The following is a 72,089-nucleotide window of genomic DNA, read 5'->3' as shown; positions in this document are numbered from 1 at the left end:
TCTACCCACGTGGTGCCCGGTATCTTCTTACAATCTCGGAACCGTTGTCGGTACATTTCGGGGGTGAGTCCATACCGGCCCACAAGGCTACGTGGCTGTAGGAGTTCATGACCGTGGAGGGCAGATCTAGCAGGGTGTCTCTTCCTTCGCTTAAGAACCGGCCCCATAGGCCAGCCCCCCAATCCTTCTGCGGGACTCAGTGAGAGGTCATGGCGACTTCGTAGGCCTTAAACCACTGCTGGATATCGTCGTTCTTGTAATACTCTTTTACCACATCCTTGGGGATGTGGACTTTGGTTTCCCCGGTGGGAGCGGGCGGTGGATTCCCGGGTGGCTGCAACTTTTCGTTTTTAGCCCGCCACTCGATCTCCTTCAGGCTGCGTTCATGTTCTAGCTGGAGCTTCTTTTCGTCGTGCTCTCTTTGGCGTCTCATCTCTTCGAGTTCCCCTTGTAGCCGTAACTGCTCGACGGCCATCTTCTTCTCTGCTAGTTTTAGTTCTCCCTCGATTTTTAGTTTTGCCAGTTCAAGTTCGTGGTTGCGGCTTCTCTCTCGGTCCGCTAGCTCCTCGGGGGACAGGATCCCCTCTGGCCCGTTGTTTCTCGCCGGGATGCTTTGTGGTTCATGGGCAGAGTCTCCTTCCGTTTGGGTCGGGGGCGCCCCCGTCTCGACCCAGGTTTTCAATACTTTCTGGAAGTCTTCCTTTGTGCTTAATCCGGTGGTAGCGATGCCAAGGTCTTTGCAAAACTGTTTTAATTCTCTATGTGTGTAATAGTCCAATTGATCCTCTCGGAACGGTGAGCTTATTTCGGTACCTGCGGCACCTAGGGAGGTTTCTCCTTCCATCTCTGTTTGGTAGTGTGTCAGTCGTTTACTGCACGCTCTCTTTCGGTGTCGGCTCGGATCCCGTCGTCTGCCACCAAATGTTGGAAAGGCGTTCGCCGGAGGGGGGTTCGATGCCCGTCTTGCCCACCCCTTTGACCCACCTCTCCCACGTAGGCCGAACTAGGCGCGCACACCCTGATATACACTACGAACAGAGTGACACCACACGTATTCTTTGTAGGACGATAGGTCTTTTTTATCGATGATTTTCAAGGGATCTTTATGATCCAAGATGCAAGTAGTACAGCAGTGGCACGAAGTACCACAAATCGGTCGTGGGGAATGGGGGTAGCGGGACAGTCTTTCAAGGTAGTGTCTCTGCGAAATACCCTGCGGATAGCTCACAATCCTCGAGCTGGAGGGTGTCGATTCTCTGGGCGATCTCTTACCGAGTCGTCCTCAAGGGGAGCGCCGCGAGTCTCTCAGCAGGCACAGGTGGTCGGAGTTCGGGAGCCGCGATTCCGTCAGCAGGGCTCAGATGGTTCAATAGCTGGGGGCCGCGAGTCACTCAGCAGGCCCAGGTGGTTCAGTGCTCGGGAGCCGCGACCTCGTCAGCAGGGCTCAGATGGTTCGATAGCAAGAGGCCGCGAGTCACTCAGCAGGCCCAGGTGGTTCCGTGCTCGGGAGCCGTGACCTCGTCAGCAGGCTCAGATGGTTCGATAGCAAGAGGCCGCGAGTCACTCAGCAGGCCCAGGTGGTTCCGTGCTCGGGAGCCATGACCTCGTCAGCAGGCTCAGATGGTTCGATAGCAAGAGGCCGCGAGTCACCCAGCAGGCCCAGGTGACTTCAGCGTTCAGGGGCCGCGACAGCGTCAGCAGGCTCGGATGGTTCCAGGTCTTCTCTGCCTTCGTTTCTCCGGCACCCCTTGTTATACTCCGCTTGCTCTTTGAAGTCCGGGGTCCTCGCAGAGGGGGGACTGGGGTGACGGAGGGGGTTCGGCGGGATTTCCTGCCGCTCACTTCTTTGGTCTTTTCAGGTGGGTCTGGGAGGGACCCCAGACGCTCGGCAGGGGAGGCGCCTGCTCGAGTCTTCCCGGGGAAGGCGACCCGAGGTGTGACTGGGCTGGCGCCTTTGGGTCTGGCTCGAGGGTTCCCGCTCCCTCGGTCGGACATGCGTGGTAGGGTGTCGAGTCTGTCAGGGCTCTGGCCGGCCCTCGGATCTGGGTGGCTGGGGCGGCCGGAGTCGGAGATGTCGTGTCTTGAGGGTGGTTGCAGGTTGGCTGGATGATTGGGAGGGCAACGCCGTGAGGCCGGTCTCACAGGCATGATCTCCAAGATTAGCAGAGGTATGTTTACTTCTGGGTTTTTAACAAAGAGTAAGATATTGACGTACATGGAGAGTAGCAATGGTCCATGACGAAAGGACATACCTCTGTGTACATGCCTCTCCTCTAATAGTCTGGACAGTGGGTCCATGGCCAATATGAAGATTAGGAGCATAATGAGGCATCCCCGGCTCATTCTTCTGCCCACTGAAAATGGATCTAAGGTAAAGCCATTGACATATACCATAGTGTTGGAAGTGGAGGTTCTTATCGCTTACTGCCGCCACCAAAGGCTGGTGGGGGCGTCCCCGACCCCTCGCTTCAACGTTAGGCTAAGTAAGGACACCGTCTGAGATAGCCCTGCTCACCGCCTTAGTAGCTTGGCACGAGCAGCCAGGCATATCTCCAAAGCATGAGTGTTCAGTATGTGCAACCACGCTCACAGTAACCCCATGATGTCACCACAAATAGACTCCACACTAGTTTTGATACAGTGAGTATAATCTTTATGTAAGCAATTATACGATACGACCACACGATACAAAATCAACATATAAGAATGGGTAGTATTCTTTCCGGTGGGTTGCTAGGTTCTAATCCCAACCACCGCTTCTAACCAACAGTTAGGCTCACTTCTAACTGTGTCCAAAAGGTTAGGCCAGTTGTTTTGCTAGAATCACACACTTTGCAAAAGGAAACAAATACTGCAATGCGTAACGATATTCTCTTGTACTGTGCAACAGAGAAACAATGCCATACGTAGCGCCACAGTCATGTACTTTGCAATGAAAGGAATTATCCCCACCAGCATGCGCTGTACCAGGAAGAAACAAAGCAATGCATCACGCTACAATCCTGCACGGTGCAATGCAGAAATAATACACTGCGCCACGTTCTCCTCAAAAACTATGCACTGACGAAATAATGCAATGTGCCACATTACAATCAGGTAATATGCAAGGGAAAAATAATGCAGTGTGTAGCGCATCCAGCATGTAGTTTGTCAGGCACAAATGAGGCCAGGCATCATACGACAGTTTGATAGTTTGTTAGCAGCAATAATGCAAAGTGTAATACGACAGTTTTATGTGCTTCGTTAACAGTGCCCCCGTTATGGATCAAATGATGACACAAAAGTACTGCTTCCAACTCCAGCCTCAGCACTGCCCCTCCTTGGGTCAGCACGGGCCAGGATCCGAGCCGAAGCAACGACTTGCGTAGCTGACTGAAACGGGAGGCCGAGAGAGTGTCCCTCCGGGCCCGCACCCCACCCCAGGTGTTGATCCCTGTTACCTGGGGGGGGGGGGGGGGCGTGAATCCAATCTCCTCCCCAATGTCAGCTACTTGGGCCTTGATCCAGAACTCCGTCACGGATTGCGGCGGACTCAGGCCGGCGGCTCAGCTCTTCCATGGCTGCCGGTCTGGGCCACTGCGGTTGACTCCGAGGGCCCCATGACTTGGCCCTCCTTCCGGTGGTCTCAGTTCACACCAAGATCCGCCCTCAGCACTGCGGAGACTTTACTTCCAACTTGGTGCACCCCCTACTCAGGCACTCCTCACCAGCACCTCAGGTTGCACTTCGACATGCACACCGGGCGGTTGAGACTCGTCTCTTCTCTGATGCTCACGAAGATCCGGCGCTCTTCACCAACGCTTCGCTTGCACCTCAACACGCACCCTACATGTTCGAGTCTCTCCTCTTCTCCCGCTGCACACGATGTCCAGGCACTCTTCACCAATGCCCTGGCTGCACTACGACACGCACTCCGCGCGTCTGATTCTCACCTCCTCTTTTGGGGCACACGATATCCAGGCGCTCCTCAACAATGCCCTGGCTGCACCACAACACGCACCCTGCGCGTCCGAGACTCACTTCTTCTTTTGGTGCATATGAGGCCCAGGTGCTCTTCACCAACACCCTGGCTGCACGACGACATGCACCCAGCGCGTCCGTGTCTCGCTTCTTCCTTTGGTGCACACACGGCCCCGGCATTCTTCACCAACACCCGGGCTGCACCACGACACGCACACTGCGCATCTGAGCCTCGCCTCGTCTCTCCGTGCACACCATGACCAGGTGCTCCTTACCAACGCCTTGGACTGCACTTCAACACGCACCAGCGCGTCCGAGACTTAGCTCACTCCTGCATGCCCACGATCACACGGCACAACTTCTGAGGGTCTCAAGCTGCAAAAGCACACGCACACCGCGTTGCTTGGGATTTCTCCAGCAACTTTTATGATCCTGTATTTCCAAACAGGGAGCCAGGTCATCTCGGGCCCTTGGGGGTTACAAGACACAGCACAAAGCACAGTCTTCTTCAAGCAGGGGGACCCAGCGCCTCCAAGCACAGTCCCAACAGCCTCTCCCTTAGTTAGAACAGCAAACTGCAGACCAGCCTCAGATCATGAAACAAGGATTGGTCTGTCCACAGCAGTCTCTTCAGTTTCTCCTTCTTTAGCAGAGGTTCCTCTTGACCACAGAATGGGTCCAAGCCTTTACAGTCTCAATCCATATCTGTTTCATTCCCGCTTTCAGGGGTTTCAACTCTCCTAGTTATACCCCTTAATGTCTTTGAAGTTCGTATGTGCTCAGGGGTCCCTGACCCCTCCCTAAATCAGTTCTCAGTGTCTCCCTCCCAGTGTCACCTCTCTCCCTTTGATACTGGCGGTCTGGATCCTTAATCACTCAGCAGGAGATTAGTCAATTGGTTTATAGCACCAGCCCAGGCCTTTTCACCTCCCGGTCCTCTCCTCCCCCTACTCTCCAGATGCAGGGCAGCCTGGTGCCATCTCAACCTCTCCCTGGGTCAAGACCTCTCCCAGCTCCTCTCACCTTTCAGTTCCAGACAGACAATCCACATTTCTGAGACACACAGAACTGCTCAGAGCACAAAACACAGCCACTTTCTAAAAGAGTTGTTTATGAACACACAGTGACAAAACCATCTTCACAGAGAGATGTGTTATGACACTGAGTTTATACATACTAAACTTCACCTCTCCATTATAAACTGACAGGAAACTAGGCTAACAAACACAACACCCAGCCCCCCCCATTCTGTCCTATGGGCAGGATGGCCTTTCAGCAGTGAAAAACGAAATGGAGATTTTTTCACTGTCAATACATAGCACACACCTCAGTATATTTTCTGCCTTTTACCTACACTGCACCCTGTCCAGGGGTTACCTGGGACCTACCACAGGGGTGCCCAATGTGTATGTAAAAGGGAAAGTCATGCCTGACAAGTGGTTGCACTTCTCAGGAGAACATGCTAACTTAGCATTCTGCGCGCAGGCCCTACACTGAAGGCCTGAGTTCCCTTCTCTGCGCGCCCTTGCATTACTAGCCCTTGCACACACACAGTGCACATCACTAGGGACTTTTACTAGTAAGACAAACATACCAATCATGGCCAACCATTCACCATTACATTTTAAACAGGGAACTCTGGTACTTTGTCACTGATCAGCAGTGGTAAAGTACCCACAGCATCCAAAAGCAAAGGTGGTAGAGGTAAAAAAAAAGTCTGGGGTAATCACGCCAAGATATACAAGGTCTAACTCATAGCAATAGGTGTGGCGTACAAGAGTTGAGTTATAGCTATATTATATGGTATGCCATATCGTTTTCGCATTTTCTACATACAGAGCACCTCTAAGGAATAAAAGGCTTTTTCGGTGTCTACTAGAGCAGCTACCACTTTAACATTAGGATTTATTTAAGAACTGCAAAATCATGTGCAGATTCAAAACAGTCGACCTACATGGCACAAATCTAGAGTGAGTGGGGGCAACCAGGCTTTTTATTAGGGAGAGCATAGTGGCAATACATTTGGCCAGTGTTGTGTGATCACAATTAAGGTTGTAAGCTTTATAGAGTGAGCCACTCAGATCCTGAGGCCTTTCCGCCAGCTAAAGTCTCAAGGGCTGCGAGGAGCTCATCATCTTCTGATGCCGGAGGAACTCCTTATAGCAGTCATCTAACCAAACCAGCGCAACGTAATTTAACTGTGTATTGACATCATTTTGAGTGTCTGCTGCACCACAGAGATACAGACCTGTGTATTATGGCACAAATTCTGTGGGTTTATCCTTGCTGTCCTTGAGCGTGATGTCTGTAACGTTAGTGATGAGGTCTACACTTGTCCTGTGCCTTTCTCTCCTGATGAGCCAGTCGAGTGTCCTGCCCAGTTTCTCCCCCTCCCCGTATTGTTGAGCCTGCATCTGCCCAGATGCAGGGCTTCCTATCCGCCAGATCCCTATATTTTTGCAGGAGTATCGTCCGTCCATGTTGGTAAGTATGTAAGGGTTGGGGAGCAATCTTGGCTTCTAGTTGTGCTAGATCAGCCTCAAGGTGAACCAATTGTCTATGGATGTCTCCCAGGACCCCGGTACGATTCACAATGACATTCCCCTGTGTGAAAGCCCGCATACAGACAGACTCTGTGTCGAACTGGAAAAGTTCAGGGATAGAGGTCTGGATGGTCTCCCTGAAGACTGGATTGAATGGTGATTTTTCCAGAAATCTACAATGTGCATATCAGAATCTAATATGCCAAGGACGTGGCAAATTTAAGAAGTGAATGGTCAGAAAATGAGCGAGGTAAATGAGTGACGTTAGTTACAAACTGGCATATTTCAATAGTGACCAACCAATAATGTAATCAAGAGGAGGTCTTGTAGGATGCAGAATAGAACATGTATTCCCCATCTCTAGGGTGCCGAATGCATCCCATAGCACTAAAGTTCAATCATCTCTTGTGGTGTTTTCATGGGTTGTATATTGTGAGTGCTGGGTGCTTCGAAACAGCCCATCTGGGTGTCCATTGTTAGTTCAGGTCACTCCTACCCCCCCAATATGGCAGCGTCTAAGCCAATATTTCTGAGCTTAGGGAACACATCCAAAAAGAACACTGAGTCATCCACATGTGACACATAGGTGTTGATGAGCTCTACTTTAAGTGAATATAGGGTAGATATTAGAACAAGATTGCGCCCCTCTGTGTCTTTGTATTTATGGTGTTGAGTGAAGGGGGGAGGTCAGTTTCCCAGTAAAAATTCAATATTAATGATATGCCTGTCTAAGTATGTCAGCACCCTACTTACTAGTCTTACATTGGTCGTTGAGTCCTCTAATACTCCATGTGAACCAAGTCACCAACGTCTTGTGCCCGGGAAGCATGTCAGTGACATGGAAAAGTAGACAATATATGAGCCGTCCATATTATACGGCCCTCCCCAGCAACTACACAACATTACTGCTACTGAGTGAAGTGTACGAAAATTACCCATCCCGCCACTCATCCACTTACACTGAACACACCAACTTTCAGTGCCCTTTTCCCCCAGTCGACCAATAAAAACAAAAATCAACATGGGCAGGAGAGTCGAATGTAAACAGTAAAGACAGGACCGACTCCAGGTGATCCACACATGAGATGTGGCATTGTTCCAAGCTTAGTCTGTAAGGTGAATGACGCATTAGTATCTACAGAGCAATAAGAGGCGGCCGGTGAATCCAGGTAGCCTTGCCGCAAGTCAAGGCCAACCTCGGGGGCCAGGGAGAGTGTCCACCTGTGAAAGTGGAAACCTGATAAACCAGCCGACAACAATCTCACACTGCATCAATCTTCGACATTAGAATGCACATCAGAGTCCTGCGAGGACACGTCGTGGGGACTTCCAAGACCGAATTAAAGAACCTGGAGGCCTCAATGGCGTTATGAAATGTACGTCGTGGCATCCTCTCTAGAGAAGTCACGTGCATTTCTCTTCAAGCGACCCGGGTACAGCATGGAATATTGGACACCGAGACATCGAAGCGTGCGATTTACTTCGAGACATTTACGGCACACTTCCTTTACCAAAACGGTGAAGTCAGGGAAGATAGAGATGGAAGAACCCTGAGGCTGCAGGGGACCCTTCTTCTGGGCCAGACACAGAGCAGTCTTGAGCTACCTAAAGAGGTTTGCCCCACTTGTCTGTCATTCCTGGAGCTCGTAAAGAGATAACAGTATTTCATTGAGGTATGCACGGTATTCGTGGTAAGTGGTTAGCAGACCTCGGACATTAGAATGTTTCCTAAAAGGATGGCAGTTACTGCTCTGCCTCTTGTAGAATAGGCGCTGATCTTCTAGGGTGGGATTTGTTAGCTATTGGATGACATAAATTAATACTCAGAAAATCTATTAAGTAAAAAACCTCTGGATTTTCTTTCTCTGGCCTTAAGATCTCAGCCCAGTCTACCATGCTTTGGGCAACAGCTCAAAACATGGCTCTTTGTATAACACGCAAAGTTGCACCTACTGACCACCGACCAGTTTTTCTTTGAGTTTTCCAGCTGCTAGCACTAGAACACTGGTGTTTGGGCGCTTAACAAAATCTTACTTACTTATATACTATTTATTAGACGTGGCTAAGCCCTGTGCAAATAAACCCCTTATTTATAAGCAGGTGTTTGATTTTTCTGAGGTCTTTTGGTCTGTGTATATAAAACCTTATCACTTTTCTAACAGCAATTGTATGGAGAGCTCTCTCTGCTGGAGCAGGCTGATTTGGAAAGGTTGGTAATTTTCTTTTTTTTAAAACCTGTCCGATTAACATAAAAGTACAAAACGACTTTGGTAAGTAAACCTGGATTGATTCTCATCATGTAATGACAATGGGAGGTAACCCTGGATAGGTTCTCATGATCACCCTGTGCTTATGGAACAGTATGAAATAGTCCTTACAGCACACAGCCTGAATTTCACTAGCTATGGACGAGGTGATGGCTCATGGAAAAGTTTCCATCTAGGTTGAGCCCATAAGGGTTCTTTTCACCACAAAAGGTGGACCAATAAACTTCAAGACAATACCCAGAGCGGAGATGTCTTTCTGATAGGAGGAAACTTTTTTGATTCCCGTAAAGAAATTCTGTATCATAGGGTCTCTAAAGAAAGAGGTTTATGAAGGAGAGTTTCTATGTGCTGCAAGACATATGTTAATTGATGAATACCACAGCCCTGATTATGTAACTGGTAAGTGAGAACTGCTTCTTTCTGGCCCTCCGTAGGGTCAAAGTTCTTCATACAATAGAGGAGAAACTGCTCCATTATTAAGATTAGGGTTCCTTCACAGAATAATACTTACCTCATTTCATTGCTCGATAGCACAGCCAAACTTATGGGTAGGTTATTGTTAAATTACCTTGAAGCATGGGCAGAGGATAAGGAAATTCTTACAGAAGACTAGTACGGGTTCAGACAAGATATAGATCAGTGCCTTAACCTGACTTTGAAGTTAGGGAAATAAACCATGGCTAAAAATATGGCTTTCATGGATCTGCCCAAGGCCTTTGACTGCGTGGCACATAGTAAGCTTTGGCTTATACTGAAGGACATGGGAGTGGACAACGCCATTATAAATTTTTTTAGAGCACTTTACTTGGACGCCACTGCCATGGTACTCTATGGGAGAAATGACGAATGTACTAAACCATTCAAAATAGAAAGGGCTGTCAGACAAGAATGTGTTCTGGCCCTTTTCTTGTTCGCTCTTTATACAAACAAATTAAACGATGACCTGATTGACGTCGCAAAAGACACCCCACTGGTATCGTCGTTCCCTTCCCCATCCTTCTCTACGCCGACGACAGTGTCTTACTGGCGAGGACACCCATGGCATTTCAAAATCTTATTGTACATTACACAGCATTCCGTAAATAAAGCCAAAACCCACATTATGGCAATGGGCAGTGACAAAAAGACGACGATGAGATATCAACTTGCTGGGGAAACAACAGAGCGAGTACAAAACTTTATCTACTTATAGGTCGTTTTTGACAATAAACAAAATTGGAGGGAGATATTGCAAAGCCGAGCCAATTTAATGACCCAAAGTATTGCTGCATTACTTAGATTTTCCCAAAAGTTAGGCCACAAACCGATATTAGAAATCTCCAAAATTTATCTGGCAAAAACACTATTAATCGCCACATATGGGGCAGCAATCTGGGGGATTAGCGATGTGACAGCCCTCCAAGTATAAAAAGATAAATTCATTAAAAGATTGTTGTCAGCCCCACCATCATGCAATAATTTGTAGTACTCAAAGAAGCTAGTATGCCCTTCATAACTGACACCATAAAATATGCCACACTTTCACTTTGGCTGTCAGTATGGAAAAGTACGGTGGGTCTGAACCAAACATTTTTGAAAGACATTCTGAATTTGGATCATGCCCACAAAATCCCCTGGCTATCGTGTGTTAGAGAAATGCTAACTTCGTTGAGACTTGTTCTCATGTATGAGATTCCATCCCTTTGCGAACATTTTCCTAAATCAAGACTAAAGGAAATTTTCGTAACAAAAGCTATTCGTGACAGGTGGTTTAGCTACAGAGAGAAACAAACAATAAAGTTCTATGAAAGTATACCACAGATACCTAATCACTCTCATTCATACTTAGGTATTGTTGAAAATAACCAGCATCGCTTCATTTTGACCAGATTCCGATTGAATCTTATACCGTTAATGTTGGGTTATCCAAATAATCTATTCTCTATAAGCAATCTACCGCCTTGTCCGTGTGACAACAAGACGGTTCAATCGACCTTACACGTCCTGATTTTTTGTCCACTGTATATAGTAGAGAGGAAGGCTTCGATCGTTCCAATTTAAAAACAATTCTCTTTGAGTGCTGTAGCCAGCTCCTTTTCTATTTTATCAATTAGAAACCCCATTGGTCTGTTATGCACTGGCTTCTTTTTTATTGGCCGCCATGAGAACCCGTAAGGTTTCCAGCACTACACTATTTGCACTGCAAGACTATTGCTTTTACTGATGTATTTGTTTTTAATACTTATGAATATTGCATCTGATTCAATTTCTAATGTGAAGGGTATAATACTCCGGGTCTTGAATTATATATATTCTATGTCTGGCTTTTAAATGTTTTTTATGTTAAACATTTATATGTCTACTTTTATGCATTTCTTGAAGTGCAAAATAAAGTTGGTTGACGATACTTACCTTCATTAAAAATGTCCATGAAACCTTGAGAAACATATGGATGTATATATTGGATACATCCATATGTACCCGCATCATAAAAATCTATCCTCTCTCACCTGCTGTTCGAGCGGGACCCCCTCCGCCTCACGCTGTGCCAGCGCCATCTTGGGACAGACTTGAAGGCTGTAGTCAGGCGCCATTTTGATAGGGGCACCAGGACCACAAGGGGATAGGCTATAAAATAGGCCAAATGCTAGCGCGCAGCGGGCGCGCCAGAGGCAAGCCCGTCTGCGCCCGTCCGCGTCCCGGACGAGTACAGGACGACTGATGACTCACATAACGTTACTAAGGTACGCCATTCGTATTCCAGAACACAGCTACTAGAGATAGGTAGCAGGACGAATAATGTTGTAACTACCCAGATTAAGTGGGCAAAAAAGGCCACCCACCTCGGAGTGAGTGTAGGCGAAAGGTGCACGAAGGCGCTGAATAATCTCAACTGTGGGCTGCTTAATAGTAGATCTTTAGTTAAGCACCACACAGAAATCGCACTACTGATTGAAGATCTGAAGCTTGACGCACTATTCCTTACGGAAACCTGGATCAGGGCAGAATCAGTAGTGGAGGTTGGCCTTGCCTGCCCCGAGGGTTTCAAAATTTTACATAAACCCAGAAAGGGGGGCAAAGGAGGTGGGGTGGGATTAATCTATAGGCAGGATCTTCGGCCCATCCTGTTACAGATGGACGAGTTGGAGGGAATTGAAGTAATGGGCTTCTCGCTTCATGGAGTCAGAGGCAATCTACTAACAGGTCTGCTCTGCTATCGCCCCCCTGGGAGCAATACCCCACTGCAGCCTCTTTATCACACTCCAAAATGGTTATTCTGGGCGATTTTAACTGGTGGGAGAATATCAGCATGAAGAACCAGTTAAGGGACTTGATGTATACTTGTAATAGTCTTGGCCTTCAACAATTAGTCACCTCCCCTACTCATCGGGGAGTTCACATACTTGATCTCCTCTTCGCAAATGAGTCCGAGGTTGAACTTTTAAACATCCAGCCTCAAATCAGGACTGACCATTACTTTATTCATTTTAATTTACTGTTAGCTGATACTTCAGCCCAAGTTAAAACCGCAGTATTGTATCGGGAAGGCAGAAACTGGTCCAAACTGGCAAGAACGGGCGCCCTTCTAACTCCTCCCACAGTTAGCCTTTTTCAGGCCTCCAATACAGTGGAGGCGAATTATAACGCCTACCGTGAGTTTATCACTGCCGACCTAGATCATCTAGTCCCGATGAAACAGATAAGAATTAGGAATAAACCATCTGCTCCCTGGTACAATGAAGACCTGAGAACGTTAAGACAACACTGTAGACGGGCTGAAAGGAAATGGAGAAAGGGATACCTGGACATGGACAAGCTGACGTTAAAATCAGCACAGAGCAGGTATAAGCAGCTCATTATGGAGCGTAAAGCTAATTTTTATGCCGACTCTATAGTGCAAGCCTCAAATGGGGCTAAGGAACTGTTCAAAATTGTTAGATCCATCTCGGCCCGCGCTGCCTTGAGAATAAAGCAGTAGTATCACAAAAGCTGTGTGATGAGATCGCTACCCACTTTAAGGATATAGTGGCTAAGATAATTGATCTTTTCAAGGACAATGATGTAGCTGGTCAGGAGTCAGATAAGGAGATGGCCAACGAGAGATCGAGCCGCCACTGTTCCCTGACCACTTTCCCCTCTCTCACGGACGTGTTGTTTGCTACAACGGCTCACAGTATCTCTTCTGGTTCACCTCTTGACCCCCTGCCCCATAGGGCATGGAAGCTCTATGGTCACCTGACCTTCCCCTGCTGGATAACATGCGAATGCAGGCTGACAATGGGAGCACCGCAGTCCTGGTGCTCCTGGATTTGTCAGCCGCATTCGACACAGTGAGTCATACAATCTTGTTGGAGCGTCTGGAGGAGCTTGGGGTGAGGGGCCGGGCACTACAGTGGCTCTGCTCCTATTTGGCGGGACGACATCAAATGGTGACTCTGGGACCTTTCTCTTCAGAAAAAACCCCAGTGGCTATTGGAGTACCGCAGGGCTCTAGCATTAGCCCCATCCTATTTAATATATATTTACAGCCGCTACTCCCAATCATCAAGGCATTCGGGGTGGAGCTAATTAACTATGCAGATGATACACAATTGGTCTTCTCATTGGAAGGAAAACAGGCAGTTCCCCTTGAGCAATTCCATAGTTGCATGAGGCTGACCATCGACTGGCTACAGAGAAATGGCCTGCAGTTTAATGGAGATAAAACCGAGCTGCTGTACTATGCGCCGATAAGGCAGATTCAACACCTACCAGTGGACCTCAGGCTTGTTCCGGACGAGGTTCCACTGGTCCCAGTCAGCATGGTATGGAATCTCGGTTTCTTATTTGACAGCAATCTCCAGTTGGACTCGCAGGCTAATAAGACAGCCAGCATATGCTTTGGGTTACTACGGCTTTTACGCCGAATTCTTCCACTGCTGCCCGAAGACTCTCGAAGCACGGTTGTAAGGAGTACGGTGTTAAGCAGAATGGATTATTGCAATTCCCTGTATCTTGGAGCCCCCCCCCAATACATTCTGCAGGGGCTACAGAGAGTTCAGTCAGCTCTAGCGAAGCTGGCGTTAAATCGCAAGTACGACTCTTCCTCTACTCAGGCGCTGCGTGAACTCCACTTGCTGCCACTTAGAGAAAGGGTTCTTTTTAAGTCCCTCTGCTTAGTTCATAAAGCAATTCATGGGAGGGGCCCGGTCCCGCTCCAGCTCCAAGAAAGATTTATACGCTATTCCCCCACAAGGCAGCTGCGATCTTCTAATGCTAGCTTGCTGACACAACCTAGGTTTAAACGCTCAAGGTTGGGCGGGAGGGCTTTTAGTGTGGCTGGAGCCCGGATGTGGAACGAGCTCCCACAGGGGCTTAGACAGACGAATTCGCTAATGGAATTCAGAAAGAGCCTTAAGACCTGGCTCTTTCCAGCAGCCTGATGACCCCTGACCTTTCCCCCCCTCAGCACAAGTGATCCTGTTCTGTCAGAGCGCCTGGATACCCGTAGGGTCGCAGCTGCGCTTTATAAATACTAATACAATACAATACAATACAATACAATTTAGGAACCAGGTAGCCAAGATTAGCAGTGGTAGATGCAGGATAGTTCTTTGGAACTTTCAAAGGGCATCTGGCCAGCACAGCAGTCTCACATGTAGACACCCCGGCACATGGCCATAATGGCGTGAACAGAATCAGCTTGCTCTTGCAATGCATAAGTATGATTAGGGCAGATTTGATCAGTGGAATAATTGAACAATCAAAAATGTCCCCGATCAAAGAGCTTGTCCATGTCTGGTAGTATATAAAGCTAACAAGAGGCACTATCTTAATCTGACTGAATTCAAACTATTGAAGCACTCACTGCCTTTCAAAACCTCCATTCTACAGTGTTTGCTCTTTCTAGATTTGGGTAGACCTTGAATTTTGATACTAGCAATACTGTGCATGCATAATAGTAAAGAATAAGGAAAGGTGTATCTATTTGACTGTTGCTTATTTTTAGGTTTGATTGTATGGCAATTGAACCATATACAACAAACATATTGTATTGCACCATAAACAGCAAACGTATTGCATTCTATACCTAACGGGTACGGGCACAGCCTCCTTAAGTCACCGGCTTCTTTTCCTCTGGGAAATTCAGGCATTAGCTTGAGACATTGGCAATCACAATTTGGATAGATTTAGAACTATGTTAGTATCAGTGCTTTTCTATTGACTGCTTAGATGCGTCACTCTGCATCCACTACAGTGCATGAGAGAGCATTTTACATCTGAAATCAATCGGCGAAGGTTCCAGTGCCATAAAACCATCTGTCGGTAACAGTGAAGCTCTTGAGATTTCTAGGGTTTATGGAACTACTTTTATAAGCAAACTGCCTCAACTGTTTCAGTATCGGGCTTCACCTGCTGCAACTCATCAACATGGATTCTAAAACAGTATTGCCAGCAATGAAGAGGTTGAACTCTCTCTGGTGGTTTGAAGCCAGTAAGTTGGAACCACGAAGAGCGCCTCATAGCCAAACCATGACAATAGCCATGCACAGCTCAGAAAAATATGTTGCAGAACTAATCATTCGATTTGAAATCATCATAAAAATTACCCGGAAACTCTCCCTTTCCTCTCTGGGAGGATCCTTGTTGAAACATAGAAAGGAGTTCCAAAGTGGCCTGTTAGATCTCCACCACAAACCTATTGTAGTGGTCGCTCATTGGCAGCACAAGCATTGCACACCTTCCTGTAGATGGAATTCAACAATCGACAAAGGTGGAGTGGCTTGGCTCTTTCCTGCTGCTGGCTCAAAGTCTCTGGTTAGGGGTCAGATCTAGGGAAAGCGGATCCCTACCTAGAGGGATGGGTTCTTTTGAAACTGAGCTTTTTTGAGGCAAGAGCAAGAAAGAGGTCCATAGCTGTCTGAAGACAGGCACTAGCAGCTGCGTAAGATTTAGCAAAGTTGTGATGATGAAGGGTCTTAAATACCACTAAGATCTTAGCTGGATAATTGGGGAATCAGGATGCTGCACATTCAAGGATGGACTCCATCAGGTCAATAACTCCTATCACCTATAGTGGGAGCAGGCATTAAAATAGTTATTAGAATGTGAGTCCAATGTGGGGTTTGTGACATTCTGTGTTAGCATTTTCACTGGAATATGATTTTTTCAACACATTATGTCTGCAATGGGCCATCAACACAGTGTCAGACTCCTCTTTGGAACAGATGATCTTTGAGGAGCTACTATCAATGGAGGTGGCCACTAAATAATCACCTGTAGCACAGGAAATTGAGGACCGCAAAAACGTACGGAAGCTGCAGCACAAAATTGCATAAGTACAGCGTGTGATAAGGGATGAGGTGGAGGTAACTGATACATTAAAATCACAACCACTGGTATTAATTCAATTGTCGTTCTCCTCTCTTTGCTCTTATGGACTTTCACACACACAGCATACAAGCATTTTTATTGTTTCTCCCGTCTGTCATGAAGAGACATACTTTAGGGACATCCTATACATTTTTTTCCTAAACACAAAGTGACATCTTTTATGTCAGGGTGAACCAGGCAGGCGCACAAGGCATGTAGGTCTTACTCTGCATTATTATGCCACACAAGGATCACTTCACAAACGAGGAGGTTGTTTTATAAGAAAATAAAATCCTTTAATTAAGTACAGCAAAACACTTCGAGACAAAAATATATATATATTTTTTTAAATAGTTTTTATTCACATTTGCCATTTTAATACAATACATTTCATTCCCCCCCTCCCCCCACAGAGACCAAGGTCAAGAAGCACCTTCGGATAAACCACCTTTAGTATATATATTAGAGAAGTAGACTCTCGCAGCGTGTAGATTTGATGGCCCAAAAAGACAAAGAGGAAAAGAAAAATAAGGAACAGAGGAACAGAAATTCACACATCCACTTTCTCCTTAGGATTATTCCCTTAAATATATTACCCTTAGCTGTGATCTTCTATCCAGAGTAACAAAGGTTCGTGACAAAAATGTTGAATGTCCACTTACAAACTACCCGGTGATCTAATGCTGGAAGTTCACTAAAGAACTAGAATATTATCTGAATCAGGTCATCAAAAAATGATCGGATAATGTGGACAAAACAACACTAGAAAACAAAATACATTCTACACCTTCCTAACTCACCAAATTATAGCTGGACTTGATTTTGTATCTCAACATATTCAGTCTACGTGGATTACAACTTGAAACCATTGGTTACATAAATATTTTCACATTGAATGTGCAAAACAATGTTTAAAGTGTTGAATGGCTTCTTCAGCAATTAGATTTGAAGGTAAATTAAACATTTATTAGCCAATTGATTTATTATATACTCAGCATCAACTATTTCAGGTTTCAGAACCAACATCACTTGCATATTGAAAGCACAATGAAGAGGTCCAATGTGACTGCGTCATACACAAAAATGTAATATTTTGAGAACTCTCACAATCAGTCAAGCAGCAATCTGACAGAGAAACTGATATAAAGAGTAAGATACATGTAAAATATTTTTGGCCCCTGACAAGGCACAATACTGGCCCAACCAGAATTTCACCAGGCACTGAACGAAGTAAACTTCAGAACTCAACAAACAAAATGACACGCATGACCAAATCAATTTTAGATAATGGTTTATATGAAAGCGACGGACAGGGATTAATTTTAAGGCCTACATTTTCCATCTAAAGCGCAGAGGAAACGTTTACCAGACAGCCTGCTTTTATTCTTTAAATGTATCATTTCTGATGATTTGCAGTATCAAATAAAAAAGGCCTAGTGAACCAACTACCAGTACAATGAAACCATACATGAGAAATAATTCTGCCGAAAGGCAAAAAGAGAGCGAGAGGTCTGGACATTCATGATCACCTGTATCCACCGCTGTGAGGAAGACGGTTCAAAAACACTGGCAGTTCCCGGTCTGGATAGCACAGAATCCACCAGTGGCGGCTCCTTCATAGGGGCGTTTGGGCGTCGTCCCCCTGCTTTCTCGCAGTGCGAGAAGGCAGAAACATAAAATGGTAAAAACTACCATTTTATGTTTCTGCTTCTAGCACTGCGAGAAAGCAGAAGTGCCTGGTTGGGGACAGAAGGGTGGGCGGTCGCGCTTGAGGGCAGGGGGGTGTGGCTTACCCACTGTTGTGGGTACTGACTGTTTGGTCGGCCCCTGGAGCCGACCAAACAGCCAGTACCCACAACACTGGGTAAGCCAATCCCCCCTGCCCTCGAGCACGACCGCCCACTCTCCCTGGTTCTCTATGCGGGAGAAAATGGCGCGGCTGGGGCACTCTCCCCAGCGCCTCAGCAGCGTCGTGATTGGCGGAGGCAGAGGGAAGGAGGCTTCCTTTCCTGGTGACGAGGTCACAAGGAGACTCAGGAGAGCTGAGCTGCAGGAATTGGCATAGGACAGCGGGAGTCGGACACGGACCCATCCATAAGCTGAGTAAGTACTTTTTTATTTAATAATAAATTGTATTTAATTAAACCCCTTTCGCTTCCCACCATTCCCCCGCGACAACCCCATTTCCACCCCCCCACCCCCCCCCCCCACCCGCCCGTAATTCCGGCTGTGACTGGTACTGTTGAGTGACAATAAACATCTGTTACTCCTTCGCATACTAGATTTGTCTGGCAGAAGCATCAAGAGGCATTTTGGGCGCACATGGCGCTATATTCAATAATCACAGGGGCACCAGAGTGGGGTTAGTACATAGCCGTCTGCATGACTTTCTAAGTGCGTAGTCTGTACTACATAAAACAAATGACAGTGTCAAAAAACGAGTAAATTAAAATATCTTAGATGATTAATGTGTGTAGGCCGAGTGGCCGACTTTGGCTACATGAGATAGATGTTCGCATTGCAAAGCAAACGAAAGCACCAGAAATTAGAAATACAAATAAATTGTTTGAAGATGTGACATTATGGACAGCTCGCAATTTACTTTCTCTGGCTCTTGGAACCCCTCTGGGGAAAAACGGCATATTAAACTTCTTTAATTTGCTATGCCATTGTGGTATGCATTTAACGTTGCTTTAAAACGTTTCCCCACAATGATTACAATGGTAGACCCAGGGCCTGGAAATGTTTCAGTTAAAAACACTGGCTCCTCAAGGCATTCAGCAGTTTATTGCATGGAGAAAATCCGGCAGAAGAAATGGCTGAGGCCTTATCTGTTTATGGAACGTCTATATGGTTGTGACTTCCTTTTTGTCTATTTTGTTTTAAGCCGATAGATGGATTTATGGATTGATTGATTAATGTATTTATCTTGGTCAGCCCAAGTCGGCCACAGCCTTGCCTGCGTTTTTTTTATACTTTGCCATTGTTTGGATGGACTGTCTCTAAAGGCTATGGCACTTTAAAGATGGTGACAATTACCTACTTATGTTTCCATTGGGTTTGAGTGATGTGGGGACAACCTAGTCCCGGTTCTCATTTATCTCCTGTGCTCATTGATTTGTTTTACTTTGCTATCACAATAACGCCTTAAACACACAAGAATGTCAAAACTTGATGGGGTAAACAGAATTTTTTCAACTAAAGCATTTTTAGGCATAATTCTAATATTAAGGATTTCTTAAAGCAGTTGTGTTGCATATAGTTTTCTGAAAATTACCCTAGAAACAGGTATTTTGTCTAAGTTTCACTCCTATTGCCACCTTGTGATTTTGCTTCTTCTGTCATTGTCTCCAAATATATATTATGAGTGACATGAAACCTATAACGAGCTAGGACTATAGGCTTTGTCAATGGTTGTAAGTTGCATAAGATAAATAAGAACAAACTGCAGCATTTTCATTATTATAAACAATGAAAACATAGGTGGTTCAGAGATGTGTTACAGGTGGGAAACACTTAGAGGGCCTCTTTCTGTTGGTTGTATGTGCTTGGCTTGGGGGTCATTTTGCAAGCATACCAGTTTGAGGATTGGGCATTCTCCTTTTGCAGTTCGGCCTCGCTCGCTTATTACATTAGAGTAGAAAATTTTTCGGCCACCACTTTCAAAATCCACCAGCCGCCACTGGAATCCACAGCCACAAAACGGAAGCATTTGCTTATGAAAGTAAGTATATATCTTGTGAGAGATGAAACACCACTTTTAGAGAGGCTCTCCTAACACCGAACAGTACAAATAGATGTCACACCTGTTTGAATTGAGACACCTGCAGCTATGTTGTACAGTCTGACAGAATTTATCACTGGAAAGATTGATTCATCACACTACTTTGCAAATATCCAGGGACACTGGAATTCTGCGGCCGCTGCTTTTTTCACATAATTATGAATTTGCCACATAATCCATTATCTCCGGCAGAGTTTAACAAAACAAATTGTTTCTAGCTCAAAGGGATACAAAATTACTGAAAATGTGCCAACATGTGTTCGCTTGCAGTGGAAGGCCTTGAAACAAAGGTGAACTGGGCCTATTTCAGTTGCTAATCTTTAGGTCAAGACTGGGCAGCGCATGCGCTGCGAGCCATGCTGTATTCAGGTATGGACTTGAAGCTCTGCCCATTTTCAGTCCATGTTTTCAATTGGCTCCTTTCACTGTCTTTTAGAAATGCTTTTTTTCCCATTGGTTAATTTGTTTGGTAGTCGCCATTTCTTTAGTAGCAACCTCCCATAAGGACTGCCCCAGTTTCTGTGATGTTCCTCAGTAAGTTTAATTTACAATTTGCAAGCACTGTTTTGTTCATGTGTTTTTTAGTGACTGCTATTGCAGGCACAATATCTAGGGACTTCCCCGACCGTATTTCCTGATAGATGGGGTTGCAGGCACTATATGTACAGACTTCCCCGACGGCATTTTGTGACAGCTGGTGTTGCTGGCACGATATCTACGTCGTTCCCGACTGCATTGTTGCAGGCACAGCTATGGACTGCCAGACAGCATATCCCCAGCCTTAATGTAATTAGTATATTTTATTGTTGTGTGCGCATCGAAGGACTTTCTCGACTGCGCTGAATTGTAATTAGTGCCGATGTGTAAATGCACTGTGATACGTGCACCACCTTTAACATTGTTTACATGACTTACAGTGTACCGGCTCTTTATTGTTGTTACTGTCTATTTAGTGTTTCAGGCACAACAGCTATGGACTTTACTGAATGTATAACCCCACCATAATGGAATTATTATTCTGTTTATAAACTACGGACTTCCCAGACTGTCTGCGGTGAAGTTGTATTTGTAAGGCTGCCTGGGGGGGGGTTGCGTAGCGGCCCGCACCTTGGAGGGCGGCCGCCTTAGTGCCACAGGAAGGCACAGGGGTGGGAGGTCGAGTCCCTGGGCTAGTCCAGGGGAGACCCCAGCAGATAGCTGCTTCCGGCGAGGGCAGGGAGGAGACAGGGGTACATATACTGTCTCCGCCCCCTCCTCGTCCTCTTGTCCGCTCGGTCGCCTTGCTGCGAGGTTGTGTCGCCGTCGCGTGATAGTCGTGGTCTGCGCCCAGCCCCCTGCCTCCCTCTGGTGAGCCATGCCGGCGAACTCCTCTCGCCCCGGCTCTGTCCCTGGGCAGTTCCAGGAGACGGGGCCCTGTGGTCGGTGTACAACGGGCGGGGGGGGGGCCGTGCTCGGGGGTTTTGAATGTGGCAGGCCTGCTTGGGTTTAACTGCGGGGTGCCTGGGGGGGGGTCGCCTCCCGTCCGAGCTTCAGGCGGCAGCAGGGCCACGTGCTCCAGCCTCGGGCGTTTGTGCGCCTGGTCTGCCTCTGCCGCCTGCCTCCACAAGATTGTCTCATTCACAGCCCTCGAGGCCCTCATGTTCGGTCCCACTGCCGGGTTATCAATTGCATGCTCTCAGGTATACTGATCCTAGTTTATCATGGGGCATCCCTTGGCCGGCTCGCCCCGCGCGCTCCGGGTTGTGCAGGCGGGACGTGACCTCCATGCCCACGCCCCTATATATTTTCAAATTGGCACCCGGGCTCTTAAGGATGGCCCACGGATCGTCTAAGACTCTTTCTGACCCGACCGCGTGGGGTGGTGGGGGGCTCTGCTGCGCGTTGCAAATCAAGCAATTTAGGGATCGGGAGAGATGCGATCTTTCACTGCTTCCACCCCGCACCAGACGGTTGTAAATGTATACGGAGGAAAGGGGTCGGTGTTGTGTGCTCGGGGATGTGTTCCGACGGCAGACACACGTTCGGAATAGTCTAGGCCGATTACAGTCTATAAGGGGGTGATGTCCCACGATACACGCTCCGATCTCTGGGCACTTTTGTTATGGTGGTGTGGGGGGATACTTACATAGCTGCAACCAGATATGTCCGGCCACCACAGCGCCGAACGGAGCAACAATATCGTTTACAGCGTTGTCGCACCATTACAGTAAGAATGTTTGTTCCTAATGCTACCGGTGTTATGTTATGTTTCACTGCATGGGTGGGCATTTCTGGCTTGTCCCTGGTTTGACCCCACTGGTCAGGGAAATTGGCGCCCCCCCCCCCCCTTTTTCACGTGATGCACGTTTATGGGCAGTGGGTTGCAGCGCTTGGTGGTAATGATTTACCTGGAGCAAACGTTTGTCATGGTCCCAGGGGCAGTTTATTATTATAAGCGTTTAATGTATTGTCTGTGCAATTAAATGCAACCTGACATCAGAAGATAATGAGAATTTTCAGCTCTTATGGGAGGACACTTTGAGCCTTTCTTGAGTGAGAGTAGGGGGTGTTGTAGCCAGCATTTTGTGCGCGGTCACGGGAAGCGATGGCAATTTAGAGTTGTTGGCACTTTACATTCCCGCTACCACGGACATCGGTGCGGTAACATGGCAATCTGCCAAAATGTTGCAAGCTCTAATGATGGCTATCGTCTAAAGTAGGTGCAGATCTTTCCTGGCTTCGGCGCCATCTTTACGAGGGGGAGGGGATGTGGCGCCTCAGCTAGCCTGTCGACGTTGGTGCTGAGTGCCAGTTTTCAAGCCTCGGGGGTCGCGTCCACTTACTGTGCTTTTGGCCGCGCCGTGGCCCCTACATGCTGTTTTCGCGCGGGAGGTGCACGGCCTGGGACTCCCATTAAGGAGAGGAGGGGGTCCGTCGGCTTAATCTGCTGACATTGGTGCAGTACACCAGGGCTCGCGCCTCGAAGTCGCGTTCACATCCTGTATTCTGGGCTAATCACTTATTCCCCCTTGTCTGAATGTGTTATGTAAATTCCGTGCCCATGCCAGCGCTCCAACATCGTCGGGTCGAGTCCGCGCTTTATAAAGGTGCAAAAAAAAAAAAAAAAAGGGGGAATCCTAGGTTACTCTTAAGTGGGAACATCCCTTTGCGCCGTGGGATTTCCGGCCCCCGCTCATTTGTAAGATCCACTTTTTCTTCCTCGTGCCGGGAGATACAGGGTATCTGCGCCCATGTGCAGCGCTCCGGTCATTTCGTGTTGGCGGCGGCTTCGGGGTCGGTGCGCTCAGTAGCGCGCCACGAGCTGCCCCCGGCCGCGTGCGGGTAGGCGGGGGGGCAGCGCCAACATCCTTGCTGTGCCACCCCCCCCGATGTTGAGCCAATAGGAGCCTTGCTCAAGTGCAAGTCTTGCGCAGGTGGTTGTCCTGCCTCTCACAGGATAAAGCTCTGTGTCCCGCCATCGTCCTACACCACGCGGCGTCAGTAATCATATTCGGCCGCTGTGTGCGGCAACGTCGGATGCCGCTGTGAGCGGCACTTACCGGTCCCGCCATATCATGGGTGAAGAGGGAGGTCTGACCCCATGTGGCATACCGCAGAGGCCGCACGCAGGCTGAGTGCGGTGCTAATGCTGCACCACCGCCACGTCTCAGCGACAGTTGTGCTTGTGCTCTTGGGATGCGCAGGGCGGCATGTTTACAAATAGGGCGCGGGGCGGCACGTTTACACCTCCATAGGTCCACCCGCGGGGCCTGTCTACACTATTCAGCAGGGCTGTCCATTGATCGCGTCTCACCTGGGTGACGTCGCTCTATCTGGTACTTGCAGGGGGTTGGGCCCCCCCCACCCCAAATGGTCTCCCAGCTGTTTTCAGTGAATGTTTCGGATGCGCGTAAAAGATTGTGGCTGGTCTAGCATTCCAATGTCCGTCAGTGGTTTCGGTTAGGAAGATGGGATGCCAGGGTGCGCAGTAAAGACAGGAGCGGCAGGAGTAAGTTAAAGTCATAGAGTAGCACACAAGTGGGAGAGAGAGAACGAGTATACGTTGAAAATTAGCACAACACCGTGTTCATAGCCGCCTTCACCAGAGTGATCAGGTACAGGCTTGGGGGACACTTGTAGGAATACAGCCATGTTGGGGCCACTGGGTGGCATTGGCTCTCAGGAACGTTCTCCCTGGGCTTGTGATTTATTTGTACTATGGATTACTTCCAGAGTTCGATTGTATGCATGTACTAGTGGCTGATGCATATTTTCAAATTGCACATTTCACTCAAGCATTTGACTCTGCCATGCTAGGTGTAGCTATCCACCCTATAGGGCATACTGGGAGTGTAACGTCACCATGTTTAGCTAGTAGAGTGCTTTAATCAAGGCAGCACGGCAGGAGTATGTATGGCGCAAGATAAGGGGCCACCTAGTGTCAGTCCTGATAGAGTTTTTATACGAATAATTGTGAGGTCTTTTGGACACAGCTGGGCCGGTGTCAGGGCAAGGAGATTGGGGCGGTCACAGTCCTTCCTGCCCGGGTCTCGAAGTATGGGCGCAGTCACATGGGCAGAGCTCCTGGTTGATGCAGTTCCTGAACTTATTGCCAGTTGGGTGGCACGACGTAGTGGGAGACAATATTCGTACATCCTCCAGCTACCTTCAGTAGACCTGCCGCCCATTTCTCGCGCGCGCCTTACCTCCCCTAGCCACTCTTTTCTCATTCTTTCATTACCTCCCCCAGGTGCCGCACCACTAGATGAGGGTACCCTTCCTTAAGGTTGGGGTCCCCTTGGTAAGATAGGGCTGCATTGGAATGTTTTACGGTGTGCTGTGATGCCTTTACATTTGTGTGCTTTGTCACATTTGGGCTGTCAGCTAGGTGTGTCGACGGTGGCTCGCGTTTGGGTAAGCATTGAAGCAAGGCGGTGATAAAGTGTAGTTGGGTTGACAGTTGTAAGGGGATGTAACTTCTAAGTGACTGATTAGGATTTACTCAGCCTCTTCATTCCAGAACCATTACACGTAAAGTGGAGCTACAGGTTGCCTAGGCAATGAGGCCACCACCTACCAACAAGTTTGGCCTGTAGGTATAGTGTCCTTTTGTAGTACGTAGCTTGAGGCAGTGACAGAGGCCGCAATATGCTGCACACAGGCTTTATGTTGTTAAGAGTAGGATGATAAGGTAAAAGCGCAACAGGTTACGATGATTTGGAATCACATCGTTATTGGTGTTGAGAGGGAGGATTCGGCGGTGCTGGTAGTTCGGCAGAGTCACTGTGGCCTAATGGTTAAGGTCTGAGACTCTTACTCTCATGGTTATAGGCTCAATTCCCATTGATTCTGTTCAGGTAGATCTCTTCCTATAACGGAAAGGGAAGAGCTGGGGGGCCTTCCTTCTGAGGAGGCCGCTGTGTATCTTGTGCAATTCCTCCATCCTCGCCTTTTATTAAGGGCTCCCCCGGGAGTTGTGCAGAATTGGCTGTTTGCAGGTGTGGGAAGGCCAGCCCAGCTTTCGTATTCGCAGGCAGTTTAATCTGAGGTAGAATAGCTCTCGGGCATGCAACTGAGCTATAATGGGGAATTATTTCACTATAGGCAATTAGCAGCACTGATTAGCAAATAGAGGGGCTGGTTGTAGGTAGTGCCCCGTGTGTAGTAAATATAGGGATGCGATGACGTGCTCAGTATGTCATGTAACTGGAGCTCATGTTTAACGTTTCAACACCTTTGCGTTCACATACTCTTATTATGAAATGTATTTCTCAATGTGCATAGATTAACACCAGGAATGGTGATCAGTCAGTTTTTCAGTTAGCGGGACACCTAGTAAATGTGCGGTGGGCCAGTGGCCGGTCTGCATGCCATAGTCATTGCCTGAGCTAGCTGGGGAGCAATGCAGATTAGTTTTAACTCTTATACAACACTTGAAGCTTGCGCAGGGCTCCCTCGGCTCTGGGTGTCTTTTTAGACTGGCCGGGTTCTACGGGGTCTCTTCACCGCTGTGTCCGGGATCAGGGGGAAGGTATACTCACCGCCTTCAGCACCTATGCTAATCAAAGAGTTAAGATTAGTGTTGAAGGAGTTTTTATGTTCCTGGGTCGTTCATTGGGGCTCCTTAGGGTAGGATGACCTAGCGGCAAGGAACAGCTAGGGTGGTTACAGTATGCATGCATCGCGGGCCCTGGCTCACACTGAAGTGGGCACCGATCACACACACCACAGGTGCCGAGGCCTGCACTGTTGCCTGGCCCTGGGTCCCCAGATCACCTCTGTGTCCGTTGTTATTTACTCGAGTGTTATTGGTTATTTCCTGGGTTATCCGCTGGTGTAGAGCGTTAGGCTCTTGTTGTCTTTCCATCGGGTCTGTTTGATGCGGGATGGTGGTTTTGGGGCATAGCCGCATGGTGGGTCTTTCTGTGTCACACTGGGGTTAGCCTGCCTTTAATCTCCCTGTTTGTTACACACGGTTGTAAGACGATGATTGAGTTGTTAGTACTGTTATTAGTATTGAACACACCAGGTACTTGTGGGACTGATATTTGCACCCAAACAATAGGTACTCTAGGACACATGTCCTCCATTACACACATCTCCGGACAGGACTGCCCCTCCCTGCCCCCTCTCCCCCCTCCAATTTTGGAGCAATAGGGGTCCAAATACTGGTGGGGTTGGCAGGCTTCGACAGGTTGGCGGCGAGCTCGCACATCATTCGGCTCATAGGATGATTCCGTCACTGGCCGCTTCTTCACGCTGTGTTTGTTCTTCGAAGTATGGTCGGGTCATGTGACGGAGTGAGCAATCATCGCATGGTATATCTGGGCATGGAGGAATGCCAGGCAAGATTGTAGCGTAGGCAGGTAGTGGTACTTATCGGGGATTGGATGTTTGTCTCAATGGCATGCCGCCATGCTAAGGGACCATGTAACTAGGTCACGTACATCAGGCAGTGATAGGTCAACAGGGACTATTTGTACTAGAATGTACAGGAGTGGTTCCCACCACGGTTGGTCAGATGGGAGGCTGTCGTCTTTATTCTCACTGGATACCTTTACTCCAACACTCCTATTGTAAGCTTAGGATGCCTGTTGACGCTGTTAGACCTGCTATTAGTTAGTACAATCTCCTATGTGCCTTGGCATGGTTTGTCTCGCATCAGGGCCAGTTGGGGGTTACTGTTCAGGATACGGTTAGACCATGTCCAAGAGGACATGTAGCACGGCGATAAGTGGTTCAGTTGCTCCAGTTATTCGTGTTAACGGGCAGGTGAAGCAGCAGAACTTAGAGGGGCTTGGGTCTGACCTCTGGTTCAAGGGCGGAGCCTGGTAGCTCACTTAGTAGCCCGTCCTTGAGTTCGACGAAACAGGTACCATTGATGTGAGTAACGGTATCAGGCAACTTCTCCCGCCCTCCAGCACTGCTGGCAACTATGCAGGTTGTGGAAGTGGCCTTCCAATAGGGGCGATTTGGTCCATATGATTGGGGGGAAACCCCTGGGAAACATTTTGGGCTACTAAGTAGCAGGAGAACTATTGGCATTCCCAGTATTCAACATAGACTGACTAGGTGCTGACTGTCGGCTAGGGCTAGACTCAGATATCTGAGGTAAGAGGAAGTAGAGCGGGTTTGTCAACTCTTACCTCCACCCGCGGGCACTTCCTGGCAGGAGTGGCTTGTCATAGGTATTGTTCTTCAGCCATGCAAAGGTAACATTGGACCAACGCCTAATTTCAGGTTTCGAGTCACATCAGTCAAAATACACGGGGAGTTTTGATAGAATGGGGGCACTTGCCTGAGGGGGCATGCCGGCTCCGGGCCTGCATGGGCTAAGACTGGTTTGGCTGGACCTGGGGAAGCCCGGTTATCAGCAGGTTGTATGTTAAAAGGCAATTTTGGTTTTGGCTTCATCAGGAAAGGTCTTATTCACGCCAAATCCACAGGGTGCCGGGAGGAAGATGGGGTACACCTCTCTGGTTGAAGCATGGATCTTTCCTACTGGACTTAGGGGAAGCTTTGACTGCAGCAGGTTGTAAGTAATAGGCTACCTTGGCAAGGAGCCCGCTCAGGAGAAGCCGTTGAGGTGTCAATAGCGTCATGCGCAAGTTCACTGAGCAAAGAGGCTTTGGCTTCATCAGGCATGGCCTTTTACACGCCAAATCAACAGGGTGTCTGGAGGGTGATGGGGTACACCTCTCCACTCTAGGCATGGATTTAATTGTAATTGACCTTGGTGAAGCCTTGGCAGCTGCGGGTTGCGAATAGACTGGACCTAGGGGAAGCTTTGGCTGCAGCAGGTTGTAAAGAAATAGGTCTACCTTGGTGGGGGGCCCTGGTAGTGACGGTTGCCACTCCCAAGGCTGTGGAGGAGTTACAGGGCGATCCAGGGTCTGCACGTACCAAGGGGTACATCATGCAGCAGCACCGCGGGGTGCTAAGCCAGGATACCCAGGGATGTTTTAGCGTGTCCCCTGGAAGAACGACAGCGCCCCGTTAGCCGACAGGCGGTTGTGGGTCTGAGCAACCGGGGGCTGCCATGTATGCTCCGCCCACCCATCACGGGGGGGCGTGTGAAGCAAGTGGACTGGTGGTCCACGGATGGGAGGGGTGGACCCTCCCAATATTTGGTATACACCTGTTGGCGTTGCCATGGTGACTCTAGGCTTATCAGACGGGCAGGCGGCATAGGGCCTGGCCTGCCCTGGGATCGCCCGTAAGATAACCCACCATGTTTGCATATTGGTTATGCTAATAAACCTGCAGCAAGATTTCTCCACTTACATTACAGTGTCGTGTGTTTTATTTATGTACTTATGTGTTTTGTGATAACTGTTGCCGATATTGGCACTATGTAAGGCTGCCCGGGGGGGGGGGTTGCGTAGCGGCCCACTCCTTGGAGGGCGGCCGCCTTAGTCCCACAGGAAGGCACAGGGGTGGGAGTTCGAGTCCCTGGGCTAGGCCAGGGGAGACCCCAGCAGATAGCTGCTTCCGGCGAGGGCAGGGAGGAGACAGGGGTACATATACTGTCTCCGCCCCCTCCTCGTCCTCTTATCCGCTCGGTCGCCTTGCCCGCCCCTCCGCTTACCCGGCGTCCGGAGGGACAAAGGGGGGGCCAGGTCTTCTAACAATTTTACTTTGTGTTGCAGGAGGAGTTACAGGGCGATCCAGGGTCTGCACGTACCAAGGGGTACATCATGCAGCAGCACCGCGGGGTGCTAAGCCAGGATACCCAGGGATGTTTTAGCGTGTCCCCTGGAAGAACGACGGCACCCCGTTAGCCGACAGGCGGTTGTGGGTCTGAGCAACCGGGGGCTGCCATGTATGCTCCGCCCACCCATCACGGGGGGGCGTGTGAAGCAAGTGGACTGGTGGTCCACGGATGGGAGGGGTGGACCCTCCCAATATTTGGTATACACCAGTTGGCGTTGCCATGGTGACTCTAGGCTTATCAGACGGGCAGGCGGCATAGGGCCTGGCCTGCCCTGGGATCGCCCGTAAGATAACCCACCATGTTTGCATATTGGTTATGCTAATAAACCTGCAGCAAGATTTCTCCACTTACATTACAGTGTCGTGTGTTTTATTTATGTACTTATGTGTTTTGTGATAACTGTTGCCGATATTGGCACTAAGTCCCGGGATGTGTTGCACCGGGATACATGGAGGGGGAAGAGCTGCATTTTTTACATGCGGTTACGCTTCTTTACTCACAATAGATGTCATTTTGTGCAATTAATATGCATCACCCACCACTTTCCCCAACAGTAATGTTACCATATTTTTTTACAATATTTGTGGTGGCTTCTCGCCAGCCCTGGGTCGAACCGCACCATTATAAAGCACAGAATCTATTGTTTATACTAAGTGCTTCAGTTTGTAAGGAAGTAGCGCTCTCTCGCTTCCTCAGCTGGTATATATTTGATTACATTCGGTACACTAGAGCAACACTGGTTTTAAAATGGAATGATATAATGCTAGATGGTCCGTCTCTGGACGGCAAAAGTGGGAAACCGCAGACAGATGCCTGGATTTGTGTTCTTGTGGGAACCATGATGCTCCCAAGCAATTCGTTTGGCGGTCAGGCCTTTGATCACTGTCTGCCTCACCATCTTTTGTTAATCTGGGAGCAGGAGCCCCAACCTAAACATTGCTTGCTTTTCACCACACGCTGTCACACTTAACCCTCACAAATGCCAGACACGGGTCTCCAATCTTTGTGTGCTTCCTCAACCGCATTTTAAATATATTTACTTTATTCTTCATGGTGACTTCTGATGCAACTTGGGGTCTTACATCAACTTCACATACTTGTATGCTTCCCCGAATATAATGCAGTTGTGGCCAGCTATTACCTTCCCCGACTGTCTAAGGTAATCTTTCATCGGCACCAGTGTTTAATTGCACTGGGATACGCCGCATGCTGCATAACATTGTTTAAATAATTTACAGAGCTTTCTAGCTTTTTAATGTTTTCACTTTTGGAGCTCCACCTTAACCCACTTTTATGCTTCCCTTAATATAATGCATTTTATCAACAGTTCCGGGTTTATACACTATTAAACCTAATGTTTTGTGTATTTTAAAGGCACATTACCGTACCAAAAGAGGGCTCTTCAAGTAAACTAAATATGTTAACCGAAGCTCCGGTTTGTATTGAGCTGAGCCACGGCCTCTGAAAGCTACACTAGGCATGCCCACAAATCAGCGAAAAATTCGTCGGGTACAAACATAGGTTGGCATTCTATGAAAGGCCCGCTGATCCCTCCGCCATGGTTCATAGTACCCCCAGGGGCACCCCGCTGTCCCCCCTCCCCCAAATAGGTTACCCAAATGACACACATAAGACAGTTGGTGTTGGGTAACAATGCTGCAGGTTTATTACATAATTCCAGAATATGGAATGGGTGGGTTATCTTACGGGCGATCCAAGGGCAGGCAACCAACTGGGTCGCCTGCCCACCTGATGAGCCGGGCAGCGCGGGAGCGATGCCCGCCGTTGCTGCCCTCCCGGTGATTCTTTCTACGATCACGTGCCGTTGGTAATTCTACTCACGCACCCCCTCTCGGGGCGGAGCGTCGCATAGCAAGCCCCCGGTTGTTCAGGCCCACAACCGCCCGCAGGACTAGCGGGGCACCGACACGGCTTCCGGGACCTCCCTTGAGGCTCCTCGGTTTTGGCTCAGGCACCCCCTATGGTGCCGCGCAGAGGTACCCTTTGTACCGGCCTGCTTCCAGATCGCCCTGTAACTCCGCCTGCAACGAAAAAGAAAATATTACAAGGCTCAGAAACGCCCCCCCACCCAACGCCTACGCCGGGTAAGCGGTAGGGAGGGAAATGGCGAGGTGGGCGACAAAGAGGTCGCCAGGAGGGTGGGGGAAGGCTAAATAGCCTCCCCCTCACACCAGGGCCAGAAAGTGACACGCATTGCGCGTCACTTTCGGCCAGCCCGAGGAGGGGGCCTCCGGTCTGCGTCCCCGCCCCCCCCACAGTGGGAGGGGGTGTGGAGGGGTGACCGGTGCCCCAGGGGCACTAAGGTGCCGACCCCCGATTGCCCCCCTGCGGGGGCCGTGGTCAGCGGCATTCTCAACAAGCAAGAAACGTATTACCGTCCCGCTATCTACCGATCACACTAAGGGGTGTGCCCCTTGTTAGTGTGCACAACCTACCCCTCGAGGAGCGCCTCCAAAATGTGTTCCATCAGATACCTCACCACCAAAAAAAGATCGAGTTTCGCGCTGGTTGCAGTCATTAATTGTGATGGTTGGTTACGGCACATAATTCTGAGGCTGCTGTGGGTACATGGTGCGCCCTTCATTGGGAACTGGTAAGGCCAGAGGTTACAACAGTAAAACATCCTGAACCCCAGCGTCACTTACAGCCCCCAACATCACCCTGACCACACCCACTCATGCCCAGTCACAGTCCATGTGGGAATACTCCTGAGACAGTGGGTGCATACAACTGACTGCAGCACCTAGATGCCGTGAAAGTTGCTCACTTTGAGCGTGGAAAATAAGAGCTGACCTCTTAAAACATTGACCAGTCTGCCATGAAAGTGGAACCTGTAATCGTTTCTTGCGAAAATCAACGGTGTGTAGACCAGTAGCGCACACCTGTATGATAAGTCTTGGTTCGGGTGCTGGTCCAAAATCAGTTCCATCGTATATCTCACCCCCAAGACAAATCAGTCAGGTGTGATGGCATGGTTGCTGTCAGAGTTCCTCCTTAAGGACAATGGTGTGCAGACCAGTAGCTGACTCCTGCATGATAAGTCTTGGTTCTGGTGCTGGTCTAAAATCGGTTTCGTAGAACATATCTCACTGCCAACACAGATCAGCCAGTTTCGCGCTCGCTGCTGACATCAGGTGTGATGTGACCCCCCCACCCCTGCCTGAAATGTGGAACCACTCGCGGTGATGTCCCTGGAATGTTGGTATGTGGGAATGTCTCAGCTGGGTGTTTGCCTCCAGGTCACCCTGCACCCTGCCCTTCTCCCTCCCATCACAGCCCCCGTTCACACTGCCCTGGTGTGAGCACACTTCTCGTGACCTACCAGAGCTCGCAAATTGGCACCAGCCTGATGGATTCCTTCGCTAGAGCCCCCGGCAGTGTAAACAGTGGCATATGGGAGTGACCTTTCGCCGCTGCAGCTGAGGGGCGTGCACCCAAAGCTCGCACCAGGCTATGGGCCTTGGCACCACCGGGCCGCCCATAGGTTGGACACCTACTATGTGCTTGGTTCTGAGGCCGGGCTTTGCCCACGGGATTTTGCTCTAATGCGTACAGCCTCGAAGCACACTGACTCAGCGCTCCGGGTTTCACAGCACTCGGGTGCTCCGGGCCTCGCAGAGGTAGCAGACTCACAGCGCTCCGAGCAGTCGCAGGGCTCTCAGGTTCACGGCTCTTCCGGCTTCACAGCACTCTGGCTCACAGCGCTCCGAGCCTGGCAGGGATCTGCGATTCTCAGGTCTCCCGGCTTCGCAGCACTCTGACTCACAGTGTTCCGGGCTTCGCAGCACTTTGACTCACAGCGCTTCGGGCCTCGCAACACTCTGACACCCGCGCTCCGGGCCTCGCAGTGCTCTCATACTCACAGCTCTTCGAGTTTGGCAGCACTCTGCCTCACAGCGCCCCGGCTATGCGGCACTCAGCCTACCCGAGCTCCGGCTTCGCAGCACTCTAATTCACATCACTCCAGGGTTCGCAGCACCATGGCCTATCGGTTCATGGACCTCGCAGCACTATGGGCTCTCGGTCTCTGGACTTCGCAGCACTATGGGACCGTCCCAAGACTTTCCTGGGCCCCATGTTGGTTCTCAGGGCTTGTAACGGGTGTGTCAGATGAGGGCACAAGTGACCCCTTCCTGTCGGTCCCGGCGTCCCCCACCCCTCTGGACGGACCTAGTCCGAGTTTAGAAACCGCGGGCCCCCGCAGGCCCCGCTCTGTGCATTGCACGAGCTCCCTGGAGCTGGTCACGGAGGAGCACTCCCTTGTGGAAGGCAAATGGAAGCAGTTATCTGCGTGAGACCCGCTACTGTGATGTGAGCTTCCTGCACCCGGAGGTGGGCTCCCTGCACCCCGAGGTGGGCTCCCTGCACCCCGAGGTGGGCTCCCTGCACCCCGAGGTGGGCTCCCTGCACCCCGAGGTGGGCTCCCTGCACCCTGAGGTGAGCACCCTATACCCTGAGGTGAGTGCCCTACACCCTGAGGTGGGCTCCCTGCACCCAGAGATGGGCTCCCTGCACCCCGAGGTGGGCTCCCTGCACCCCGAGGTGGGCTACCTCTATGTACCCTGAGGTGAACTCCTTGCACCCTAATTTAAGCTTCCTGCACCGAAAGGGGAGCTCATTGAACACTGAGGTGAGTTCCCTGCACCCTGAAGTGAACTCGCTGCATCCAGAGGTGAACTCCCTATACACTGAGGTGAGCTACCTGCACTCAGAGATGAGCTCAGGGCACGCTGAGGTGGGTTCCCTGCACCCCGAGGTGGGTTCCCTGCACGCCGAGGTGAGCTCCCTCTCTGCACCCTGAGGTAGGCTTCCTGCGCGTTGAGGTGAACTCCTTGCTCCCTAATGTGAGCTCCCTGCATACAGAGGTGCGCTCCCTGTACCCTGAGGTGGGCTTTCTGCACGCCTAGTTAAGCCCCCTGCACCCTGAGGTGGGTTCCCTGCACACCGTGGTTAGCTCCCTGAGGTGGGCGGAGTGTGGTAAATATCCAGTGTGCACACCAGCGGTCTGCTGAATATCCAGTGTGTACACCGTTATAGCAAGCTCATTGTGCTAGGCGATCTCAATCTACACCTCGAGGATGCCGGCTGTACAATGGCACAAACCTTGCGCCAGGACCTAGCGACACTTCAACTCCAACTTAGTGTCACGGGCCCTACCCATCAGAAGGGCCACTTGCTTGACCCTATCTTTACCAACTGGGAGGAGGTGGTAGTCAGCACTCCCCTCCCTATGATCTGGACGGACCACTTTTTAGTCCCTTTCATGCTTCGGACCCCCACTCCTAAGGTGAAAGAACACTCATTGGAGGGGATAACATGTCGGAAGTGGGCTGGCTTTTCCCCAGTCAAGTTCAAGAGTTCCCTCCTAAGAGGGGGCCCGCCCGAGGCTAAGGACGTTGATAGTGCTTGTCTTGAACTGGACGGGATGATAAAGGAAGCCCTCAATATAACTGCTCCATGGACATGTAAAACTCCAACCAGATTAAAAAAATCTGCCCCTTGGTTCAATAATACTCTTAGAGTTGCCAAAACAGAGTGTAAACGCCTAGAAAGATTATGGAGGATGAACTTCTCTACGCAAGGGAAAAATGATTATAAAACTACGCTGAAAGCCTATCATAGGCTTATCAGGAAAACCAAGGCTGAATACTACCAAGAAAGTATCAGGTCTGCTGAAAATTCCACAAGAGAATTATTTAGGGTCTATAGAGAGATCTCCTCTTTAGACTCAAGAGCAGTGCCTGTTGTAGGGTCAACCGAACGCTGCAACCAAATAGCGGAATTCTTCTCCGAGAAGGTAACTAATATCTACTCTTCTTTTCCTGATGTGGCTCTGGCGGACCAAGATAGATGGGTTACTTCTCGCCACACTATTGTTGCACAGGAGGAAAAGCTCGAGAACTTCTCAATTCCCTCCCCGGAAACTCTGATAAAAATCTGCAGGAGCGTTAAATCAGGGTCTCCCAAAGACCAGGCCTCCCCAAGAAAACTCGAGGGATGCTTAGAAACTCTGGAACCCTTTATCAGATACCTCCTGGAGATTTCATTTAATACCAGCACGGTCCCTCGTCGCTGGAAGGAGGCAGTCGTTTTCCCCCTCCCCAAAAAACCGCACCTGGGCCTTGATCGCCTTGAGAATCTACGACCCATTTCTCTGCTCCCCTACTTTGCCAAGATTGCAGAGAAAGTGGTCAACCAGCAGCTCACGACGCACATTGAGAATTTCCACCTCCTCCATCCCACCCAGTCGGGCTTCCGCTCATGCCACTCGACAGAATCCGCCCTTCTCCTGGCCACTGAGACCATCCGGCAATATGTGGACGCAGGCCAAACTGTCGCCCTAATCCTGCTCGACCTCAGTGCGGCCTTTGATACTGTGGCCCACAAGATTCTGGCCGATCGTCTGAAGAAGGGAGGTGTGTCTGGGAAGGCCTTGGACTGGCTCATCTCTTTCTTAAACAACCGTAGCTTCCAGGTGAAGCAGGGGAAATTCTATTCCAAAGTGATGGCACTGCAGCAGGGAGTCCCCCAGGGCTCAATTTTAAGCCCCACCCTCTTTAATCTTTACGTGGCTCCCTTGGCCGAGATTGCTGAGGGTTTTGGGATTGGAGTGGTGTCTTATGCCGATGACACCCAGTTGGTGGTGTCCTTGACTCAAGACCAACAAACAGCAGCGCCCAACTTGGTGGCGTGCCTCCAGGAACTTGCGGCCTGGATGGATATTAACTGCTTAAAGCTCAATGGCAACAAGACGGAGGTGCTGATAGTGGGGAAAGCCCTCTCTGTCTGGTCATCTGCGTGGTGGCCGCAAGATTTGGGACCCACTCCCATACCTTGTGCCCAAGCTAAAAACCTTGGGGTCTGGATTGACACCCACCTCTCGTTTGATTACCACACTAGGCGGGTGGCTGGCACTTGTTACGGAATACTAAAAAATCTCAGGAAAACCCTTGATATATTGCCCACTGCAGCCAGGAAGACCATGGTCCATGCACTTGTGACTTCCCGCCTTGACTATGGCAACGTCCTCCTTCTGGGGACCACAGAAAGGTGCACTCAGAGACTTCAATGCGTCCAGAACGCAGCGGCCCGTCTAGTCCTGAAGCGTCCCAGGAGAGCTCCCTCTAAAACGACTCTAGCCTCTCTTCATTGGCTCCCTATCCGGGAACGAGCTCGTTTTAAGGCATTATGTGTATGCCACCGCATTTTGCAGGGGACCGCTCCTACCTACCTGCGGAACCTTCTCACTCCCTACAATCCCACCCGCCGCCTCAGATCTGAGGGACTGGGCCTACTATGTGTCCCTATGATAAAAAGAGCCAGAATGGGGGGGCCGGTCTTTCCGGCTCTTGGCGGCTCAAGCCTGGAATAAACTACCTGTGTGCCTCCGATTAGAACCAGCGGAAGGTATTTTTAGGAAGAAGCTAAAGACTCTCCTCTTCCCCCACAAATAGACCGAGTTCTGCTTTTGCTGCCCCACCGCAGCGCGGGGACACACTGTTCCTAGTGTAACCAGGCGCTTTACAAGACGCGTTAACATAACATAACATAACCAGCAGTGTGGTGAATATTTCCAGTGCGCAGTGTGCACACCAGGGATGTGGTGAATATATCCAGTGCACAGTGTTCACACCCGGAGTGTGATGCATATCCTGTGTGCACACCAGGGATGTGGTGAATGTATTCTGCGCGCATTGTGCACACCAGGGGTGTGGTGAATATCCAGTGTGCACACCAGGAGTCTGGTGAATATCCAGTGTGCACACCAGGGATGTAGTGAATATATCCAGTGGACAGTGTGCACATTAGGAGTGTGGTGAATATCCAGTGTGCACACCAGGGGGGTGGTGAATATCCAGTGTGCACACCAGGGGGGTGGTGAATATCCAGTGTGCACAACAGGAGAGAGGTGGATATCCAGTGTGCACACCAGGAGTGTGGTGAATATCCAGTGTGCACACCAGGGGTGTGGTGAATATATCCAGTGCACAGTGTGCACACCAGGCGTGTTGTGAATATATCTAGTGCAGTGTGCACACCAGGGGTGTGGTGAATATATCCAGTGCACACCAGGGGTGTGGTGAATGTCCAGTGTGCACTCCAGGGGTGTGGTAAATATCCACTGTGCACACCAGGGGTGTGGTAAATATCCAGTGTGCACACCAGGGGTGTGGTGAATATTCAGTGTGCACACCAGGTGTGTGATGACTATCCAGTGTGCACACCAGGGGTGTGGTGAATAATCCGATGTACACCGGGGGTATCCTGCGCGTAGTGTGCATACCAGGGGTGTCCAGCATAGGTCCACTACATGACAGATTTTCAGCATATCTAGAAGATACATTTGCATACAATGATTTGAATTGAAACTCATTTAGATATTAAACAAGCATTTGCAATGCAATAGGTCTCGCATTTGCGAAAGTTTGAGCTGTTGGCATTATAAATGCCAATTTATTTATCTATTAGGTTTTATATAGCACAAACGTGACCCACGAGGGTATCAGAGCGCTTTACAGTATATAGTTATAAAGACAAGAAATTAGGTAGTATACACGCATTTGATATTCGTCATTACTTACAAAAGAGGTAAAAGGTATAAGATAACATAGGTATAAGCTAACATAGGTGACCAGTGGACGATATATGATGATCCCAAAGAGCAACATCATATTGCAATCTATACAGTTATTGAGCCTTGGGTCAGCATTGTGGAAATAAACAAACCTATAATGTTCTCTTTCAATCCACACGAGGTAGCCAGTGATATGAGGATCGTTTCAGTGACTCGATGCCAGCATAGGGTCGAGTCTTAGGACGTGAATTTGTTCATTAGGAGTATTTTTACCTCTTTTTTGAAGGCGGTAAAGGAGGAGTTTCCCCGAACCACTGGAGGTAAGGAGTTCCAGATCTTTGGAGCGATCCCTGAAAAAGCTCTCCAACCAGTTCTCTTTTTATGAAAGGATTGTGGTTTCAGAAGTGAAGAACTCACGCTTCGTAATTGTCTGCACAATGCCTTTTATTTACGTGTTGGTTTTTAAAACATAAATAAAAGGCATTGCCATTTACAATCTCTATAGCTTAAACTCTCACCAATGCGAGACCTATTGCATTGCAAATACTGCAAAAAAAATACAAACAAATTGTGCATATACACTGCTTGCTGACAACGCCTGGCTTCTAAGTGCTGTAGTAGCAGATGCCACATCTGAGATGCAGCTATTTACACAAATCATTTGTACGGTAGAAGTTAAAGGTTGAACCAGCCGTGGCAGAGCCTGAGGCCTGTACTATAAGTGCACAGCACTGCAGCATGTGCACAAACCCTCTGAAGGTCCTTACTCCATGTCAGTATGTTAGTATGTTAGTATGGGGGCAAAAAAAATAAAAAGCATTTGCAATGCAATAGGTCTCGCATTACTGAATGTTTGAGCTATTGGTGTTACATTATTATTAGCAATGCCAATAGCTCAAACTTTAATAATGCGAGACCTATTGCATTGCAAATGCTTGTTTATAATATCAGTAATTAATAATAACTTATTATTCACTAGTATACTAAAAAATATGCCCACACTTGCTGCGACCTGATGCAGTAAATAATAGCTGGCAAAGGCGATTAGAGGCACCTGCAACAATCATCAGCGAGATTGACCAGGAGTAGCAAAGTCCTAGCCTGGCCCCTGGATCCTGCCAGGCCTCAAGACCTCCCCATTAGTGGCATTCTGTAATGTCACTGGTACAAGAGATAGTCGCTCTTTGGGTTCCCTGGTCTACCTTGTTTGACCCGGAAGCTAGCGAGCGGAGCAGCATGAGCAGAGAGCGAGTGCGAGAGGGTCCGGCGGGTTCAGCAAGAGGTGGTAAGAGCTGCGTGTAGGCGGCGGCGAGGGGTGAACGAGGAGGGGGTGTGGACCGTGTTACCCCAGCACACCTCGGGACCGTAAGAACACCAGGTACCCGCCAGTTGTGTTGTGCTGGGAGCCAGTTCCGCGCCGCTCCATGTAGCCCTACTTCGCCGCCTGCCTTGTTTTTTGCGCCCCCCCCCCCTCGCTCACCAGATCTGTTTTGCATCTGCCCTGCCCTGTGCTGTTGCAAGCCGGCGGGGCTGTCTACAGTCATCCGCTAGCTAGCGGCTCTAACTTAATTCAACTGATCCAGCGCAAAACCGGGAAAACGGGGAATAACCTTTACCGATACCCTCCCTGCGTCGCAGACCCGACGTCACACTAACTCATTCACACTCTCATTCGCTGGTGGGGCCCATAACACCAACACTCGCACGTCTCTCTTACTGAGTCTGCACACACAGGAGGGATGAGTAATTTGAGCGCCAAACATGTGGGGAAATACCTTATAACCTATAGGGAAGGAAAAGTCATTTACAAATATACGTTAACGCCCTTTCGCCTACAGATCCTCAATCCTAAACATCAAGGCACTCCTCCCACTTCAGTCAACGGACCAAATTAGTTGGATTGGTTGATGGTGATTTTAGAACCAGCTATAACACATTTTAAGATTCAGAATCCTTCCTCCTTAACAGAAAAACCACAAACTCATTAATTCTTGTTAATCAATAATAGTTTATCTAAATTTATCTTAAGAACTTTTAGTAAGCATTTGTTTCGTCAAGTTTAGAAAGTTGTATATCAAATTTTCAGAAAATCGCACAACTTCATATTTACCTAATCTTACTACTCTGGGATCTTCTAATTCATTGGTTCTGCATAGATCGTCCGAAAGCAAGCCAAAGCTCAAAGTTCTTTGCTCAGCACGTTACAGTCCCAAAGATCGGCAAAGGACCAAAGACATGCAAGCATCAGTCAAAAGTTCGCAGTCATCAAAGAGTCGAGCCGCATCTAAGTCATCAAGGAGGCAGGCGATAATCCGTCCGTCAGTCCGTCAAAGATAGCTCACAAGATGGATAATGGAAGAAGAGGAAGTAAGTTTTTCCCTATTCTACTAGCCTCTTTTTATAATAAAACCTAGACATAAAAGTAACACATTTTAACATTTGGGTGATCGTGATTGGTTGGTTGAGATCGTCCGATGCTAAAGTTTTGGACTTTGGTACAGTTCAAGGGGTGATGTCACAAGTTCATTTTAAAGTCAGTCCGTTCCGGTTTACTGTGAAAGTCTATTGTCTTTCGTCTTGGCCGTCATCCCACAGTGTCCTTGTTTGGGTACACAGAGTTCAGGGTCTACGACGAGGTCTGAAAGACTTTGTCGCTTCTGCGCACTTCACTCCATGCCGCATGGATTAGTGGCCACTTCGTCATGTCACGTCGGCGGCCATTTTGAGTTTGAGGCCCAAACGCCACCTTAAGCAAAACATACACAAAAGAGTAATTAATATAAAGAAATAATAAATCTAATGTTTACCCCTTACTAATCCCTTTATGTGCTTGTATTTATCTAGCATATAGCAACATTTAAAGCAATTATTTTCACCTATTTGATCCCCTTCTTGGGCAACATTACAAGACATCACAAAAGCAACATATATCATGCACTTTTCTAATTACCACATTTACTACCGTTAATATGCGTACATATTTTAGTCAAAGTTATTTTTGCCATGCAAATCCCACGTGTAATTTTATATTAGTAATGTTGATTAATAAACATGCAAACTCATTTAGTAATATTATAATAAATAGATTATTTAATTAGTAATTTTCATGCAAAATGGGGGAGGTATACACAATTTTGTACAACCTGCTCCATCAATCCCCCTTTGGTGATTTTTATCACCACACCATAAAAATGTTGTATCAATTTGTCATAGAAAGCGAAATGAATTCTTTAGATTAGTTCAAATCTCTGTTTCCCCAATTTCTTCTCTTCTTGCTGATTTATACATATTGTCTTTCATCTCTTCTAATTCTACTTCTTCATATTCCCTCTCTTGTCTTTTATTCTGTCTTCTTTTCCAATTTTCTCTTTTTAAAATTTTCTGTATTTTCTTTCTTTTACAACATAAACATCCTAATCTTAGAACTAATACTAGAAAAATCACACATGTTAATGGAAATAAGATTCTACCTATAAGTGTACTACCTAAGTTAAATAAGAAATCTTTAATAGAAAATGTTTCTTTCTAATCTTTTCCCAAACACTTTCAACCTCCAGTGGTACGATTTCCTCATGCAATTCAGTTATATTTTTTATATAGATCTTTAGATCTTTACTTTCGTCCGGAATGTAAGTACAACAATGTTGAAGTTTCAGCATTCCACAGAGTCCACCCTCTTTTGCCAATATTATATCAAGGGCAAGTCGATTTTGCATCACCATGGCACGCATGGCAACCATTTCAGTATTTACCAATTAGAATCCTCCAGCGGTGCTTGTTGACAAGCAATCCACTACTGTTGACAACTTTCTAATTTTATGTGCATTCAGAGATATTCCCACTGCTGGCATCAATGCTCCAAAAATGTCTCCTACAATTTCTGACCAAGAGTCTCTTTTTCTACGAGTTAGTAGACTTCCTAACTTATGTACACCATCTTCTCCTCTTCCCATGTGGAATAACTTTGGAAAAACCAGACCTACATAACATGTTCAATACCAGCAACCGATAATATGCCTTGTTCCCGCAGATAAAATACAATCCAGGAAAAACAGGATCATTTCCACCTTTAAATCCCCATCCACCCATGATTCGATATTTATCATGGCAATCACTGTTACTTACGAAGTAATTATCATAGGCAGTTTGATTCCTTCTAATACAAAACTTCCCTTTCTGAGGCCAATCTAAAGCCATTGTTGGACTAGCTTCTCCTTTTAAATGCTTTTCCTTTTCAACATCCCAGACTGTCTTTTCCTCACTTCCTTCAGGTACTTTCTTTTGCGTTTTCAATCTCTTTTCTTCAACCATATCCAAAAACACTTTCTCTTCTTTCTTTAAACTACAAGTTAGATTATTTTTAAATATAGATTCTAATGTTAATTCTTTAGTTTCTAAAAAAAAATACACCTAATACCTTTGCAGGTTTTACTTTATTCAATTTGTTAATTACAGGTACTTGTGAAAATACGTTATCTACATCTGAAAAAAAATATTCTAATTTCCCTATTTTATAAAACAAACTTGCTATTACACTACATGTTATTCCATATGTTACTGGAAGGTGATGGTATGTCACTCCCTCAGATACAGATGCAGGTAACTGCATGCAGATGTAGCAATCCCTCACATCCATTGTCTTCACATATTCATACAATAGTTTTGAAAATACATTGTTAGAAAACTAATTTATAGACCTATCTTTGTGTAAGTAATTTATATCTATTTTAGTCGGATATACTTTCTGGAACATTTCTACATTAGTTTTATTTTCACTATGTCCTTCTATTGTATCCAATGTAACTTTAAAAGAGATCATCAAAGCTAAAACACTCCATAGAAGCATTAGTAATCCTGTACAACAACAACATGTTTTTAGCCACCTTCTAAGAAAACTACATTTAGTTTTGCTGACTAACTATCCCTTCCTCTGAGTGTTTGCATTCCCTACAACTCCTCGGGGGTCTTCCGCAGGATTTTTTCCCTTACTCTCTGTATCTGGCACCTGTCCATCTATTTCTCTGATTTCAGGTGGAATTTCTCTCAACTTTCCATCCGGAATTTCTTTATCAAGAATCTCCTTTATTATCTCTTCACTGTTTCTCTCTTGCCCAGTACATGCTTGTGTCTGTTCTGTTTCCGAGTCTGAGCTGGTATCTGATATCTGTAATTTCCTTCTCAAGGGAATATTTTCTGGGGCTGCAATAACATCTGGTTCTGATTCCCCCCCTTTCAGGGTTCTCTCTTGTTCTGTTGTCTTCAGTATCCGATTCAGAGCCTGATTCCGATTCCTCAAACTATTCTCCTTCTTTGTTATCTACTGGATTTGGAATTCGTAGAGTATGACTAGCATGGATCCAGTTCTTTATTCCAGCACACTTTACAGCTGTGGTTGTGGTCAAAATCACTTGTCGTGGTTTTCCCCAACGTGGGACCAGACAGTTTCTTCTTCTGTGTACTTTGATTCTCACCCAGTCTCCTGGGCTCAGATCATGAGCTTGCTTCTTTTCAAGGGTGGTGGCATCCGATCCAACTTGATGAAACACAGAATGAACTGTGTCAGCCAGTCCCTTACAGTAATACAACACCAAGTCATCAGTTATAGGCAACAGCTTGTTGACTGGAATGAAAACATGTCGCATTGCTCTTTCCATGACAATTTCATGGTGATTCAGACCTGTGTTCCTATCTGGAATAGATCTAATAGTCATGCGTACTAGAGGCAAGACATCAGGCCATTTCAAACCTGTGGCTAAACACATTTTTCCCAATCTGTTTTTAATAGTGCCATTCATTTGTTCCACCACACCAGAAGCCTCTGGGCAATAGGCACAATGTAGTTTCTGTTGTACATTCAATGCTTCACAAATCAATTTCATGATCTCATTGTGGAAATGCTTTCCTCCATCTGATTCAATTGTGACTGGGAACCCGAATCTAGGGATGAATTCCCTCAAAAGCAATTTTGCTACTGTGATTCCATCACTATTTCTTGTGGGATATGCTTCTACCCATCTAGAAAACAAGCAGACCATTACTAGAACATACTTCAACCTGTTACAAGGAGGCATCTCAATGAAATCAATCTGCATTCTGGTAAAAGGCCCTCCTTCTCGACCTATCGTTCCTAGACTTACCACTGTCTTCCTTCCAGGATTGAACTGCTGACATATGAGACATCTTTGACAAAGGCTCTCAGCTACAAGTCTGAATTTTGCATTATACCAAGTTTGTTTAAATGACCTAATAATGGCATCTCTCCCTATGTGTGCTTGTCCATGATACATCCGTGCCATGGCAGACACCATACTGTCAGGCATGACTGGTCTTCCATCTCGATTGACCCACACATGATCTGTTTCTCTGGGGGCACATCCTGCTTTTACTCACTGTCTCATTTCCTCATCTACTGCTTCTTCCTGTAACTGCCTTACTTCTTCCCAGGTACTTACAATGTTAGTAAACAATAGGGGCCAAGAATTCATCTCTCTCTCTTTCGCTCTGTTGATCGAATTCTGATTGCGAGAACAGTATTGAGCCACATTTTTGGCATACTTATTACCAACTGCGACATAGTCTCCCGTATTTGAGTGAGCAGCACACTTCACAACAGCCAATTGCTTAGGCAGCTGTATCGCCTCTAACAACTTCCCAACCACTTCAGCATTCTTTATAGGAGTTCCACTTGAAGTCAGAAATCCTCTCTGCAGTCATATCTGACCAAAATCATGCACAACACCAAAGCCATACTGACTATCAGTTATCACAGTCACTCTCACATTCTTTCCTATCTTGCATGCTCTAGTTAAGACTACAAGTTCAGCAACTTGGGCTGATTTCACTCCCTTCAGATAAGATGCTTCCATCACTGCTGCAACTGTGCATACTGCAAATGCGGCACTTAGCATTCCTTCTTCTGTTCTCAAGCATGACCCGTCCACAAACATCACAAAATCACTTTCTGTCAATGGTACATCTTTTAGATCAGGACGTGGTTTTGTACAGAAGTCAAGCACATCCAATCAATCATGATCCACTTCATCTCTGACTTCCACATTCTCTGCATCAGGCAATAACGTTGAAGGATTCACATTCAAGCATCTCATCAGGCTCACATTTGTTGCACCTAAAATGACCTTCTCATATTTAGTCAGCCGACTATGTGTCATGAACTGAGTACAGCTCCTTGTTAAAAGTATTGCCACATCATGAGGTACAAACACTCACACAGGATATCCCATCACAATTCCTTCGCTTTGTTCCAGACTCTTACAAGTGGCAGCTACTGCTTTCAAGCAACCAGGCAATGCTACAGCTACAGGGTCTAGCATAGCTGAAAAATATGCAATTGGTCTTCTCAATGTTCCATGTTTCTGTATCAGTACAGAAAGTGCACATCCATTCCTCTCTACAGTACAACTCGAACTCCTTCTAGTAATCAGGCATACCCAATGCTGGTGCTTCACACAAACTGTCTCTCAATTGTTTAAAAGCTGCTATTTCTTCCTTATTTAAGTCAATTGGGTCTTTTACGTCACTTCTCGTCAGGCGTACCAAAGGTTTTGCAATCAGGGAAAAGTAACTTATCCACTGACGACAATATCCAACCATTCCTTGAAACATTCTCACTTCTCTTTATTTTGATTTGGTCTGTAGTTATTTTCCTCAGTCCCTTTTCAATTTTGTGTCCTAAATATTCTTTCTGACAAAATTGTAGTTTCGATGGGGATACCTTAAGTCCTCCATCTGCCAAGTGGTTCAACAATGCTACAGTGTCCATTACACATGCTTCTCGAATTTTTTACGTCACAAACAGGTCGTCAATATACTGGACTAGCACTGAGTTCTCAGGCATCTGCAAATCTTCTAAGGACTTTTTCAATATCTGATTAAATTTCGAGGGGCTATCTGTATACCCCTGTGGGATTAGGCACCATGCCAAAATACTTTCACCAAAACGGAACGCGAAAATTTGTTGGCTATCATGATGTAAGGGGATGGAAAAGAAAGCTTGACACAAATCAATCACTGTATACTATTCGGCATCATGTGGAATCTGATACAAAATCACAGATGGATTTGGTACAATAGGACAACATGACAACGATTTTGTTTACTTATGTCAAATCTTGCACTGTTCTGAACTTTCCATTAGGCTTTTTCAGTCCCATAATTGGTGAATTACACGGACTACTCATTATTTCTCTCAAAATACCTTGTTTAACCATTTTCTCAATTATAGGAGTAACTCCTTCAATTATCTCCGGTGTTAATTTATATTGGGGGACATTTGGGTATCTTATTCCTTCCTTCACTGTTATTTTTACAGGATCCACATTTTTCATAAATCCTACATCTTCTCCTGTGAAATCCCAGACTTCTAGTTTTACTGTGTTTTTCAATTCTTGTGGTAGTTCGTCAGGGTTAAATACTGCAAAGGCTTCAGTAATCTCAGGTTCCATATTAGCCATTGTCATTTTATACAGTACGTCTTCATCAGGGGTCTCGAATGCGATACCATCGGGAGTACAACATATGGTGCAACTCATCTTGCACAGTAAATCTCTCCCTAACAAATTTACAGGACTTGAATCGCACACAACAAAGCGGTGCATTTCTGAAAATTTCCCTATACTGACTTCTACTGGTTCTGTGAGATACGTTTTAATTTGTCTGTTGGATACTCCAATCACTTGGATTGTTTCATCCGAGAGAGGAAGATTTTTAACATCAGCTGTCCTAACAGTTGATCGAGTAGCTTCAGTATCAACTAGGAAAGTAATATTTTCATCATTTACATTTCCATCCACAAAAGGGCCTGTCTGGTCTACTTCTAGAGTTGCGCCAAGTACGCACTCTTCTTCCTCCCTTCGGCACCGTCAATAGCCTTCTTCTGAATCACTCTCATCGCGTTTTAGCCAATACTGCGAAACAGCGCTAGCGCGTGGCAGCTTATTTTCCTGTTCTTCGTTGTAGAATCCTGTCTCATTACTGTATTTCTGTGAATTTATGCTCTGTGGAAAAGGCGGTTTTGGCGCCTGATTCTGTTGGGCAACAACCTGCTGCTGTCGCTGCGGTTGACAACTCACCTCTTTCTGCACCTGCGGATTCAATGATGCATTATCATTATTAGTATTCCGTGGAAATTTATACTCGGATTTCCAATGCCCTATTCTTCCGCAATTATGACATGGCCGTTTCTTTTTAGCTTCTTCTATTTAAAATTGTCCTTTTCCCTTTCCATTATTACATTTTTGTTTCATACCTGCACCATTGGCTTGTTCAATCAATTGAGCTTCCTGTCTTTCTGCTCCTTTGACTTGTGCCCACATAGCTTTCTCTTTCAACTTACGCTGTTTGGCTTCAATTTCATCTCTAAAATACTTTGCATGTCTCAGTACTTCATCTATCTTTTTGTTTTGCCAATCTACTGTATGTTGTTTAACCATTTCACTTATTTCTGGACGTAGCCCATACACAAATCTGTATACAAAGTGACTTAAATCCTTTTCACTCAAATTTTCATCACCACTAAACTGTTTAAAGGCAAGGATCAACCTTTCATAATAAGCATGTACTGATTCCTTAGCTTCCTGATGAGTCCTGTCAATTTTTAGCCAATCAGTTTCTTTGGGAGGTACCTTAATCTTCAGGAATACGATTACTTGTTCATATTTTATCATGAGTTCCGGATCAGGGGCTCCTGTTTTTGGGTCTCTAGGGTATTCCTGTGTAGGCCAATTTATCATTAACTTGCACTCTGTCCATAGATCTGCTGATACTATTATGTCAAAAAGGCTGTTTAAATCAATCCATAAAACTTTTGATAATTTAACGAATCTATCCACTTGCCTATACCACTCGACTGGCTTCTCGCGTAGTCGAGAGAAATCATTGGTGAATGACAAAATATCTTGTCTAGTCCTAGGGACATGCACATATCCCCCTTCTGGAATTTCTCTCATGGGACATTCTGTTACTACCTTTTCTCTTATGGGGAAGGCTGCAAAGGTTTTGTCCGAGGCATCATCTCGTTTCCGAAACCACCTAGTCTTCCATTTATCTACATCTCCCCATTTTCTTAACAAAATGATTATGTCCTTGATCTGGGTCATTCTTCCCGTGGTATTCAAATTTTCGATATCTTTTTCAGAAAAATCTACTCTATATGGTTTCTGTAAAGCCTTTACTTTTTTGAAGTCTATACCCATTTCATTTGCCACTTCTTCTAGTCTCTCGTGTAGATTCTTTGCTCTCCATGTTATGCTCTTGCATAGAAATAGTAATTCTTCATCCTGATAATTTAGCTTTTCCGTTGGGATAGTTCCTACTATTAATTCTTCTAAAGTCATTCTTAGCTTAGCCACATCTATAGATTGGGATTCTTTATCTTTTTGCTGCAAACGCCTTAGCCATTCACTCAATTAGTCTGAAGTTATTCCTACACTATCTGTCCCAGAATTTTTTTGTGTTAATCTCTCTGGTGTTCCTAGGACTGATTCCGTCGTCATTATCATTCTGTCGGCTAAACTTTGATTTACTGTCATGTTTTTAGGTGTACTTTGTTCTAATACACTTGTCGTTGGTTTCCATGGATTCTGATCTATATTCTTTTCTAGCCTTTCTGTTTGTTTATTACTGTTATAAGGAATCGTCAAACAGTGCTCACTATCTTTCTGTTTATCAAAAATAGGCAGTACGGGTCCTATAGTTACTGGAACAGTTACGGCTTCCAAGTTTTTAGTTCATTCCCTAATCTTCTCAGTTAATTCTAAAGTGGTTTTTGCTAATTCAGTGGAATTTTCATTACCCATTTTACCTTGTGGTGTTTGCTCTAATTCTTTAAAAGGATGGTTCCTCCCTATTTCTGGTAATACTGATTCAAATTTTATATTCTGTGAAGTCTCTCTCATTGGAGCACTTGGTGTCAACATAGTAGAATCTGACTGATAAGGGGGTGGATATTTATAAAACATGTTGTCAAGAACATCATCCTCTGATTCATACACACCATATCCTTTTGACTCAATATTATTTCTCTTTTACACACATTTTCTACTGCTAACCTCTTCAGAATGTCTCACCGGGAACAGACCATCAACCATATTTGCACTTCGCCATCTTCTCATTCTATCATCATGATTCTCCTGTCCATATGATCTACCAAACATGTACTTATACCTTCCGCCACTTCTCTGTCTTTCTCTGTCATGCATCTCATCTTCCCATTCTGTCATTGCTTCAAACTGTCGGTCTAGGTCTTGGTTCTAGATTCATCATTTTCTCTCTCAAATTTCTCAAGACCGCTAAATTAAATGAACCATGTTCCGGAAATGCCAAAACTCCATCATCTTTTGTATACTTTGCCCAATTGTCCAACCAAATAAAAGTATGGTATCCATATTTCACAACCATAAAGGATGCGTGCGATTTCGGTGGAGGAAGCAACTGTTCCTCTCTAGTCTTAATCGGTTTGTCCTTTTTAAATAAACGTTTTATCTTTCCAAACCAGGTCTTTTTCTCCTTTTGTGGTGGATCGTAATACATCATTTTGTCTTTCGTGTATCGCTAGACTTCTCTACGACTATTTTGTTGTTTTAACCAATCGTAGCGCGACTCACACTAACACACCAATCAGGAGCGTCTATGTCACTTCTGCAATTCTCCAATCTCAGCGCGACTTACACTAACGCACTAATCCGGAGCGTCTACGTCACCCTGTAATTCTCCACTCTCAGCGCGACTCACACTAACGCACCAATCAGGAGCGTCTACTTTAGCCAATCCCATCGCGGTCTTTCTGACGTCCGCTTTTCTCGCTACTCCTGCTTCTGCTGACCCCTCCTTTACAAAATGTATCGGAAAACTTCTCTTACGTTCTTTTCGACTCACAAATCTGTTAATAATGACATAAATACGCCACCATTATCTGTTTCGTTAACCAATTATAGTTAATGACCTTTCTAACGAGAATTCCATCTTTCCCGAGAGCAGCGCTTACCTCTGCCCTACTACGGAATCGTTACTTCCGTTGACAAAGTAGCACAACCCTCTACCTTACCCTTCTAACAAGCATCAGCTAACCGTTTCTCCAGAATTAAGACACCTAGTTGGAGACCCAATGCTCCTGAGAAATAAAACCAGAGTTTCACAATTAACCTGAATGCTTTCTCATCCACGCACTTTCATACAGAAAATGTAGTTCATTCACACAGAATTCTGTCTTTCCTGAGAACAGCGAACAGTCTGTCCTACTACAGAATTATGACACACGTCAATAAAGTAGCACTTCCCTCTACTTTATCCTTCTAGCAAGCTTAGGGAACACCTATTACCTTTCCAGTGATAAGCGTAATCAGAGTGCCTTCTGGACTCCTGGTACCCAAGACCAAAATTTCACAGGTGACCTTCGCTACCATACACTTCTCTCATACAGAAAATGTCTCTAATGGCAACACACGACGATGCTACCGAATCGAACCCAGACAATGCGTCGTGCAACTCCAATCGTTACACTTTTTCCCCGTAGACCTACAGGGCAACAACAATTCCGTCTTTCCCGAGAGCAGCGCTTACCTCTGCTGTACTACGGAACCGTTACAAACTTCCGACTTCCTACATCCCAGAAGCTGTCAAACAACATAGAACTCAACGCGACTCAACATAGAGTGTTAATACATAAACCAATACCTAACCACAATTAATAATCAATAAGCTATATACAAGCAATAATCACCAAACCAAAACAATAAAACCATAACTCTTCTACCAGAAAAACTGATCCAGCGCAAAACCGGGAAAACGGGGAATAACCTTTACCGATACCCTCCCTGCGTCGCAGACCCGAAGTCACACTAATTCATTCACACACTCATTCTTGGTGGGGCCCATAACACCAACACTCACACGTCTCTTACTGAGTCTGCACACACAGGAGGGATGAGTAATTCGAGCGTCGGACATGTGGGGAAATACCTTATAACCTATAGGGAAGGAAAAGTCATTTACAAATATACATTAACGCCCATTCGCCAACAGATCCTCAATCCTAAACATCAAGGCACTCCTCCCACTTCAGTCAATGGACCAAATTAGTTGGATTGGTTGATGGTGATTTTAGAACCAGCTTAAACACATTTTAAGATTCATAATCCTTCCTCCTTAACAGAAAAACCACAAACTCTTGTTAATCAATAATAATTAATCTAAATTTATCATAAGAACTTTTAGTAAGCATTTGTTTTGTCAAGTTTAGAAAGTTTTATATCAAAATTTCAGAAAATCGCAGAACTTCATATTTACCTAATCTTACTACTCTGGGGTCTTCTAATTCATTGGCTCTGCATAGATCGTCCGAAAGCAAGCCAAAGCTCAAAGTTCTTTGCTCAGCACGTTACAGTCCCAAAGATCGGCCAAGGACCAAAGACGTGCAAGCATCAGTCAAAAGTTCGCAGTCATCAAAGAGTCAAGCTGCATCCAAGTCATCAAGGAGGCAGGCGATAATCCGTCCGTCAAAGATAGCTCACAAGATGGATAATGGAAGAAGAGGAAGTACGTTTTTCCCTATTCAACTAGCCTCTTTTTATAATAAAACCTAGACATAAAAGTAACAAATTTTAACATTTGGGTGATCGTGATTGGTTGGTTGAGATCGTCCGATGCTAAAGTTTTGGACTTTGGTACAGTTCAAGGGGTGATGTCACAAGTTCATTTTAAAGTCAGTCCGTTCCGGTTTACTGTGAAAGTTTATTGTCTTTCGTCTTGGCCGTCATCCCACAGTGTCCTTGTTTGGGTACACAGAGTTCAGGGTCTACGACGAGGTCTGAAAGACTTTGTCCCTTCTGCGCACTTCACTCCATGCCTCGTGGATTAGTGGCCACTTCGTCATGTCACGTCGGCGGCCATTTTGAGTTTGAGGCCCAAACGCCACCTTGAGCAAAACAAACACAATATATATATTAATATAAAGAAATAATAAATCTAATGTTTACCCCTTACTAATCCCTTTATGTGAGAAAGTGCCATCTTTCTTGCATGGTATGCCCCCACTTTTTGCTGAATTGCTGAATGTACTTTGACTGAGTGTGCCCTGGACTCCTGCCAATCAGGTGCCCAGGGCCTATGTTCCTTCCCTAAAACAAACCAAACCCAAATTGGCAAACCCTGGCCACATGTCAGCCCCTGGTAAATGGTACCCTAGGTACCCAGGGCCTTGTGACCAGGGAAGGCCTCTAAGGGCTGCAGCACTCCTTGTGCCACCCTTAGAGGCCCTGTACCCTTACACACACACACTGCCTTTGCAGGCTGAGTGTTTGGGTGCAAGACAAAAACAAAGACGACATGGCACACATCCCTGTGTGCCATGCCCATCACCCACACTGCCATGGCATACATCAGTCACCCCTCTAGCTGGGTGCCTTATTCCAATGGTGTGGGCACAGGAGCAGGAGCCCTGTGCCCCTACAGTGCCCAGGTCCATTCCTGAGTACTGTAAGTGCAGTGCTGCCATTTAAGAGTACATGATGCTGAGAGCTCGTCAAACACGAGCTCCACAGCACCATAATGGTAACACTAAAGACTGAGAAGTTTGGTATCAAGCTTCTCAGCACATTAAACCCACACTGATGCCAGTGTGGGATTTAATGTACCAAGCATCCCAGAGGGCATCTTAGAGGTGACCCCTTAAACCTAACCTACAATCCACGTCTGCTCTGAGGCTGCCTAGGCTGCCACCCAGCAGACATGTTGCTGGACCCCTGGGTAGGAGAGCCCCTGCTCTCCTGGGCCTGCAACAATGCACATCCTGGGCGAGGTGCTAAATCTCCTCCCCCAGGATGGGCAGGGGGAAGCTTCAAAGGCATGCCGCCTCTGTGAGCTTCCCCAGGCCCCTGCAACCCCCCACTCTGGCGGGAAGCTTTGGCCGGAAACCCCAAATAAGGACAGGGGATGTGCCAGCCTGCCAACCCCACCCCTCAGGTGGGGGAGGCGAGGTGAAGCACATCTCCGGGCTCTCGCCATCTTGAAGATGGGGAGCCCTACCCTATCAGGACTAGGCTACTGCCCCCCTCCCACAGGAGAGAGGCAGGATAGGGGGTGTACCCACCCCAGGACAGGGACCCATTGGTCCCTACCCTTCACCTACCTGTAACGCCCCTAAATCTAGTATTTAGGGGCACCCTGAACCTTCCTTCCCCAGATACCAGATTCAAAACTACAAAGAGCAAGAAGAAAGAAGACCTGCCCTGCAGCTGCTGAAAAGAGGAAGACACCAACTGCTTTGGCCCCAGCCCTACCGGCCTGTCGACCCTCGAACCTGCTCCTGCTCCAACCCGGCATCTTTTGTGGCCAGCAACCTCACCAGCCCCGAAGGACCTGGCTACCTTTTGGCTCTAAGCCCCTGGGACTCCCATGAGTAGAGGCTCTACTCAAAACCTATCTCTAATCCCTGGCAGCAGCCCGGAACCGCGAACCCAGCACACTCTGCACCAGCCAAGCCTGGCCAGTGCCGGAGTGAACAAAGACCCCGAGGACGACCCCACGGCGACTGTGACCCCGAGTCCGGCACCCAAGGACCTCCCTTGACACTCCTGAAGAAGCCTGCAGCCTCAGAACAAGGTGCACCCCAACCGCGATCAACAGAGGGTAAGATTTCCCGACACCAAAAGGTACCCCTGCACGCGGCGCCCCACGGCCCCCTGTGCCCAATCCCGGGGTAACTACCTATCCTCCAACTACCCAACTTACCTCTCGAAGTGGTGGTGGCACCTGAAGAGTCCTTGTCCCCGAGCCTGCAGTCTTTTTCTAAACCGGAGATTTCCCATTTAAATCAATTGAAGGCTCAAAAGCACTCTGCACCGAGCCGCCCGAGTGGCCCTGGCAGTGAAAACTCTACACCTACCTACTTCCCCACTTGCCCTGAGTAAGTGACCAGGAGCCCAGCTCCCACAGCCGCGTGGCTTGCCAGTTAGCAGCCACCAACCAAGGCCCCCCTATCCCTCATAGGATAACATTGGGCCTAACTCTCTCTGTACCCGGCCGCCCTAGAGCCGCTGAGGGTGAACCAACTGTACCTACCTGACCCTGGGGGACCCCTGAGTCTATGCCCAGAACCTCAACTCTGCCAGTCGAGTACTTACCCTTAAACCGCAAACTCTATTTTCCTCATAGGGTAACATTGACTGACTTTTTCCTGAAATTTCTTCTAAGTGTGGACTTTTCAAATCTGAAAATATTCACCAAAAATCAGCCGAGTAACGAAAACGAAATTACTCACCTGCTCTTAGGTGAGCTCCCAGTGCTGGATCTTGGTGCCCAGCACTGACTCTGAAAAATACTTACAACTGTACTTACCCTTAACTCAATTTTCTTCCATAGGAAACCATTAACTGTTTTTCTGTCAAATTTCTTCTAAGTGTCGATTTCTGCAAACTTTAAATATTCTTCAAAAATCGTATAATATCTGAAAACGTAATTACTTACCTGTTTTGGATAAAGGTCCCAGTACTGAGTCTAGGCACCCAGTACTAGATTACAAAAGTAACGAGAACATACTGTACCTGTAACCTGAATTTTCTTCCATAGGGAATCATTGACTGTTTTCTTTGAAATATTTTCTAAGTGTCAACTTTTAAAATAGCTAAATATTGTTTAAAAATCATTACAGTAATTAAGTCGACTTTCATCACTTGATTCTGAGTACTGACCCAGGACTGAATCTAGGATCCAGTCCTGGAATTCCAAAAGTAATCCAAAAAGTAATGTTACAAATAACTTGAATTTACCATTGAGCTCAATGCAAGGTTATATCTAACTTTAACCTCTGTCAAACCCTGGGGGACTGGGGACTCTGTACACCCTGTACCTATTAAGGAACAGTATATACAGAGCCACTTTCTCACACTTTATGTGCTTGTATTTATCTAGCATATAGCAACATTTAAAGCAATTATTTTCACCTATTTGATCCCCTTCTTGGGCAACATTACAAGAAATCACAAAAGCAACATATATCATGCACTTTTCTAATTACCACATTTACTACCGTTAATATGCGTACATATTTTAGTCAAAGTTATTTTTGCCATGCAAATCCCACGTGTAATTTTAGATTAGTAATGTTGATTAATAAATATGCAAACTCATTTAGTAATATTATAATTAATAGATTATTTAATTAGTAATTTTCATGCAAAATGGTGGAGGTATACAAACTTTTGTACAACCTGCTCCATCAATCCCCCTTTGGTGATTTTTATCACCACACCATAAAAATGTTGTATCAATTTGTCATAGAAAGCGAAATGAATTCTTTAGATTAGTTCACCTCTCTGTTTCCCCAATTTCTTCTCTTCTTGCTGATTTATACATATTGTCTTTCATCTCTTCTAATTCTACTTCTTCATATTCCCTCACTTGTATTTTATTCTGTCTTTTCAAATTTTCTCTATTTAAAATTGTCTGTATTTTCTTTCTTTTACAACATAAACATCCTAATCTTAGAACTAATACTAGAAAAATCACACATGTTAATGGAAATAAGATTCTACCTATAAGTGTACTACCCAAGTTAAATAAGAAATCTTTAATAGAAAAAGTTTCTTTCTAATCTTTTCCCAAACACTTTCAACCTCCAGTGGTACGATTTCCTCATGCAATTCAGTTATATTTTTGATATAGATCTTTAGATCTTTACTTTTGTCTGGAATGTAAGTACAACAATGTTGAACTTTCAGCATTCCACAGACTCCACCCTCTTTTGCCAATATTATATCAAGGGCAAGTCTATTTTGCATCACCATGGCATGCATGGCAACCATTTCAGTATTTACCAATAAGAATCCTCCAGCTGTGCTTGTTGACAAGCGATCCACTACTGTTGACAATTTTCTAATTTTATGTGCATTCAAGAGATATTCCCATTGCTGGTATCAATGCTCCAAAAATGTCTCCGACAATTTCTGACCAAGAGTCTCTTTCTACGAGTTAGTAGACTTCCTAACTTATGTACACCATCTTCTCCTCTTCCCATGTGGAATATCTTTGGAAAAACCAGACCTACATAACATGTTCAATACCAGCAACCGATAATATGCCTTGTTCCCGCAGATAAAATACAATCCAGGAAAAACAGGATCATTTCCACCTTTAAATCCCCATCAACCCATGATTCGATATGTATCATGGCAATCACTGTTACCTACGAAGTGATTATCATAGGCAGTTTGATTCCTTCTAATACAACACTTCCCTTTCTGAGGCCCATCTAAAGCCATTGTTGGACTAGCTTCTCCTTTCAAATGCTTTTCCTTTTCAACATCCCAGAATGTCTTTTCCTCACTTCCTTCAGGTACTTTCTTTTGCATTTTCAATCTCCTTTCTTCAACCATATCCAAAAACACTTTCTCTTCTTTCTTTAAACTACAAGTTAGATTATTTTAAAATATAGATTCTAATGTTAATTCTTTAGTTTCTAAAAAAAATACACCTAATACCTTTGCAGGTTTTACTTTATTCAATTTGTTAATTACAGGTACTTGTGAAAATACGTTATCTACATCTGAAAAATAATATTCTAATTTCCCTATTTTATAAAACAAACTTGCTATTACACTACATGTTATTCCATATGTTACTGGAAGGTGATGGTATGTCACTCCCTCAGATACAGATGCAGGTAACTGCATGCAGATGTAGCAATCCCTCACATCCATTGTCTTCACATATTCATACAATAGTTTTGAAAATACATTGTTAGAAAAATCATTTATAGACCTATCTTTCTGTAAGTAATTTCTATCTATTTTAGTCGCATATACTTTCTGAAACTTTTCTACATTAGTTTTATTTTCACTATGTCCTTCTATTGTAACCAATGTAACTTTAAAAGAGATCATCAAAGCTAAAACACTCCATAGAAGCATTAGTAATCCTGTACAACAACAACATGTTTTTAGCCACCTTCTAAGAAAACTACATTTAGTTTTTCTATTCTCTGGGTTTGCCATTTTGTAAAATGAACAGTATCTTTTGACTTAGCCTCTTCTACTTCACAACTAGTTTGTTTAACCCAAGGCTCTAAGCGCCTACTTGGTTCTATTAGTTATGTCTATTTCAGTAATTTATTGTCTTTCCATCTGTATTGCTTTTAGTCTCTTCAGTTTGGCATTTGATCGTCTTTCACTTTTCTCTCATAATCTTGATACAGAACTTCCTGAACATCCGTCTCTTCTCCAATATCGGACAAGATAACTCTCAGGATTTCCGATTCTTCGTCTTCCTCAACCACTTCTTGTACAGTCACCTCTGGGATTTCTTGGCTATCTGCCTCTTCTTTAATTTCAGGCAGGGTCACATAGGACCATTCTGGCGACTTATACTTCTGGTTAGGTCTTCTCGTTCTCTTGTTTTCCTCCGCTGTAATAATTTCCTCATTTTTCTTGACTAGATACTTCATTCACATGTTCTGCTCTTGATGAATTCACTTGTGTTAGTCGATATCACAATCTCTTTATTTTGTTTGGCCAAATTTCATCTTTTGCTGATCTTTTCGAATTATTTCCTTTATTATTCTTTTCAGCTCTCCATGCTCTCTTTCTCAAGACTCGACCTTCTGGTATCTCTTCATCACTATCTTCTGATTCTGTTTCAACTTGCTTTTTTCTTTCAGCTGTTCCACTTTCCACCACTTTATTTTTCCCTACTTCTGTCCCTCCTCGTGGTTCTTGCACACAATCTTCCTGCTGACTAACTATCCCTTCCTCTGAGTGTTTGCATTCCCTACAACTCCACGGGGGTCTTCCGCAGGATTTTTTCCCTCACACTCTGTATCTGGCACCTGTCCATCTATTTCTCTAATTTCAGGTGTAATTTCTCTCAACTTTCCATCCGGAATTCCTTTATCAAGAATCTCTTTTATTATCTCTTCACTGTTTCTCTCTTGCCCAGTACATGCTTGTGTCTGTTCTGTTTCCGAGTCTGAGCTGGTATCTGAAATCTGTAATTTCCTTCTCAAGGGAATATTTTCTGGGGCTACAATCACATCTGGTTCTGATTCCCCCCCTTTCAGGGTTCTCTCTTGTTCTGTTGTCTTCAGTATCAGATTCAGAGCTTGATTCCGATTCCTCAAAATATTCTCCTTCTTTGTTATCTACTGGATTTGGAATTCGTAGAGTATGACTAGCATGGATCCAGTTCTTTATTCCAGCACACTTTACAGCTGTGGTTGTGGTCAAAATCACTTGTCGTGGTTTTCCCCAACGTGGGACCAGACAGTTTCTTCTTCTGTGTACTTTGATTCTCACCCAGTCTCCTGGGCTCAGATCATGAGCTTGCTTCTTTTCAAGGGTGGTGGCATCCGATCCAACCTGATGAAACACAGAATGAACTGTGTCAGCCAGTCCCTTACAGTAATACAACACCAAGTCATCAGTTATAGGCAACAGCTTGTTGACTGGAATGAAAACATGTCGCATTGCTCTTTCCATGACAATTTCATGGTGATTCAGACCTGTGTTCCTATCTGGAATAGATCTAATAGTCATGAGTACTAGAGGCAAGACATCAGGCCATTTCAAACCTGTGGCTAAACACATGTTTCCCAATCTGTTTTTAATAGTGTCATTCATTTGTTCCACCACACCAGAAGCCTCTGGGCGATAGGCACAATGTAGTTTCTGTTGTACATTCAATGCTTCACAAATCAATTTCATGATCTCATTATGGAAATGCTTTCCTCCATCTGATTCAATTGTGACTGGGAACCCGAATCTAGGGATGAATTCCCTCAAAAGCAATTTTGCTACTGTGATTCCATCACTATTTCTTGTGGGATATGCTTCTACCCATCTAGAAAACAAGCAGACCATTACTAGAACATACCTCAACCTGTTACAAGGAGGCATCTCAATTAAATCAATCTGCATTCTGGTGAAAGGCCCTCCTTCTCGACCTATCGTTCCTAGACTTACCACTGTCTTCCTTCCAGGATTGAACTGCTGACATATGAGACATCTTTTGACAAAGGCTCTCAGCTACAAGTCTGAATTTTTCATTATACCAAGTTTGTTTAAATGACCTAATAATGGCACCTCTCCCTATGTGTGCTTGTCCATGATACATCCGTGCCATGGCAGACACCATACTGTCAGGCATGACTGGTCTTTCTTCTCGATAGACCCACACATGATCTGTTTCTCTAGGGGCACATCCTGCTTTTACCCACTGTCTCATTTCCTCATCTCCTGCTTCTTCCTTTAACTGCCTTACTTCTTCCCAGCTACTTACAATGTTAGTAAACAATAGGGGCCAAGAATTAATCTCTCTCTCTTTCGCTCTGTTGATCGAATTCTGATTGCGAGCACAGTATTGAGCCACATCGTAGGCATACTTATTACCAACTGCGACATAGTCTCTCTTGAGTGAGCAGCACACTTCACAACAGCCAATTGCTTAGGCAGCTGTATCGCCTCTAACAACTTCCCAACCACTTCAGCATTCTTTATAGGAGTTCCACTTGAAGTCAGAAATCCTCTCTGCAGCCATATCTGACCAAAATCATGCACAACACCAAAGCCATACTGACTATCAGTTATCACAGTCACTCTCACATTCTTTCCTATCTTGCATGCTCTAGTTAAGACTACAAGTTCAGCAACTTGGGCTCCCTTCAGATAAGATGCTTCCATCACTGCTGCAACTGTGCTTACTGCATATGCGGCACTTAGCATTCCTTCTTCTGTTCTCAAGCATGACCCGTCCACAAACATCACAAAATCACTTTCTGTCAATGGTACATCTTTTATATCAGGACGTGGTTTTGTACAGAAGTCAAGCACATCCAATCAATCATGATCCACTTCATCTCTGACTTCCACATTCTCTGCGTCAGGCAATAACATTGAAGGATTCACATTTAAGCATCTAGTCAGGCTCTCATTTGTTGCACCTAAAATGACCTTCTCATATTTAGTCAGCCGACTATGTGTCATGAACTGAGTACGGCTCCTTGTTAAAAGTATTGCCACATCATGAGGTACAAACACTCGCACAGGATATCCCATCACAATTCCTTCGCTTTCTTCCAGACTCTTACAAGTGGCAGCTACTGCTGTCAAGCAACCAGGCAATGCTACAGCTACAGGGTCTAGCATAGCTGAAAAATATGCAATTGGTCTTCTCAATTTTCCATGTTTCTGTATCAGTACAGAAAGTGCACATCCATTCCTCTCACTACAGTACAACTCGAAGTCCTTCTCGTAATCAGGCATAGCCAATGCTGGTGCTTCACACAAACTGTCTCTCAATTGTTTAAAAGCTGCTATTTCTTCCTTATTTAAGTCAATGGGGTCTTTTACGTCACTTCTCGTCAGGCGTACCAAAGGTTTTGCAATCAGGGAAAAGTTACTTATCCACTGACGACAATATCCAACCATTCCAAGAAACATTCTCATTTCTCTCTGCGTCATTGGGGCTCTCATTCCTTTTAATATTTTGATTCGGTCTGTAGCTATTTTCCTCAGTTCCTTTTCAATTTGGTTACCTAAATATTGTACTTCTTTCTGACAAAATTGTAGTTTCCATGGGGATACCTTAAGTCCTTCATCTGCCAAATGGTTCAACAATGCTACAGTGTCCATTAAACATGCTTCTAGAATTTTTGACGCCACAAGCAGGTCGTCAATATACTGGACTAGCACCGAGTTGTTAGGTATCTGCAAATCTTCTAAGGACTTTTTCAAAATCTGATTAAATTTCGAAGGGCTTTCTGTATACCCCTGAGGGATTCGGCACCATGTCAAAATACGTTCACCAAAACGGAACGCACATTTTTTTGGGCTATCATGATGTAATGGGATGGAAAAGAAAGCGTGACACATATCAATCACTGTATACCATTCGGCATCATGTGGAATCTGATAGAAAATCACAGATGGATTTGGTACAATAGGAAAACATGACAACGATTTTGTTTACTTTTCTCAAATCTTGCACTATTCTGAACTTTCCATTAGGCTTTTTCAGTCCCATAATTGGTGAATTACATGGACTACTCATTATTTCTCTCAAAATACCTTGTTTAACCATTTTCTCAATTATAGGAGTAACTCCTTCAATTATCTCAGGTGTTAATTTATATTGGGGGACATTTGGGTAGCTTATTCCTTCCTTCACTGTTATTTTTACAGGATCCACATTTTTCATTAATCCTACATCTTCTCCTGTGAAATCCCAGACTTCTGCTTTTACTGTGGTTTTCAATTCTTGTGGTAGTTCGTCAGGGTTAAATACTGCAAAGGCTTCAGTAATCTCAGGTTCCATATTAGCCAGTCATTTTATACAGTACGTCTTCATCAGGGGTCTCAAATGCGATACCATCGGGAGTACAAAATATGGTGCAATTCATCTTGCACAGTAAATCTCTCCCTAACAAATTTTACAGGTCTTGAATCGCACACAACAAAGCGGCGCATTACAGAAAATTTCCCTATACTGACTTTTATTGGTTTTGTGAGATACGTTTTAATTTGTCTGTTGGATACTCCAACCACTTGGATTGTTTCATCCGAGAGAGGAAGATTTTTAACATCAGCTGTCCTAACAGTTGATCGAGTAGCACCAGTATCAACTAGGAAAGTAATATTTTCATCATTCACCTTTCCATCCACAAAAGGGCCTGTCTGGTCTACTTCTAGAGTTGCGGCAAGTACGCACTCTTCTTCCTCCCTTCGGCACCGTCAATAGCCTTCTTCTGACACACTCTCATCGCGTTTTAGCCAATACTGCGAAACAGCGCTAGCGCGCGGCAGCTTATTTACCTGTTCTTCGTTGTAGAATCCTGTCTCATTACTATATTTCTGTGAATTTACGCTCTGTGGAAAAGGCGGTTTTGGCGCCCGATTCTGTTGGGCAACAACCTGCTGCTGTCGCTGCGGTTGACAACTCACCTCTTTCTGCACCTGCAGATTCAATGATGCATTATCATTATTAGTATTCGGGGGAAATTTACCCTCGGATTTCCAATGCCCTATTCTTCCGCAATTATGACATGGCCATTTCTTTTTAGCTTCTTCTATATTAAATTGTCCTTTTCCCTTTCCATTATTACATTTTTGTTTCATACCTGCACCATTGGCTTGTTCAATCAATTGAGCTTCCTGTCTTTCTGCTACTTTGACTTGTGCCCACATAGCTTTCTCTTTCAACTTACGCTGTTTGGCTTCAATTTCATCACTAAAATACTTTGCATGTCTCAGTACTTCATCTATCTTTTTGTTTTGCCAATCTACTGTATGTTGTTTAACCATTTCACTTATTTCTGGACGTAGCCCATATACAAATCTGTATACAAAGTGAATTAAATCATTTTCACTCAAATTTTCATCACCACTAAACTGTTTAAAGGCAAGGATCAACCTTTCATAATAAGCATGTACTGATTCCTTAGCTTCCTGATGAGTCCTGTCAATTTATACCCAGTTTCTTTGGGAGGTACCTTAATTTTCAGGAACACAATTACTTGTTCATACTTTTTCATGACTTCCGGTTCAGGGGCTCCTGCTTTTGGGTCTCTAGGGTATTCCTGTGTAGGCCAATTTATCATTAACTTGCACTCTGTCCATAGATCTGCTGATACTATTATGTCAAAAAGGCTGTTTAAATCAATCCATAAAACTTTTATAATTTAACGAATCTATCCACTTGCCTATACCACTCGACTGGCTTCTCGCGTAGTCGAGAGAAATCATTGGTGAATGACAAAATATCTTGTCTAGTCCTAGGGACATGCACATATCCCCCTTCTGGAATTTCTCTCATGGGACATTCTGTTACTACCTTTTCTCTTACGGGGAAGGCTGCAAAAGTTTTGTCTGAGGCATCATCGTTTCCGAAACCACCTACTCTTCCATTTATCTACATCTCCCCATTTTCTTAACAAAATGATTATGTCCTTGATCTGGGTCATTCTTCCCGTGGTATTCAAATTTTCGATATCTTTTTCAGAAAAATCTACTCTATATGGTTTCTGTAAAGCCTTTACTTTTTCGAAGTCTATACCCATTTCATTTGCCACTTCTTCTAGTCTCTCGTGTAGATTCTTTGCTCTCCATGTTATGCTCTTGCATAGAAATAGTAATTCTTCAGCCTGATAATTTTTTAGCTTTTCCGTTGGGATAGTTCCTACTATTAATTCTTCTAAAGTCATTCTTAGTTTAGCCACAACTATAGATTGGGATTCTTTATCTTTTTGCTGCAAACTCCTTAGCCATTCACTCAATTTGTCTGAAGTTATTCCTACACTATCTGTCCCAGAATTTTGTTGTGTTAATCTCTCCGGTGTTCCTAGGACTGATTATGTCGTCATTATAATTCTGTCTGCTAAACTTTGATTTACTGTCAAGTTTTTAGGTGTACTTTGTTCTAATACACTTGTCGTTGGTTTCCAAGGATTCTGATCTATATTCTTTTCTAGCCTTTCTGTTTGTTTATTACTGTTATAAGGAATCGTCGAACAGTGCTCACTATCTTTCTGTTTATCAAAAATAGGCATTACGGGTCCTATAGTTACTGGAACAGTTACGGCTTCCAAGTTTTTAGTTAATTCCCTAATCTTCTCAGTTAATTCTAAAGTGGTTTTTGCTAATTCAGGGGAATTTCATTACCCATTTTACCTTGTGGTGTTTGCTCTAATTCTTTAAAAGGATGGTTCCTCCCTATCTCTGGTAATACTGATTCAAATTTTATATTCTGTGAAGTCTCTCTCATTGGAGCAGGTGGATTTTTATAAAACACGTCGTCAAGAATATCATCCTCTGATTCATGCACACCATATCCTTTTAACTCAATATTATTTCTCTTTTCCACACATTTTCTACTGCTAACCTCTTCAGAATGTCTCACCGGGAACAGACCATCAGCCATATTTGCACTTCGCCATCTTCTCATTCTATCATCATGATTCTCCTGTCCATATGATCTACCAAACATGTACTTATACCTTCCGCCACTTCTCTGTCTTTCTCTGTCATGCATCTCATCTTCCCATTCTGTCAATGCTTCAAACTGTGTCGGTCTAGGTCTTGGTTCTAGATTCATCATTTTCTCTCTCAAATTTCTCAAAACCGCTAAATTAAATGAACCATGTTCCGGAAATGCCAAAACTCCATCATCTTTTAGATACTTTGCTCAATTGTCCAACCAAATACAAGTATGGTATCCATATTTCGCAACCATAAAGGATGCGGGCGATTTCGGTGGAGGAAGCAACTGTCCCTCTCTAGTCTTAATCGGTTTGTCCTTTTTAAATAAACGTTTTATCTTTCCAAACCAGGTCCTTTTCTCCTTTTCTGGTGGATCGTAATACATCATTTTGTCTTTCGTGTATCGCTAGACTTCTCCACGACTATTCTGTTGTTTTAACCAATCGTAGCACGACTCACGCTAACGCACCAATCCGGAGCGTCTTCGTCACCCTGTAATTCTCCACTCTCAGCACGACTCACGCTAACGCACCAATCAGGAGCGTCTACTTTAGCCAATCCCAGCGCGGTCTTTCTGACATCAGCTTTTCTCGCTACTCCTGCTTCTGCTGACCCCTCCTTTACAAAATTTATCGGCAAACTTCTCTTACATTCTTTTCGACTCACAAATCTGTAAATAATGACATAAATACGCCACCATTATTTGTTTCGCTAACAAATTATAGTTAATGACCTTTCTTATGAGAATTCCGTCTTTCCCGAGAGCAGCGCTTACCTCTGCCTTACTACGGAATCGTTACTTCCGTTGATAAAGTAGCACATCCCTCTACCTTACCCTTCTAACAAGCATCAGCTAACCGTTTCTCCAGAATTAAGACACCTAGTTGGAGATCCAATGCTCCTGAGAAATAAAACCAGAGTTTCACAATTAACCTGAATGCTTTCTCATTCACGCACTTTCATACAGAAAATGTAGTTCATTCACACAGAATTGTCTTTCCCGAGAACAACGAACAGTCTGTCCTACTACAGAATTATGACACACGTCAATAAAGTAGCACTTCCCTCTACTTTATCCTTCTAGCAAGCTTAGGGAACACCTATTACCTTTCCAGTGTTAAGCGTAATCAGAGTGCCTTCTGGACTCCTGGTACCTAAGACCAAAATTTCACAGGTGACCTTCGCTACCATACACTTGTCTCATACAGAAAATGTCTCTAATGGCAACACACGACGATGCTACCGAATCAAACCCAGACAATGTGTCGTGCAACTCCAATCGTTACACGTTTTCCCCGTAGACCTACAGGGCAACAACAATTCCGTCTTTCCCGTGAGCAGCGCTTACCTCTGCTGTACTACGGAACCGTTACAAACTTCCCACTTCCTACATCCCAGAAGCCGTCAAACAACATAGAACTCAACACGACTCAACAGAGTGTTAATACATAAACCAATAATTATCCACCATTAATCATCAATAAGCTATTTACAAGCATTAATCACCAAACCAAAACAATAAAACCATAACTCTGCTACCAGAAAAACTGATCCAGCGCAAAACCGGGAAAACGGGGAATAACCTTTACCGATACCCTCCCTGCGTCGCAGACCCGATGTCACGCTAACTCATTCACACACTCATTCGCTGGTGGGGGCCATAACACCAACACTCACACGTCTCTCTTACTGAGTCTGCACACACAGGAGGAATGAGTAATTCGAGCGCCGGACATGTGGTGAAATACCTTATAACCTATAGGGAAGGAAAAGTCATTTACAAATATACATTTATGCCCTTTCGCCTACAGATCCTCAATCCTAAACATCAAGGCACTCCTCCCACTTCAGTCAATGGACTAAATTAGTTGGATTGGTTGATGGTGATTTTATAACCAGCTAAAACACATTTTAAGATTCAGAATCCTTCGTCCTTAACAGAAAAACCACAAACTCATTAATTCTTGATAATCAATAATAGTTTATCTAAATTTATCATAAGAACGTTTAGTAAGCATTTGTTTCGTCAAGTTGAGAACGTTTTATATCAAATTTTCAGAAAATCGCAGAACTTCATATTTACCTAATCTTACTACTCTGGGGTCTTCTAATTCATTGGCTCTGCATAGATCGTCCGAAAGCAAGCCAAAGCTCAAAGTTCTTTGCTCAGCACGTTACAGTCCCAAAGATCGGCAAAGGACCAAAGACGTGCAAGCATCAGTCAAAAGTTCGCAGTCATCAAAGAGTCGAGCCGCATCTAAGTTATCAAGGAGGCAGGCGATAATCCGTCCGTCAAAGATAGCTCACAAGATGGATAATGGAAGAAGAGGAAGTAAGTTTTTCCCTATTCTACTAGCCTCTTTTTATAATAAAACCTAGACATAAAAGTAACAAATTTTAACATTTGGGTGATCGATATTGGTTGGTTGAGATCGTCCGATGCTAAAGTTTTGGACTTTGGTACAGTTCAAGGGCTGATGTCACAAGTTCATTTTAAAGTCAGTCCGTTCCGGTTTACTGTGAAAGTTTATTGTCTTTCGTCTTGGCCGTCATCCCACAGTGTCCTTGTTTGGGTACACAGAGTTCAGGGTCTACGACGAGGTCTGAAAGACTTTGTCGCTTCTGCGCACTTCACTCCATGCCTCGTGGATTAGTGGCCACTTTGTCATGTCACGTCGGCGGCCATTATGAGTTTTCGGCCCAAACGCCAACTTAAGCAAAATAAACACAAAAGAGTAATTAATATAAAGAAATAATAAATCTAATGTTTACCCCTTACTAATCCCTTTATGTGCTTGTATTTATCTAGCATATCGCAGCATTTAAAGCAATTATTTTCACCTATTTGATCCCCTTCTTGGGCAACATTACAAGACATCACAAAAGCAACATATATCATGCAGTTTTCTAATTACCACATTTACTACCGTTAATATGCGTACATATTTTAATCAAAGATATTTTTGCCATGCAAATGCAAATCCGACGTGTAATTTTATATTAGTAATGTTGATTAATAAACATGCAAACTCATTTAGTAACATTATAATTAATAGATTTTTTAATTAGTAATTTTCATGCAAAATGGGGGAGGTATACAAAATGTTGTACAACCTGCTCCATCACAACCATAGAGGCTCAAGCCTTGCACGAGCCCGGCATTGTATTCACTTACTGCACCCCCCTCAATTCCTTTACCACCCATGCGATTGTATAGGCGGTGGTTGGTAAGGGAGAGGTTGCAGCATGAGTAGCCGAAATTGAGTGGAGACTGGCTGATCGCCCACTGGTACAAAACTTGCAATAAACAAGAGGGAAGGCAACACTCCCTGACCCACAAGGAAGATAAAGAAAGGGGGAGCAGCCACCCCATGCCACAGTTATACTACAATGCGGTCTGGAAGGCCCAGGAAAGAAACTGCGAAAACCAACAAGAAGCTGAATAAGAAACCCATTAAATCATCTGCTGAATCAGAGACTGCATTACCCCATTTCTTGGTGCCACCACCCCCTCACTTGCAGTACAGGGATTTGGCTCCCCAGGCTGCACCCTCGAGGTGTAAACACCACCACCCTTAGTGCCCTCAATTCAACAACATAACATGCAAGATGAAACAATTAACTATGCAAAAAAGAGGACCCTCAGAGATTTTTTCAAGAAACGTGGAATTAAAGCCCAAGCCTCAATTAACCCCAAAGAAACATCATCTCCATCAGCACACCCTTCCCAAACATCTTTTATGACAGACTCAGTTCCAATTAAAGTGCTGCCCATGATCCACGAGCAGCCCTACAACCAGGTCACCAGTACGCCCACGGATGATTATCTTAAAAGGGACTAATTTTCTACTCCTGTAAAAAATAGGCTAAGATCAGTTATTCGGTCAGGAGATACGCTCTATCCTTCGCAACAAGTCCATCAATTAAATAAGGAACAAAGCTCTTCGCCAAGAACTATTTCAAGTGACGACTTTCCCATCAGTTTGAGATCCCTCTCGCAGCTGGAAACTAATATTCACTCTAACAACATAGGTTTTCCTGGAAAGAAGATAATTTCCACCCCTCAAGCTGCTCAGTGGACCAGGACTTCCCCAGACAATATTAAACCACTTACTCCAACGACGCCTCTCGCTCATCATGAACCCACTGAAACAAATCCAGGAGAGCCTAAAGACCACTCTCTTTTGGACTTATGTTTTTTTAAGACAGAATTTAATAAGGCAAAATATACGATTGAAGGTCACGATTTAGCAGCATTTGAGCCCACTACTGTCTGGCCCCAGCTTCTGCAAACCCTACAATCTACAGTGTCTGCATTAAACTACCATTCAGACAAACTTGACCTACAAGTCAACCTTCTAAATAAACTAGCAGTATATACAGCAGGGATCGACAACAAATTGGAAGGTTTGAACACCTTAATTACAAAAGCACAATCCAATGTCAACTTGACTCAAGCAATATGTTGTTGCTCACCAATAATTGACAGCTTCTCTTCGCTTCCTCAGTATCCTTACCTTGGTCCTGACAGAAATTCGGAAATTGCCATTAGGTCCGCAAGGTCAACCACATCCTTTATGCTCATATCCAACCAACTTAACCACTCGGAAAACTGAAGACCAAAGTATAAAGCAAAATAAAACTAATAAAGAACACAAGGTCTCACCAGTAAAAGTTGACACCCGACCGACCGACGCTCAAGTAGCAGTTCCGTCTCCAGACAACCAAGCGGCACCCAAGGAGTATGATATTTTCCAAATTGCCAAACCGGACAATAAGAATAAAACTATGTGAAAAATAGAACCATTGCCTTTGTCGGAGACAACGTAAAGTTCTGACATCAGAGACGCCGGCCCAAGGATGGGAAAAACGAATAAATCATCTCAAAATCAACATCTGAGCAAAGGGGAAAGAAAAAGACTACGAAAAAAACGTAATAAATGCAGTGCAGCAGTTCAAAATACGACACGTGATCTTACCCACATCAAAAAAGGTAACACGATTTTGCTCGATTAGCTCTGCAAGTTCCGATAGCAATTCCCTTCTGCTGCAACAATCACCTTGGCACACAATAATAGAGCCGATTAGGAAGGTGACACTGGTAACTACTTACTCTTGTAACGTATTGTTTGCTACCTCTTGTATTTCGTATGTTTTGATACATGCACCATTGCCTCATGTAACGTGTGTTTTGAGTGTCTGCCATTTATTGCAGTATTATACCTCTACTTGTACTTTGTACGCTTTTGTAACATGCACACGTCACTTTTCCTCTTGTAACGTATCATTTGCTACCTCTTGTATTTTGTTTGCTCTTGATACATGCACCATTGTCACTATTGCCTCATGTAACATAACGTTTGCTTTTGTAACATGCTCACTTGCAATTTTCTCCCCATGTATCATTACTGTTCCTATTGTGAAGCGCTCTGACACCTTCGGGTAAAGTCCGCGCTATATAAAAACGCATAAATAAATACCGTACAGAGCACAAGGATCTACCCAGGGCCAGGGGAGGGGATGCAGCGAAGACTCCTCAACCCTTGATCTTAGATGAGCCGGAAAAGGTCACCAAGTTAAAATTAACATCGTACACCTCAAAGATTGGACTAGAAGACTCGACAACTCCAATAAACACAGTAAACATTCCCAAGGAGAACCAAAATAGGGAAGCCATTGAACAGTAGGAGGATGAATTCAGACCAAGAGGCAAGGAGAATTTTCAGATATTATTAAAGAATCTGGACATAACACAAATGGGTAAACACCCTCCCAATAAAGTGGATCACCAACTCCAAGGTGAACAAGTGGGACACAAGCAACAACTATCACACATTCAAAAGAGAATCGACCTACCCCAGACAAGGGATAAAAGTATCCACATGATCCCCGGTCAGGATTCTACTACAACAAACCAAAAAGTTAAATTGTTATATACCCCCGAATACCTCACTCAAGGACCACACGATATCTTGAATAGAGGGAACATCCTCAAACTTTTCAAATCCATTCCCGAACTGCGCCACATTGAATCTAGCGATATATTTTCAATAGAATTTAAATCCATTAGAAGTAACCAACCCACCGAACCAACGCTAATCACTTTTTTAACAGTAGCAATTAAAGAGCAGTTAATACTATGGTCTGATCAATTTAACAAATGGGGTATTAAAATAGTCCCTCAAACCGAATCACGGTATACATCGGTTCTTGCAAAATCTCCGGCCTCACCCGACAAACCCGGACCACCATCTTTTTCAATATTAGGATCAGCTAAAGATCGATCCCCCAGAAGGGCTACCCACCCCGAAACAGAGGAGTTAAAAACTAGGGCGATTGATTGGGCATGGTTACCAGCGGCCCTAGACGGAGGAAACCATGATTGAACTGGCGCCCAACTGGGCCTTTCAGTATGTTCTTGGAACATTAATGGCCTAACCCTGAAATATCAATCTCCAGACGTGATAAAGTTTTTAAAACACCACGAGGTTATACTATTGAAGGAAACATGGTCCTTGGTTAGCCTTCCAATAGAAGGATACTTGGAATATAGAACTACGGCCCAGAAGCTCCATAAGTCTGGCCAACCCAGTGGCGGCCTTTCAATCTACGTTGCAGCTAAGTTAAACGTTAACATAGTTCAACTGACATTCGAGGAGAAGACCGGATTTCTGGCATAAGGATTGTCAACTCCAAACAGACTGAACTGCTTGATTAAAGTTTATATTTCACCAAGTGCCAGGGAAAAAGAAATACAAGTTTGACCACCTATTTCAGATTTTGTGTAATCTACAAAGTAATCACGGAAGAACAGCCTGTTTAATATCCGATGACTATAATACAAATCTTTTCCAAGAACTTCCTGAAGAGTATGATGCACCATGGCCAGATACTTTGAAACAAATGAAGTCCACTGGTAACAAATATAGCAAACTTGACGAATACATGGTGCTACAACTCAGTATTTTGGGTTACACAATCCTGAATGGTCGCTTCCCCATGGACAGTCCACCAAATTGGACAAGAACTAATGGTTATACTCATTCCTTCCTAGATTACACCATTTGCAATAAGGAAATTCTCCCTCTGATTGGGAATTACACCATAGCTGCACGAGGAGACAGTGATCATCGACCCCAAGTGATCACTATGTCATTTTACATAGCGTGGCACGACAAGTCAGACAAGAGGAATTTGCACAGAGAACCTCAAAAGGTTGAAATTGTCTGATCCTATTATAACAACAATAATGACTAAATGCAGAGCACTGCAAGGTTTGACAGTCAACGATATCCCGCCCACTACATCATGGGAACTCTTCTCTCTGGAATTGCTTAGAAACTTCCCACGTAACACACGAAAAACCAAAAAAGGCAACTCACAATAACAACTGTTAAAATTAAGAAACTAAAATCACTGCGCAACTGTGCGCTAAGACAAATACGTAGGCACCCAGGGAAAGATCACTTATTTAATACATATAAGCAAGCTCAAAAAGCATTTCACCAAGCAATATTCACAGAGAATAATAAGTGCTCCGAGTAGTTCTGGCTAAAACTGATACATGCAAGTAAACATCATAACCCAAAATCTTTTTGGTCGCTTGTTAATTCAAAAACACATAACCAAGGGGGTCAAAGTAGTGCGAACATCCCTGAAGTCGAATGGGTATCCTTTTTAATTACCCACTTTGGAAACTCAGAAAAGGAAGAAGGTTCATCGGCCAAACTTCTAACTTTGGCCTCTCAACTTAACCTATGCCAATCGCTAAGCACAACACATGTTGAGACCTGAGGTACCCGTTGAATTGAATATAAGGATGCCATCTGTAACCAATACCAAATCGGTGTTCCAGCTTGAAGAATCGCCTCAACGGCTATCCATAACACTAGAAACTCTACTGGAAAGAATAACACAAATTATAACAGAGGGCCGTTCAGACAGAGCTCCCGGGCCAAATGGTCTACCCCAGGCTCTGTACAAACAGGACACTGACTTTTGGGCTAAACACTGGCACCCTTATTTACTTACTGATCGACTAGCCAGGTATTACCGGAATCCGAGCGTGGCGCCATTATACATCCAATTTACAAAGGTGGAAAGAGATCAGACCCGGAAAATTACAGGATGATTACTTTATTAAACGTGGAATCCAAATACTACGCCAAGCTGCTCCTTCACGACCTGGCGTCTTGGGCCACAAAAAAACACCTTATACCCTTTAACCAGACAGGATTTGTGCCAAAATCAGGTACCATAACCAATCTGCTTGCAATATCTGTTCTGTTGGATAAAGCTGCAGTGTCAGGAATGCTAATGCATGGCTGTTTTGTTGACTTCAAGGCCGCTTTTGACCGAGTGCCCAGACGCCAACTATGGTTCAAACTGCGGAAATGGGGGATTGCATCAGTGCTTTTGCAAGCTATTATCGAGCTACA

Source organism: Triturus cristatus, chromosome 1_2 (assembly GCF_964204655.1).
Source record: "Triturus cristatus chromosome 1_2, aTriCri1.1, whole genome shotgun sequence".
NCBI classification, from domain to species: domain Eukaryota; kingdom Metazoa; phylum Chordata; class Amphibia; order Caudata; family Salamandridae; genus Triturus; species Triturus cristatus.
The sequence above is the reverse complement of the archived record's forward strand: the minus strand, read 5'-3'. Positions refer to the sequence as shown.